The 72089-nt window shown below is 38.1% G+C and overlaps 1 long non-coding RNA gene across 1 annotated transcript; it reads right to left on the reverse strand.

Moving 5' to 3' along the window:
* Positions 1-19746: 19746 nt before the first annotated feature.
* On the reverse strand, positions 19747-55832 carry LOC131895075 (uncharacterized). The gene is made up of 3 exons (XR_009375092.1): positions 55688-55832; positions 54539-54663; positions 19747-21803 (listed from the first exon to the last, which is right to left on the reverse strand). It is a non-coding gene; the product is annotated as an uncharacterized LOC131895075 (long non-coding RNA).
* Positions 55833-72089: the final 16257 nt, after the last annotated feature.

The raw sequence follows: 72089 nt of genomic DNA on the forward strand, positions 1-72089 counted from the left end.
ACCACATTACCCCCTGCTCCAGCCTTTTCAGCTGCTGTCATCAACATTTCTAACACTTAGGTATTTCTAACATCTCTAAGCATTGACACACCACACCTACTCACTCAAGACAACCACCTTCCTCCTTCTCTTCCTCCACAGAGGTCGTGTGATCCTTACTGCTCTGTAAGCCATTTACTTCCAGAGTTCAGTCTTTCCAGCCGACTCACTGAGGTCTTCCCACAGCACCTCTAATAGCTATATGATATTTAGCAGATTTTTTTTCTTCTTCCCACTTTTAAAAGATGTGACATGACAAAGGCAATTCCTGTAATTCTAGCACCTGGGTGGTGGAGGCAGGGGTTTACAATTAATTCAGGTCAGTCTTAAAATAGTGACTAAGAGGCCAGTGGAAGCTGGAGTTTGAGATCCTGTCTTAATATGGGAGGTAGAAAGACATCACTCATTTTTTTCCCTAGAAGTGAAGCCCAAAGGTGAATTAAACCTGCCTTTGTAAGCTCGATCACCTGAAAGTCAGAATCCAAGCATCTTTATTTTCATTTCCTATTTTACTGATCCCAGACACATCCAAAAGAGACTAAGATGGTCTCCAAAACAGAGGGAGGGATGCTATGATTGTGTGAGCTCAGGCACAGACAGCCTCTGTAGAAAAACCTCACCCTTTTATGAATCATTGCAAAATACTGCTGTGGCATCTCCCCAGGTCTGCAATCAACAGTGCCTTCCATTACGATTTAAATTGGTTATAAATATGTACATTTCCATAGCATTTCAGGATTATGCTTTCCCGTGTTTCATGGTGACTGATGGCCAAAATAGCTAAGATTCTTCATGCTCGCAAAGCCAGTAATGAAGCTTATAGAGCTTATTGAAACTGCCATTGAAGGAAATAGTTTAGCCCATTGCAAATGCCAGCCCCAGTTCTATTGTAGTTCAAGTTAAACACCATATAAAAAGAGATCTAAAGGCTCCATTGCTTGCTTGTTTTCAAGGGCATGAGGAAAATGTCACCGGTATATAAAGTGAAAATCAGACTGTCTTTAAATGACTCCCAGACAAACTAGTGGAAAGCAAGCTCAGCAATGAACAGTCACTGGGAATGATCCATCACTCAACAGAAATCATTTCTGTTTTTCTGATGTCCAAATCTTCTCTCAAAGGAGAGTCTGTTCATTTCACTGTTCCACAGAATCTGTGTGTGTGTGTGTGTGTGTGTGTGTGTGTGTGTGTGTGTGTGTGTGGTGTGGTGTGTTAATGTAACCCTTCCTTCTCCACACAGTAGGAGACACTGTTGCTCCTGAAAAATGTTGCCCTTCATAAAAAAAGTGTAGTAGTGCAAGCCTTCCCTCACTGCAATAGTTAAACAACACCAAAGCTGAGCAGCTGAAACAGAGAAGTCACCTTGACAGTCCTGGAACTCAGTATAAAGCAGCTTAAGGCTCCAGAGCTTTCATTGTCAATGAACTGAGTGAGTTTATATCTATTCAACAAACAGAATATATTTAAATAATGTTCCAGTTTAAAGACAAATTGAGGAAATCCTTTCTGGAGTGCTTGGTACTGTATTACAATAAAATATACATGTTTTGGATTTTTTAAAGGTAAATTATAGTTTCTCTATGCATTATGCAAATTACTGATGCCATGTTAGAATATCATGAAGAAAAGTCTCTAAAATAAAACATTAACAGAGTACTTCCTGTAAGGTTTACTCTAAGTTTTTAGAAATTCTTCAAGGTTTAGGTTTTATTTTAGTAGTTTTATTATTTCTTAATATTCCCAAATGGGTATTGTAAAGCCCATTTAAAGTGGACAATCCAGTGAATTTGGAGTTATTCCATACAATAATGTCAATATGTCAGAAAAAAATCATAAGAAATTTAGAACTATGCATTTCAGATCGTTGGAACATTTTCTCCTGAGTTAAAAACATAATTTTATCAAACTGTCACTTCTCATCACTAATGTATACTTGCCTAAAGCACTACTATTATTTTTATATTCTCCAATAAATGGCAGTACTCACTTTACAAAACGAAAGTCACTTTTAGAAGATGTCTTTGAATCACAAATATATTGAGTATTTTTAATGTTGGTGTGGACAACAGCTCCATCTTAATGATTTGGACAAAATTTAACTGCCAGCTCAGTATTATTGACAATTAGAGTCCACAGAAGGTACTGTAAGACCTAACAAAGAAAATGATAGGGCTTTTGTAAACAATGAGAACTCTCAGTCTTAATGTTTATTACCTAAAAAACACATTTTTCCTAAATTTAATAAACTGTAATGTGTTCCTGCTTTGAAACATTAGCATTTCCTATCACACTCCAATGGCCTGATTATTTCATCAAAATTAAATCAAACATGGAATGGTCTCAAAGTCTAAATCGAAAAGCTATCAGCCTCTACATGACATCATTCTGGAAGTGACAGAAATATAGAAAAAGATGCAGAGGTAAATATAAAAAGAATATGCCCCTGGCACTCACTAGACAAATGGAGGTGCTCTCTGGAATAGCTACAAAGTGATATGTTTTGATGGAAGTAATTAAAGACCAAGCCTTCTAGTAAATTCAGGTCTGGGACCAACTAGGAACATGCAGTCTTGCCTAGAGAATACATATAAGCCAAGGAACTTTATCACACACATTTCACCTGGGGGTCTGTCGGGAGTCCAGCTCCGACCAACTCCCACCTTTCAAAGGAATGAAACGGGGATCTCTGGGTGGTATATAAAATGAATTTTAAAAAAAGAAAGTAAGAAAGAGAAAGAAAGAAAGAAAAAAGAAAGAAAGAAAGAAAGAAGAAACAGGATAGCTTCGGGAGAGCTCTGGGTCAACACCCAGCCATGCAGAGCTTTATTCAAAATGACTTTTTATAATATTCCAAGGGGAGGGGCAGAAGACCTCCCCCTTACAAGATCAAAGCACATCATACAGCCAAGTGTAGACCCTTCCAAATACCTGGTAAACACGTCCCTGGCCAAATCATCCTATTATGCAGCCCTGCTGGGTAAAGCAAGCTCAGATTTTCTGACCCTGGGTAAGGTCTTACTAGGAAGCCGCTGTGGGCCACCACATTCACCCAGTAGTGAATGCTCACCTCTTACTGGACTATACAGCAATCCCTGATATTTCAGATCAGAACTCCTCCCCTTAGGCTTCCCCAGAGTTCATCACTTAAGTTTCACTTCACGTATACACACATGCATACGATATTCACAGGTGCCTACCCTGTGCATAAAGAACATCTTATGTCTCTTTTGAAAGATGTATTTTATTTTCAGTTGTATGTACTTGTGTGGGATATGAACACAGGAGTGCAGGGGCTCATGGAGGCCAGAAGAGAATGTAGGATACCTGAAGTTGTTTCACTTGGGTACTGGAAGCAGACCTCAGTTCCTCTAGAAGAGCAAGGACAGATCACCACCACTGAGTCATCTCTCCAGCTCCCATTTTTCATTTTAATACAAACCTGCCTATGGCTTTGCAATTATTTTCTTTCATGTAACATGCAACAAACACAAACAGCACAGTAGTCTCAAGGAGCCCTGAAAACCCAGCAGCACTTTCTAGAATGACAAAACATCAAATTCTTTCTATATTTCCCTGGTTTCTGAACTTGGAATGCTTCTTTTTTGGTGTGTATCTGTCAGTGGTGATTTAATTTAGCAAAACTGAAAATAATGTTGCAAAGTGTAGCAGGGAAATCCTTGTGAGGTAGTGGCTGGAACTTTTTGAAATCTACTTCCTTTGGGAAGAAAAAAGTTTTGCAAAGGTACTTTGCTTCCTGGTTCTAAGGGTAGGGCACCAGGAGGGCTGGTCCTAGACTAAACTAGTGTTATCACCTCAAACTGAGAAATCAGCATCAAAGGGTAGAAGTTTTGAAGATTCCTGGTCCTAATTACAGTTCTAAATTCTATTCCAGAAGTTCCATTTATATACGTCTTGATGTGCTTTGCTGAAAGCAAACTCTGAAAGGCTTGAGCTTGACAATTGTCCTCATATTTAAACGACCTTTTAAAACTATTACAATAAATCCATAAAACAGCTATATGCTACCATAATGGAGCCGATAGATATCCTGACATTTCTTGTCTCTGCATTATCCTCTTTCACTTCCACAAGCAATGCTATAAATTTGAAGTACAACCACCCCTTTACAGAAAAAGCTATTTAACATAAAAATCAGCCTTCAGCATTGTTTGACCTGATTATTACCAAATTATGAATTCTTTCATCCCCAGGCAGGTGGTGCTCCTTTGCTTCTGATATTTCTGCAAAAGCACTTCATTGTGTCAGTCGGGCTTATGGGTACTGAAAAGTAAAATATAAAAATATACTACTTTTAAGACTATCTAGATAATTAGGTCAATTCCATACTAACTCGGTATGAGTCAACAAACTGTTGATGACTGATTAACCATCTCTCTTCAGATGACACCATCTCTTTGGACCCATGATCCCTGCAGAAGTAGCCCCAGTTACACTGGATGTCAAAAACAACTCCTTGTTTCTAATAAGGTCGCCTGTCTATTATTAAATTGATTTATAACTCTATGCTAATATTTAAACTATAGTAGTATGCATATTTCCCATAGATTAGACTGATGAGCTATAAAATCTGATTGCCTCAGTTTATCAAGGCACCTCTATATGGTAAAAAAAAAAAAAAACTATCTCATTTTTCTTCCAGATATTGAACAAGAAAGGAAACTGAGTTTTGTCTTTGGCCAAAAGTACCTCATAGCCTATTTCTATGAAGATCAGAAAGAGTGTACATAAGTAAATAAATACCTGGTTCATTCTATCAAAGAACTGCATCATGAAAACCTATTTCACATTCCTTTCAAGCTCCCATTTAGAACACCAAGTCTAACATCCTAATTAATAGTGTTCTGGAGGAAGAACTTGCAATTTTGATTATTTTCCAATCTATTTTTAGCTTCTGTGTATGCTTAATTTTCAAAGCATTTTTCCTGTCATCATGTTTCAACTGAAATTATTGTTCATGTGAATAACTTCCCATTTGCATCACTTGACAGAGCGAAGGCCAGGAGCTTTAAACAAGAGAGCTTCTGGACTGCAAGGATCAGACTCGAATATGAGGTGGGAGGTTAATTCTAGGAGAAATCGAACAATAGACCCTCACAAAAGGACATGAAACACAGTAGGTGGCAATGGAGGTGGTCACTCCTGTTGGCCATAAAATGGTGAGCAGTGGTTGATGAAACAACACATAAGGGCAGATGGTAGTCATCACTCTGTCTGGACCATCTTGAGACCTCAAAAGTTGGGCATTGAGATGAATAGGTGGCAATGTTCAACTCCAGCTAGGTCAGCTTAAACCAGCTTTAGGGACTTCTTGGCCAGAGGAGGATGTGTAGAGTGATGTTTTCCTTCCCCCTAGTGAACTTTTCAACTTTAGGGCCACTTAAACCCATATACATATATGTGTGTGTGTGTGTGTGTGTGTGTGTGTGTGTGTGTGTGTGTGTATGTGTGTGTGTATGCACGTGCATGCGCACTGTGGATGATTGATTGATTGATAAATAAAATGCTGATTGGACAGTAGCCAGGCAGGAAGTACCGGTGGTACAAAGAGGGAGGAGAATTCTGGGAAGTGGAAGGCTGAGAGAGAGGGAGAGGCTGCCACCACCATGATAAGAAGCAACATGTAAGATACCAGTAAGCCACGAGCCATGTGGAAAGGTATAGATTTATAGAAATGGATTAATTTAAGATATAAGAACTAGATAGCGAGAAGCCTGAGCCATTAGGCCAAACAGTTTAAATAATATAAGTGTCTGTGTGTTTACTTGAGTCTGAGTGGCTGCCAGCCTGGGCAGGACTGGAGATAACTCCAGCTACACATGTGTATATGTATATATGTATATGTATGTATGTGTATATATATGGAGAGAAATAGTTAGATATAGATTAGATAGATGATGATGATGATAAAGATAGATAGATAGAGATAGATAGATGCTAGACAGACAGACAGATAGAGGTATAGAGCTATACCTTATATATCTACTTATATCAAACTGAACTCTGGGAAAGACAGGCTTAAAAAAAAAAAAAAAAAAAAACAAGAACCGCCAGGCCACTTTCCTGGAAGTACCTTTTCTAGGGGATGCACAGGGAAAAGAAAACAGGAAGAGAAGAAATATAAGCCCAATGCCAGGTCAAACCTAGGCCACTGCTCCTTGACTTGGCCCATTGTGTGTGTGTGTGTGTGTGTGTGTGTGTGTGTGTGTGTGTGGTGTTTGTTTGTTCTTTAATCGGTGTTTTAATTAAAATATAATTGTACCACTCCTCCTCCGCCTATCCTCCCACCATCCACTCCCATGCCCCCTACTCCCTCAACACAATGGCCTGATTTTATGATTATTGTTACCCGTATAGGCATAAATACATAAACAGAACCTGCTCAGTCCTTTCCTGTGGCTGATACGTATTCGATTTCAAAGATGGCCACTTAGTATTAGATAAGCAATTAAAGGGGCTCATCCCCTAGAGAGACTAATAATTGTTCAGCATCTTATATCTTCATATAATGAATTCTAGCTGACGTCACCCACCATTACCCTCTGGGCTCCACTTCCTTCACCCACTGAAACATGTCTCCAAACAAGTCCCCTCCGGCTTGCATGTCTTCTTTTTGTGTGTGACTTGCTCAATTTAATTAGAGATTTTTGCCCAAACATGAGTGGGGGGTTATTTACTAGGACATAGGAAGCTTATAAGCAGGTATATCACTGAGTGAAACAATACCCTTCTTCCAACATTTACCTGCCAATCTCTCATGGGGTGGAGGTGGCATCATGGGCCCTCGCACGTCCATGATGAAATATTTATAGGACAAAGCATGTACAAGTCTTTGGCAGAGAACCACAGCTCCAGTGAGTTCATGAATGTAAGAGATATGTCATGCCCAGAATACATCTTTTGCTGTATATTTCCCCATTCTCTGGCTCTTACATTCTTTCTAAATGTTCCCTGAGTCTTGGAGGGGATGATACAGTTGTCGCATTGAGGACAGGACATTCCACTATCACTTAGGCCAGTGATGGATCTCTGCATTAACTACCACCTGCTGCAAGAAGAAACTTCACTGGTAAGGGCTGAGCACAGCAGCTCTAACCTATGGGAGGTAACAAGAGTCTTGAGAAGCAATTTGTGATCACTTACCAAAACAATAGGAGTACATTCCGCCCAACCCCAACCCAGTGGACTGATCTTCTTCAAAAGGGTGTCTTCTTGCATCTTTACTTGTTCTTGCTTCAACACTTCACTCCTCACACACCCAGAGTCCTGTCTGAATTCTTCTCTTTCAGAAGTACAAGAACGGAGAAGACTGCTGTGGGCAAGGACAGAGGAAACTGAAGACCTCCAGAGAACACCATCTTGTCTTACATGACACAGTAACTATCATTCCACGGACAAAAGCTGACTGCCAAACAATGTTATCCTGGGGAAATATCTGCTGGGGATCATGATCCACGCTGTGGAAAGAGATGACAAACATATTCGTAACCACCCCTTGCTGGTACTGGAGAGTCAATTCTCAGTTAAGGAAACAAAATTGCACTTCAACATTTTTGGTTTAATTTATTTTTACCTAGATACATGTTTGTTTGCTCAGATCAATTTCACTTGGGTAAAGAAACTTAAGTTTCCGTGATCCAAATGTCTTTCTCTGGCTAATAAGATAAAAGCCTTGTTAAATAACTGTATTGGTTGGGACACTACTCATTGACAATAATAATGGTTGATGATAACTCCGTTTACTGCAAGAACTTGCTGGGCATGAATTATTTTACTGCATTCTCACAACTGCCAAGTTAGATTCTATTATCCTTGTTTTTAACAGGAGCAATTGAAACTCAGAGAACGTAAATAACTATGCCAGGTGGTAGACCCAAAGCAGATCCTCAGTCTTTCTTATTGCAGATTTCATGCTTTGCACCAGTAAGCTAAAACACTTGCCCTTTAAAGGTGGGTCTTACCTCCGAAAGAAGAACTGGAATCCAGATGCCTCCCCACTCCTGCGGAGAAGTTAGGACAGCTAAAATAGCTTTTCAATGTTGAAAAACAAAACAAACAAACAAAAAACAATTAGAGACAACAACCCCTCTGGCCCAGAGGCTACCAAATATTTTGCTTCAGAATAGACTATGTTTGTGTCTGTGCTTAAGACAGGGAAAATGAAGCTGGTACACACTGCATGAAAAGTCAGCCATCGCAGTTTCCAGAGAGCGGTTTACAGCAAGACCTTTTGGAACACAGATACTCGATGATGCGCCACTTTCCACCAACAGCACAATTGTTCCACTCCATATGTTCTTCCTCTAGGTGTCTAATGAGTTCCTACATATGAAAAATGACAAGAGAGTCTATCTCAGGAACCGTGCCAGTAACCCTGGCATATGGAAACATTGTTCTCAAGCCCCTCGCCACCATTTCCAGGCAAAGCAGCGAGAAGACCTGGCAGAAATCACAGTCATCATTCCTGGCTGCCGAGTTCGCGCTGCCACACCTGCTGCAAGTCTCACTCAGTTCCATCAGGCTTCGGGCTGGCCACGACGGCAGGAGATAAACATACACCCTTTTTATAGTTCCCACCCCATACGAAACGTGTCTCTGCCACCAAGTCCGGTTTCATTATTCTGTGCCAGGAATCAGCACCGCCTCTGCAATCAGTGCATTTAGAGAACACTACATCATTGTTTTTTTAAACCCCTCTTGCATTTCAGACCCTTTGATCTTCTGATAGTCAAAAGGTCGGCTTCGGTTGTCTCACTTAAAACATTTCCAGATCTATAGCTCTTATTTTTTTCCCCCCGTTCTTATGGAGACACCCTGATGCCTATTAGATCAGGTGGCACAGAGATATATGGTGTGGTGGTTTGAATGAGAATGGCACCCATGGGCTCAGATATTTGAATACTTGGTCACCAGGGAGTAGAACTCTTTGAAAGGATTACAAGGATTAGGAGGCATGGCCTTGTTGTTGGAGTAGGTGTGGCCTTGTTGGAGTAGGTGTGGCCTTGTTGGAGGAAGTGTGACATTGAGGGTGGGCTTTGAGGTTTCAAGAACCCATGCTAGACTAGACGCAATGCTGCGTGTTCTCTCTCTCTCTCTCTCTCTCTCTCTCTCTCTCTCTCTCTCTCTCTCTCTCTCTCTCTCTCTCTCTCTCTCTCTCCTCCCTCCCTCCTAAGGGTTGTTGTTTCTAATTTTTTTTCAACATTGAAAGGCTGTTTTAACTGTCCCTCTCTCAGATTTAGGATCAGGATGTAGCTCTCAGCTGCTGCTCTTGTTCCTGCCTACATGCTGCCATGCTCCCAGCCATGATGATAATGAACTAAGCCTCTGAAATTCTAGCAAGCACCCAATGAAATTCTTTCTTCTGTAAGAGTCACCATGGTCGTGGTATCTCTTCATAACAATAGATCAGTGACTAAGACATGTGATGAGAAGTGACTTTCCATGCCTCTCTCCTTAGGTGTAGTCGTAACTGTACAATGCTTCTCCTTCAGCATTTACCTCCAGGCATGGATTCTCTCATCGAACTGACAAGAGCCTACATACTCAAATCAAGTGCTCATTCGGCTTGCTGGCCTGCTTATGCAATGGTCCTTTTGATTCCTTTTATTTCTCTCACACTCTAACTCCCCTTTGTGTGTCTTTTTCTGTCTAATCACTCTTTTGTTTTGTCTTAAATTGACAAGTGAATGTTGCATTCCTTTACGGGGTACAAGGTGGCATTAGAATTGGTGGAGGAAACGTGAACTAATTAAATCAAGCTAAGTAATATATCATTACCTCAAATGCATACTGTTTTATGAGAACAATTAGAATTCTTAGTTATTGTGAAACGTACAATACACTATTAACCTAAATTCTAAAAATATACAATGGAGTTAAAAACAAATCCTTATTTCTCCTAAATCAGGTTGGTTTGTGCACCTTTCGACTGTTATCTTCCTATTCTTACACTTGCCTCCAGTCTTTGTAGCCACAATTCTACTCTGTGTTCTATTAGTTCAATTGTTTTAGATTGCACACATTGGTGAACTCCTGCTAGTTTTTTTCTTCCTGTGCCTGTCTTATTTGCCTAGCATAATGTTCTTCAATTCCATGTATATTGTCACATATGGCAGAATTTCCCTTTTCCCCTAAGGCATTCATTCCATTGTGTATAAATAGTGCATTTTCACCTATTGGTAGACATGAGAGTGGTTGTATAACTTGACCATTGTGAACTGTGCTGCAGTGAAGCCAGAGACCGCTCACATCTATTCGACAATGAATTTACTTTAAGTGTTTGGAACAAATACTCAGAAGTGGGTTAGTTAAATGATATTTATAATAATAAACTTTTCTTCAATATAATAACATGCCTTGTATGGACTAATTACTAAGAAGACAGGGTTAAATTAGCACACTGTTAGAACATGGTGCCTGTGATGATCAGCTTAGCTCTGGTGAAGATCTCAGGGCAAACAACAGAAGATGAAGCCTGAAAACCCCTTGATCATGAGCAGAAAAAGAAGGGGGGACCAAATTCAGATTTTCTAACTTTCCCCACTATCAAGGAGGCTCCCCAAATCACTTTCCATGGGCCCACTTCAATAGCTTAAGAACTCACTGCTGGGCCTGTATGTCAAAGCTTCCTCTGCCTTCTAATATCACCACCCTTGAACTAATTAATGCTGCAGTTAAATTGTGGACACTTGAGCAATGCCAACTCCATAGCAATATAGTCATTAAACTTTTTAGATTTGAGGAAACGCCATATAGTGTTCCATAATAATTGTATCAATTAACATGTGCAACTGTAGTGTATGAGTATTATTTTTTCATTCATTCCAATATTTATTACCTAAAAGTTTATAGCTTTACATTTTACACTCAGGTCCTTTAAAATATAATATATTTTCTTTCATTGCTTTTGTTCTTCTATCTACTCTCTCAAAAAGAATCACTTCTATACAGCAGAGGAGCAATTAAGAGAGGAATAAGAGATCTGGTGCACATATGAAGACAAGACTCTTTCTAATGTATTCAAGATTTCATCTCATATGGACTATCTCTCAGAGTTAATGAAAGAGCTTGTAAGACCCAGCAACAAATCCATGAAAGATAATCACCAAGGGACCGTGGATAATGTAGACATCCTGAAGGCAAAGATTATTAAACACAGTTCTGATTTCCAAAGACTAGAAGAATAGATGAGATAGGAAGGGTGGCATACTTTCCTTAATTCACGGAAGATGTTATCAAGATAAATGAACATGATTTCCACAGACAGCTGTGCATGGGAATCTGGCTTTTAAACTTGGTCTTAGTTGCACTTTCGAACCACCTACCCCAAGGACAAAGACTTCCTACCTGCCCTAGCTTCCAAAGCTTCCCTTGCATCTCAATAGCACCACTCTGGGACAAAAACCTTTCATCACAATGGGGACCCTGAAGCTGTATTAACACCCATAGATCAGAATTGCATTTCATAACCCCTGCCCTGGTCTGACATAGGAAACTGTAAGCATTTTTATATTGCTCTTATGATTTATAGTATATCCCTATACAGGGATTTAGGGAGCTATAATTTTTAATAAGTCAGTGCTCATGAATAATAGTCTACAGCCAGATGTGGAGGATCTTATTCCACACCACTTATTACCAGTTATGTGACATGTGCAAATGGCTTATTCTGCTAGCTTTCATTTCCTCATCAGCAAAGTACAGACGGTCAGAGTGCCTCTTTATGACTTTGTTGAGGATTAAATGAGGGAAGATATGCACAGGGCTGAACACCGCACATGGTATGTTCAAATAAATGTTCATGAAGTAAATCCTTAATTAAAATACGTCCTTTTAATCTTACCTTTAATTGAGAGTGCTGACTGTCTTACAAAAGCCCTTTGAAGGAAAACTTTCGTTAATAATTAGGCATAAGAAGATCAAATACGACGTGATTCAATGCTTAGAATAGCATAAGAATGTCATAGATATATAATATTTACTCAAGTCTTTGCGTGTTTAAAAGACGAAGTGCCTGTAATTATTGCAATATTGGAACATGTAAGAACCACGGGGTTAGATGACCTTGTGTTAATTAGCAATGGGCTGCTGGTACTTAATAGCTCTTGATAGAAAATATTATACAGATTTTACCAAGAGCATCAGAAGCCATGAGTCTTCTCTGGTTCATTCTAATAATGACAATAATATCAGAACCCATTTGTCTAGATCTTTTAAACTTTGCAAAGAGCTAAGCAATCATTCACTTAGTCCTCACAATAACCGTGGGTGGCAGATGTGTCATCTTTATATTATAAGATCATTACTTATGTATGTTATCACATCATTATTATTTATATTTCATGGGTGAGAAAGATGAGGCCCAACATGTTTAAGTAATTTTCTCCTTTAGGGTCACAATTTGTCTCCTGCAAACACCCTCAAATAATGGCTAAGAGATAGATGAAAAAGTATGTACCGCTCTCATTTTCTGTAGCCCTTTGAAACAAAGCAGGAGAGAAATGCCCGATCTTCAGTGAGGAAACTTAGCAAGCTTCCCTGGACAGCTGTGTGACACTGGCACTGTACAATTCTGGAAAGTTCCAGGTTCTACGTAAACGTTCTGCGTCCGTGGGTTTGCACAGCTTATGGGACCACAGCAAGTGCATCTGAGATGATTACTTATACAGAGCCAAAAGCAGCCAACAGCCACGGAACTGACATTTTGATTTCCACCTCATTGTGTGATGTCACCAAAAAGGGGGAAGGGAAAAAAAATGAAATCAAACAGAAGCAACTTCAGAGGAAAATCTGTCACTCAGCTTGGATTTTCTCTTACTTGAAATTCACCCTGTCTATATTCAACTGGATAGACCGACATTTGACTTAACTGGCGAGAAAAGAAAGTGACAAGTGACATCCGGCTTTGGGCTCTCAAATTTGGTTTATGATTTAGTGCAGCAACCCTGAAATGAAATGAGCATGTGCAGGAGTCATCATTGTGCAATCTGTGGAATCTTGTTTGAGGCAGAGCTATTACAGGGTTATGGTCAGATTCCAAAATGGATGGGAGATTCTTCAGGACCACTCTACCAGGCTGAAGCTTATTCTTCCACTTATACTAGAAGTCTGGTAACTGGATTGTAAACAGCTCCAAGTGCCGTAATTATGTTAACCATTCTGTGGTGGTTTGGAAGAAAATGGCCCCCACAAGGAAGTGGCACTTTTAGGAGGTGTGGCCTTATTGGAGGAAGTGTGTCACTGTAGGGGCAGGCTTTGAGGTCTCACTCAAGCTTCCCTCAGTGTGACAGTCAATCGACTTCCTGTTGCCTGGAAGATATAGCACTCTCAGCTCCAGCACCATGTCTGCTTGCAAAGCTGACATGCTCCCCACCATGATCATAATAGACTGAAGTGCTGTGGGATGTCCTATATGCTGTAAATATATGTTGCTATGATTGATTGATAAATAAAACACTGATTGGCCAGTAGCCAGGCAGGAAGTACAGGTGGTACAAAGAAGGAGGAGAATTCTGGGAAGTGGAAGGCTGAGAGAGGGAGAGGCTGCCACCACCACAATGAGAAGTAACATGTAAGATACCGGTAAGCCATGAACCACGTGGCAAGGTATAGATTAATAGAAATGGGTTAATTTAAGATGTAAGAACTAGATAGCAAGAAGCCTGAGCCATTAGGCCAAATAGTTTAAATAATATAAGCGTCTGTGTGTTTATTTTAGTCTGAGTGGCTGCTGGCCCAGGCGGGACTGGAAATGCAAACCACCGCAATTAAATATTTTCCTTTATAAGAGTTGCTGTGGTTGTGGTGTCTCTTCACAACAACAAAATCCCTAACTAAGACACGTTCTGTTGGTATTCTTTCCCAGTAAATCTGAAAGATACCAAAATATACGGCAGGCCTTCCTTTATCAACAGTCACCTGATTCCCTACAAAGCTGGTTGGTTCCAACAATTAGTCTTTCAAAAGAGCAAATGGCAACTGAGAGGTGGTGGCGCCTGCCTTTTATCCCAACACCCAGGGGGGTAGAGGCAAGCAGATCTCTGTGAGTGTGAGGCCAGCCTGGTCTACAGAGCAAGATCCAGGACAGGCACCAAAACTACACAGAGAAACCCTGTCTCGAAAAACCAAAAAAAAAAAAAAGAGCAAATGGCCCATTTTAACTCTTGAAAACTGAGTGGGAATCACAAGATGAGAGAAGAGGGCTGATGGCAGTCGAAGGTCAAATGAATGACAAATGATTAAATGATTAACCCGCCAACACTTCAGTGTCCATTACTGTTTAGAGATATCGACAACATCTATCGATAGCTGTCCTAACAATATTGAAAATAATTCAAAAATTTAAACGTAAGTTAGGTATCATATAACAGGAGAAATTCACATACACACAAGAGCATTGAAGGTGTGCAGAAAGTGACTGCTGCTTGGGGCATTTTTGGTGACCTACTTGAAGTGACTGACAGTGAGATGGCAATGCATTGTTTGTGTGCTCCACAACACACAACCGCTAAATGGTAATTGGATTGTGTTTCCTAACACATACTGTTTGCCACGAGCTTACCAGCAAACACTGCTGACACTGTTTGGCATGGAAATTACAAGGAGCCATTTAATGTCCCTGATTGTTTAGCTGTGACACTTTTGATGCACCGTGTAAGAAATCTAACTAGCAGATAGGGGGAGAGGGAATTAAAGTGACTTTTGCCCTGCAGTCACAGTCATGATCTGTTTGCCAGGCTCTTCCCTCACAGCTGATATTCAGCATTTCCAAATGGTGAGTGGGTTAGCAACAGGAAGCAAACTCAGTTTCAGTAAGTGAGCTCCTAGGTGCTCTGTGTTAGATCACTCAGATGCTCAGATACTGCCGGTCATAGCCCAGTCCCTAACACACAATGAGATTGCTGAGAGGAAAAGACCAGGATTGCAAAAATTAGGTAAAAAGCAAATAAATAAAGCAATGACAACAGTGAGAGGATAAGAACAAACTCTCTAAACTGCCCCGTCGGCCACAGCTACCAGCCGACACAGAAAGGAAGTCACCAAGATTCATAGAACCACTCGGCCGGCTGGTAGACCCGGGAGCAATAACAAATGGGCTTTATACCACTGTGCTTGGATAAGGGCTACAAAGGAGTGGATAACCCCAGCAAATCTCTGGATGACAGATACAGTGTGAGTGGATTCAAAGACAGAAGTCCTCTTGCTGTAAACTGAATCCTAAATATAATCTCATGAAATAGAATACGAATGTCTTATTAATCATCTCTGTAAAATGTTAAGGCATTGCTGATGTCGTTAGTTACTAATATGATCAACTACAATCAAAACAGAAGGGCTTCTTTGGGGATGACTGTTTTCCTCATTTGGGGGACTCCTTGGTTCTGTTTTCAGCCAGTTCTCTCTGCAATATGACCATAAAAATTTAACATTAAATACAACTTGTGAAGATTCTTACAGCATATTGATATAAATTCATTAATGACCCTTTCCAGGAGAGGCATTATTCACATTATTCAAAGGAAAGTGAGACTTACCACTTTAATTTTATGCATTATGTCTCTCATAGCTCTTGGCACAAAGGTGTACAAAAATAGGTACTTGTGAATAAATGAGGGACCTCTGAGCCTGTCTCTCCACTCCAATACCCATTGCTAGTCTCTCTAGGCCTTTCCTGGATTCATGAGCATCATTTTACATGCCCAAAATCTTCTGAAGCCTCACTGTGCACACTTTTACTCCAACACTGTTTAAAATCCTGGCTTTGCCACTCAGTATGATACCAGAGAAATTGCTAAACCTTTCTGAGTTCCCATGTCCTTACAAAGTGGCAACACAACACCTATCTCTAGCAGGATTTAAGTAAATGACCCATGTTACCTTCTTAGGTAGAACTTGTGGGATGAATCAATTGCTAAAGAGAAGGTAGTTATCTTTTTTTTTTTTTTTTTTTTTTTGTGTGTGTGTGTGTGTGTGTGTGTATGACAAGGTCTCATGTACCAGTTGGCCTCAACATATAGCTAAGGAAGATCTTGAACTTTTTTTCTGTTTATTTTTTGAGACAGGATCTCACTATGTAGCCCTAGTTATCCTGGAACTCAATATATAAACCAGGATGGCCTTGAACTCACAGAAATTTACCTACCTCTGACTCATTAGTGCTGGGGCTAAAGACTGTGCTAGTATGCTTGGCTAGTCACTATAATTTTAAAGTCTTGCCCATCCTCACTGAAAGATCGTTCCAGCTCTTCACTTTCCTTTATCCAGACTGTAGAGAGTATCCTGATAGAGAATAACACACTGCTTCCAATTAGATGCTGAGGATTCTGCTTTGACCTTGCAACTCTCAATGTCAAGATACACTCAATCTGTTACAAATGTTTTTCCATTCTCCTTGGACGCTCCATTTCTTATAGTAAGCAGATGATTCTCCTTTATAAAGACGTGGATGTACCATCCTACCCATACATGATGCCCTTTCATACATGCTGCAAACATTGATGCACATAAGATAAAAAATAATAAAGTCCATTTTAAAATTTCTACTTGGCTTCACCAACCATTGGTCATTGCTCATTGGATGTGCTTTGACTGTAATCTACGTTAGCATAGTCACTACTACATTGAATATCCTTAAAAAGCTAATCCAAGTCCCTCTTTGGTCTTCTAGTCCTAGGGGATGATCTACAGAATTTGATCCTTCTTGTTATTCATACAGTATGGGCAGACACCCTTTCCTTCATCAATTACTTTTTTCTACACTCAGATTCTGTGTCTACCTCCCTACTTCCTCCCTCCTCCGTTCTTTGTGGCATATATGGTCATACTCTTCTCACATGTCAGTAAAAATAAAATCTCTTTTGATGGTGCTTTGACTGAATCACCGTCTCTTCTGTTTCCCTTCCTGTTGAAAGAGAAGTCAACACGTGCTGTTTCTACTCTCAAGTCCATCTCTTATTCTTCAACCCACTGAAATCTCCGTTTTGCAATGAACACACTTGAATGAAGCTGCTCGGTCCAAAGCCCAACGATAATTTCTAATTACGTGTGCAATTGAACTCTTCAGTTCTGATACAACATGGCCTCTCCGGATGTTTTGGTGGCACTGTAGCCTCAGGGAGTCTTTAAACACTGAACTCCTGCTCACCACCTGCTGTATAGCTTGTGCTTCCTTCGACGTTTCTCTCATGTTTAACTGAACCCGTGTTATCCCGCTTTAGCGAGCTCAGGACCTTCTGGAGTTCTTGGCCTCATCTTCCTTTCCCCTGTGCAGTCATGTTACCCATCTCATCATGCTCATCTTGATGGGATACACGTTGACATAAACAGAGGAGTTTTTATAAGATACCTAGATGTCAATGTTGGGCCGATTAAAATGCCCCTGGAAAGCAGGAATGGACATGGGCACATTTTAGGATTTCTTTGTGTAATTTAATGCAAACTAGGATAGGGACCCAATGATTCATATCCTCTCCAGTACTGTAGTCCTACTTCAGTCTTCACAGCTGTCTTTATTCTTCAATCTCTCTCCATGTTCACAATCTGTCCCCCTTGAGAATTTCAAGCATATTTTGCCAAGATTTGTAAAACACAACTTTACAAACACAACTTTTCGCCTTGTTCATGTGAGTTCCCAAATTAAATTTGTTTTGCAGACTAGATAGGACCTTCTAGAAAAATGTTCAAAGCATCCACTTAGTATACTTAAACATCCTGAAGAAAAAAAATGAACAAATTAAAACAAATATGAAACACTGATAAACCTGTTTATCCACTTTTCCCAACACACAGCATAGTTATATGCACAGGAACAGCATCCAGAAAACTTGTGTTGACCTGATTTGAAAGGCCATTCTCAAGGATAGAGTCCAACTAATCTAAAATATTAAGCTGGCCAAATATGTTTGTGCTTAGTAGGGATTCAATAACTGTCAGTTAAATGATGGATAACCATACTGGTTCACATTCCTGCAGAGTGCAAATCAAGACATAGCTAGCTACCTAGCTAGCTAGATGAGATAGATAGATAGATAGATAGATAGATAGATAGATAGATAGATAGATAGATAGATGATATATAGATATATAGATAGATAGATAGATAGATGGATGAATAGATAGATAGATAGATAGATAGATAGACAGACAGATAGATGATAGATAGATAGATAGATAGATAGATAGATAGATGATCTATAGATAGATAGATAGATAGATAGATAGACAGATAGATAGATAGATAGATAGATGATAGATAGATAGATAGATAGATAGATAGATAGATAGATAGACAGATAGATATTCCCTAAAGCATTCAATTAAATTTGTATTATATTTTGTATATCATACAAAATAAAAGAAGAAAGGAGGGAGTTGGGGAAAAGGAAGGTCTTTACCTTAATAAAAATAATAATGTTCTGTCATGGTATCTAGGTAGGTAAGGACAAGAAAATTCCTAGTGTGCAATGTCTGTCTCTCCTGACTTCCCAGTGCTTTACCCAGAGTGTCCAGTATCATCTTAATTCCCTTCAGAAGTTCCTTACTCAAAACAAGACAGGCTGAATGATGAAAAACATACCACTTGATTTTTTTTGGCATATATCTTTTTTCTTCACATATGAATGTAAATGTGCACTAAAATTTTCATCAGTTTATATTCATTGTGCATGGGTACTGGGATATACACAAACATGAATTAATTGAACCACAGTGTGTCATATTCACAGTTAGTAAGGGAAGCAAATCCCAGGAAGGAAAAGGGCTTTTTCATTTCAACCATAGTTCTCAGACCTCTTACTACACATTAAAAATAATAACAAATTTAAAATAATTTATGGTTCCATCTGGAGTTAAAAATAAATTTCCTTTTTGTCACAAAACAACAAAAAAATTACAAAAAAGTAAAATAAAGTTACATTACTATAAAAGTAGGAACTTCAGAATTGTCACAACCAGTCACTTGTTGGCCTATATACTCACCTTCCCATCTAATGCATATTCCAGTATCCTACAGTAACAGGGCACTAGTACATTTTAAAGAGATGAAAGTACACATGCACGGTTCATGGGAAAACTGACCAAAAGTGTGAATAAACCTCCTTTGGAGCTCATAGTACTACACCAAAGTGCACTTCTGTGTTTTGACAATGTATTACAATTTTGAAAGATGTTATCACTGGGGGAAAGATGAGAAAAGGGCAAAGGGACTCCTATGCTACCTTCTGTAGCTTCTTGTGAGTTTTAAACGGGGTCAGAAAAAAAGGCATTTTCAAAGGTATGCAAGACATGATATTGATGGCTAGCTCTACTCTAATGCATTTCCTAAGGTAAACTATGCTTACAGCTTTCATTATGAGATGAATTTTGCATCTGTGTTCATAGTTGATTTGCAGATGAGCATCACAAGCGCCAATGTATTGATTTCATGGATTTTTAAGAAGCAGGTCAAATATTGGAACCTTATGTAAACTGAGAGTTTAGCACAGAACTTTATTAAAAGGGGATTAAAGAATTTGTCAGTGTATTTCTAAATTTGAAATGGTATTGGTCACTAATTAAGGTACTTTTAAAATAGAATACAAGAAACCAGATTCTCCAAACTGTACTTGTGAAAGTGAGTCAATTTTATATTCCAATTTTATTCACTTTTTCTGAATAGTCACAACATTAATCTACTGGGAATAATCTAGTTCATATATTTGAAATTCCATTTATTTTTTCTATTGATACGCATGTATTACACTTTTATATAATACAGAATTTCCAGCGCTGTTTTAAATGACAAAGTTTTCAAAATGAGAAGCATGGCCCATAGTTTCAAACAAATCCAGGATAAATTAATAATGTTCAAAATGATATAGTTTTTCATTTTGTTCCAAAGAAATTAATGATATTTTATTCCACACAGAAAATCCAGCACAACTGTTATTCCTTTCATTTTGACTCTGTGTAGTCTTGACCCATTGCACAACCCACTTGGAACCACCCAATTAGTTTTATGCTCAATTAAAAGGGATGCAGGAATCAGTTCATTCCACGTATTCATGAGGCAGTTGGCTTCAGCTCAGTATTTAAAAATATAGGTTTCCAACTTAATTTTTAACAGATTTTACACTTTCAGTTGTTCTTCCCAGTAAAGGGTCTGGTTAATGTATGAATCTTTCAATACTGTTACAGACTAACACCAAATTCTCTGTAACATGTGAGCCTCCACAGAAACCAACATAAGGTTAACTGGCCTTGTCAGTGAGTTTTAGAAGTATAAGAAGTCCAAATACCTTCACACTTCTACCAAAATTATGGACCATCTAATAGGATGATCTGTGAAGCATCTTTTGATCCAGCTGAAATTATTAAGACATGGAAAATCCTTGCCTTTACATTCCTTCAAACTACAGGTTTACATGGTATTATTACTTGTTGGAATCCACTATTCTCTCTTTCCACATCACAAGTGAAACAAAATAAATGCAGTATAAAATTATACATTCTGTAACAACTTAGAAAAAAGTAAATCAATGTTTAAGGCCTTTAAATATTTGTAAGACGCTCCTGAAGAACTAAAAACCACAAGTTTCAGATGGCTAAGAAAATATGGACAAAAAAAACTGGCCTAAGAAATCATTTGAATGGGAAAAAATGATAAGAAAGTATTTTAGACCTTTGAGGTCAAGGAAAATGAACAATTTTTTTCTACCCACAGACTGAACAAATATATAAGCATTCAAGCAGTCATTGGAATCGAGCAAGAGACAATGTTAAAATGAGACAGAAAGGATGGTTTAAGAAAATGCTAGAATAAAAATAAGTGATGAGAAGTCAGAAAAGCACATGCATCCCTGGCATTTTTTTTTTAAATGGAAGGCTACCTACTAACTTGACTACACACTGATGATTTCTGTAAAGGAAAGAAAAGGGAAACATTAAAAAGAAAGTACACTTAAAAAAAAAAGGAACTGGATGGGAAAGTGTGCTGGAGGTACGGAGTACTGTGCAGTGGGAATGGGAATCCAATCCTAACTGCTATCTGTTTAAATGACAGAGAGCGGCAGTCATGGGTTAGCCTTGGGGAAACATGTCAGCATGTCTATACATTCTTATATGACTGATGTATTCAGATCATGGTGACTTGCCAATGATTACCATTATCAATGGGGAAATACTTCCATTCCTTTCACAAAGGCAAGAGTAAGATGTTAAAACATGTAGGCTTTCAGAGTTTCAAGATTAGAATACCAATAAAATTGTCTCATTCTACACCATGCCAGAGGAGTTCGCAAAGGAAACATCATCCAAGCTGTGTACAGTCCTACTAGACAATGAACAAAGGACCCAGGAACGTATCCATGACAGGACAGTGGACTTGGGAGACAGCTTCAGAAACAAGAACAGTCACAGCTGAAGCCAGGAACCCTACAGGTAGCAGTCTCTGGTGTCACCCCCAAAACACCAGCTCTGCACCAGCTTCATGGAGAGCACTGTCCGCTTCCCTCAGAAGTATAACGAGCCAAGAGCAGTTCACATCTGACGAAGTCTTCAGGACAGGAAGTTCACATCAGACTTTTGCAAAGTCTTAGTTTCAATAGGAAGCTGATAACAAGTCATGGAATCCCTTGGGAACAGGCTTAAAAGCCCCTCTTGTAAGAGGTATAAAAATCTTCAAGATCGCCACAGGAGTCAAGGTTCTATGCGTGTGTCTCCATGAACCCAGCCTTGAGGATTGCTTGATTTATGTGTGGTTAATGGGTTACCTGGAAAGGAAGAAGAAAATATAATGAGTACCTTATAATAAAGCTGTCGTCTCAGGACAAGTAAATAGTAACTAATGCTTACTAGTTAGCACTCACTATACCAAACATATCACTGAATTCTCCAGGACCTTCATTTCACATTGCCAACTTATTAAAAAATATGTATACTTTTCTTCTATTGTTTTGCAATTATTTTTAACACAACTTTCATCATTATTTCAAATGATTCCAACTATGACAAACACAGTCACTACTGACAATAGTTCCCTTGACAGAGAAAGTGAATGATTCTGAGGGGCCTCTGATTTGTGCAGACAGGGTGGCTAAAATCTGTAAACCTCTGTGGAGAAACATCTTTGGTCACTGGAGTACAACCAGAGCTTACTCAACCCTTGGAGACTTGTTTTACAAAATTCATTCTCAAAGAGCATAGAAATTGGGGACCCTAACAGAATCCTTAATATATTCTGAAAAGTATCACTCCTTTGTGTAAACAAAAAATATTTAAGGAAATAAAGAATGAAGAACAGTGCAATAGTTTGCCAAATTTCAAAGTGTGCAGATCTTCTCATAAAATGGACTGTATTATTAATGCAATTTGAATTATTAGGAAGATTCACAGTAAATTTACACGCCTATTATTATCCAAACATATTAGTATCCAAAATACACATACAGGAACAAAATAAAAAGAACGTGTTATAAATACATTATTTACATTTATGTAAACAATACAGGAAAAAAGCCACTGCTGTGCTAACCCACTCTTCACTTTACATCACTAACAGATAGGGTATTTTACGATAGCAACCAAAATGTGATCCACTACACGTGGGCATAACAAAATGTGAAATTTTAAAATAATGTGAACACTAGGTTTTATTTCATTGAGTGACATGTGGATAGCACATTTTTTTAAAAAGGCTGGTTTTGCTTTGTTTTGTGATTTGCTATGAAAAATGAAAATATTAAACTAAATAACAAAATAACTCTTGACTTTGCTCCTGTATGGCTAATCGCATACCATGAAAAGGACTTGGAAAATTAAAAATCTTTTTGAAACTCAAGGGGAGCCGTCTTGATTTTGTCTTGTGGTCAAATGCCATTTCTCCCATTGTTCTTATGCTCAGGGTTACAACATGAAGGGCTTGCTGAATTACAGAGATTAAGGAAGGTGGAAATATCAGGGGGCAAGACTTGGGAGTCTCATCAGTTTGTCTGCCATTCAGTGGCATTCTACACAGTCTACAAAGGACACCCAGAAAGTTGGTATAGGAAGGAAGAGGGAAGAAAATATTATTTCTAGAGACATTATGTTATAGATGCTGATGATGATGGTTGATCATTGTGGGAAAAAAGTATTTTCATAATAACGTTTATCCATAAACTCTACATAACATAATCTTTGACTACCACTAACTGGTAACTAAAGGTTCATCTATGTTTTCTGAAATTTGTTTTTCCTAGTCAGAAAACTGATTAAATATAAACACAACACGGGGATCATATTTGTGAAACTCATGTTGAAATAACAAAAAAGTTAAAGAAGTGTTGGAAAAGACTGACAGAGAACAGATGATTAGTTTCAGGGGGGGATAAAGGAATGAGGCAGAATGCTGGAGGTGAACAAGAGGCAGGAATGTGTGCCCCCTGAGACACAAGAGCAGGGTGGGTCCTCAGCACCTTTCAGCCCAGCTCTGTGTCACTGACAGGTTTCTATGGTAGTCTCATCATTATATCTTTATTCTAAGGTAAACATTTGATCCTGTTAGTTCATAAAATCGTGGGAAGATTCTGTTGACCATTTGCATATTAATTAAAGCTTTGTTTTCATATGATTTTGAAAACAAACAATATCAGAAGCCTCCTTAAATAGAACCAATTTTTCCTCCATCTCTGAAAGTCTGTAGGTGTATGTCTGTATGCATACACATCCATATATATATATATATACATATATATAAATATTCATGCAGACATATAAATACATGTAAATATATCATCCATACACACAAGAATGTAAATGCATATTTTTATAATGTATTTTTCTCTTGGCTAAAATATTAGCTAAAAACACCAAAAACTTAAACATAAGAGTAGTTGTGTAAAAATAAGAATTATCTTATAAGCATGGACTGAAACGTAAATAAAGCAATTTTCTCACATTCACTATTTGTATAATATTCTTAGTTTAATCCCTTTTTGAGTATCGAATAAAATAACTTCTAGTATCTGATGACAGTGGATAGTCTGTTTTAGACTTGATAGTTCTATTTGATTAGGACACACTACGGTCAGACATGTGACACTGGATTTAAGCCAATGTGGTAGGGATACACCCCAGGCTGTGTGTTACTTTCAGACTTCATCCCGCTCGGTGTTCTCATATATAAAATGTGGACGATGTTGTCAACTTCTTCTGTGAGAATTAAGCATTGTCATGTCTATACAAACATACTGCTTTGTCAGCATTGCTACTCCATGAAATGACAGTTTTAAATGTGAAATTGTCCTAATACATAAATCTGAAGAAGAGAAATTGAAAGTAGAATGGAAAAAGTATTGTGATAGAAATCGAGGTAAGTCTGAGGGCTATGGATGAAAATAAACTACTTATTTGCCCATTTTCAACATAGTATAAACTGAGCACATGAGCATGTATCAGCATACCCTCTGGGAACATGTAGTTTCATACCAAATATGATGGTAGAACCAACAAGACATACAAATTTTCAAATATATTCCAATATGTTATTTTAGAGATAGAACATGATTATGGGTATAGATATACCCTCTCCAATTTAAATTACCAAATAAGCACAATTCAAATGATATTTAAAAACAAAATCATTAACTAAAACTAAGCAAAAAATCAATCATTTATTAATTTCTAGGCTCACTGAAGACGGTCAAGTGACCAACCTTAAATTCTGGCTCACTGGTAGGTGAAGATACCATCTCACTTGCTGTAAACTATAAACTGGAAAGTTCTAGCATGTAAGAGTTGCTTAAGTAATATTTATACAATCCCACATTTTAACAAGGAAATGTTACTAACACAGCATATAAACATTACCCTATTTGTAGAAGTAAAACACAACACTTTACACTAAAATTTTGTTTTTGATAAAATGTCAAACAGTAAAGTCTTCACTTTCTAAGGAGATCTTCAGCAAGTTTTCGGTAACTATACCGGGAGGTTTCAGGAGAGCAAAATCTAGGTTGTTCCTATGATGCATGGTGCCTTCTTGATCCCAGGGCTACAGACGCAACATTCATGGAGGAGACAGATAAATAACCCCAGTTTTGCCTCAGTATCACTGCTGTCATCAGTCTTCAGTACATCTGCCTTTGAGGAAGTCATGCTTCATACAGCTGTTCTTCTGCATACAACCTTATTTTCTGCCTAGCAGCTGGCATGTTACATTCAGCTGCTGGACAGCTGAACCCATGTAAATTCAAAAATAGTACTAAAAACAGGAATTGCTTCCCCTGTGTCAAGCACAGCTATGGTTAAGTGGTTCAGAAGGATGAAGAAGCTAATGTGATAACAATAAACATAAGTGTTAGGACTGAAGCATCCATGTATACCAGTCCAAAAAAAAAATCTATTCCAGATAGCCTTAGGGTCTCAGATATGCGTATCAAATCTCTTCACCAATTTGAACTAAGAAAATAAAATAAGTGAGCAACGCATAAGACACTAGCTAAATCTGAAATAAGTAAAGTCTGTTATTTTTATTCTGTTTGTTCCTTATGTCCTGATCATTATGAAATGTCCTTAATTTTTCTTCAAATTGAACACTGGAAGAACATTTAAATCTTTTCTTTCTCCAGTTGTAAAAGCGAATTAGAAAAATTCTTGATAGGATTATGTTCATAAATGTGTAAATTTCCTTTCTTCCTAAGTTCTGTTGACTAGGTAATAAGTGAAAGACAAGCCTGGGGAGGGACACAATGGTAGTAGCGTGACCTCTGTAGGCAGATTCTGGGTTCAAATCTAGCCCTTTGGCTTTCAAACACCGTGGGACTACATACATTATTTAAACTGCATGGACCTTCATCTTCCCGTGTATAATTTTAGAACAATTTTACTATCTAATATTACATACATTATACAATTATATAATATTTCATACATTTGCTATTATGATTAAATCAAACATCCCTTGCAAAGAGTCCATCTCAGAAAATGCATTTTAAAAATTAGCAGATGGTAATAATGAAAATTCTCAAACAAGACACAAAAAGTGATGTGTAGAACTCCCATCAAGTAGTGTTACTGTTTCTTTTATTAATCTAGAAATATTGACTGGATTTTTTTTTTATTTTTTTTTTATTTCTTATAGTAACTCACCTTGCAATTGACTCTTTCAATAATATTGCTTTTAAATGTCATATATCAAGAATTTCACACTTTTTGACAGCTGTGGGTAAAACAATGTCTTTTCATACAAGTTGGCACTAAATAATGGTTAAAAGGTTGATCTGCGGCATCAGGCTGCCAGGGGCCAATGATCAGTTCTGCAGATGGTTCAAAATGATTCAAGGTAAACATCAGGCCTCTAGCATCTGCATCCTATGGCCACAAGCTAACAAGTATAGACATGGACTAAAGACAGTTGCAGGCGGTTAGTGTTTAGAGAGCAATCACCTCTAATGTGTGCACCATAGGCTGTGAGATAAGAAGGGCAGGCCTGGGCTTAAGACAGTATCAGGCACTCAGTAGCATCTACGTTGTAACTACCAGTATTCAAACACATGTGTCTTAACACTGCCCTTGCTCAGGTTACATCCATGTGCATATGGAAAGCACTAATTGGACTCAGTGGTTACAGAGAGAAATAAAATGTTGCAAGGCATCTGTATGCACAGTGAATTCTGTCTTTCTCCTGTCATTGGGCACATATTATGCCTTTCTCAGATTCTTATTTCCCATCTGTCTGTACCTCCTTCTTTGTGCTTTAGATGAGCCAACATCCATGAGACTTTGCATACGGGACAGGTATCTAGGAAATCAAGGTCATACTTTATCCAGGAATAAAACTTGAAACATGATCATTTAACAGTGAAATGCAGATATGAAGATGCCCTGCTGTATCAAGGATTACTTTGATGTTGTTATTCTTTAATTGAATGCTAGCCTACCCCTCAGTTTGGTTTTTTGTTTTGTTTTGTTTTGTTGTTTTTTTTCAGTTTGCAATCTGTGTAAATTTGTGCAATCACTTCCGAGTCACTACAGCATCAATGTGAATCTCCTGCCATTTACAGAATAACATATTCTTTTCTGTAACATAGTCATTAAAATCTTGTTATGAAGCACTTCGGAATACCATTTATATCCTTGTCGCTCTAGGATGAGTCACATACACACATTAATGGGAGACGGTGTGTTTGAGCAGTGGAGTCAATTTCATTTCCAAGGGAGTTACATTTTCACTAAAATGCCCATGTTATTAGCAAAACATTTATTTTTGTACTAATGAACATTCTTTATATAAGCAAGTAGAAGGCAAGAAAGTGTGGTAGTATTTCCGTGACAAGACATCAGGTTTAAATGCAATCGGTGTCCAACCTTTAGAATAGCTTCTTAATAACATCACAAATAGACACCATTTTACACTAAGATACCAACAAATTTAGCCTGCTCTGTAAAAGCACAAGGAACTGCAGAATGCCTTCATAATCTTAAGTGCTGATGTGAATGAACTTTTCCTTCCTTGGAATAGAACGGCTGCTCACTGCAAATGAATTTTTTTTAATGTAGCTCTTACAAGTACATGAATTTAGCTCCGGTTTCACTATCTGTATACTAAGTGTGCAATTAAAGCATCATTATTCCACAGCAACAGATTTTTTTCACTTAAGCTAGAGAAGAGCTGCCGTTAATTTGGTCATAATTGTACATGAACATATTCACCCTATCTCAAAACATGCTATACAATAAGGTATCATAAAATGAAAGACACCTGCCTGGCAAGGTTGCAAGCTGCACAGATAGCTTTCAGGTATAGACAAGCCACTACAAGACAGCGGCCAATGAACTGTTTTCATAAGTATCCTCATTTGCATACCATTAAAAATAAGTGTATATTTTACTCCCATAGTAATAGATGTGGCACCTATAGCTCTGATCATCACTGCATGTTCATACCACAATTTACTTTTTCTTCTACAGAACTCTGGTGCTTGACCAGTCTTGACATTTGCTTTACCATCTAGCAACAGAAGGTTGTCTATCCAATACTTCAACAAGAGTCAGCATGACTACTAAAGGATCTTGAACTACTTTCAGTTCATCTTTTCACCAAATTTTTGAAAATTTTGGCGGGCCTAGATAACTAGAGAAAAAGTCATTTCAGATAACACAGAGTATTCCAGACAACTACAGATAACTAACGAATCCTGTTAGTGTGAGCTTCCATGGAAGCAGAGGGGTGAAGAGTCCCTGGATGTGACATCCAGTCCTCTGCACTTCCCGCAGAGAGTCACAGCACTAGAGGAGCTGAGACAGCCTTTTCTTGCTGGCACAGATACCAGAGTTTTACACCACCATTGCTGCCTGCTAGTTTTTAACTTTACAGTCTCTTGAGTTTGTCGCATTCCCAGCTGCCAACATTGTCACTTGGACAGAGTTCCTAGTTCCTCTTTCAATAAGATGCTTCTTAAGAAGTCTATCTTACAAATAGGATTAAATCATCACCTTGACACCCTAAACTCAGCAGTGGCATTGCCATTCTGTATTTTATTTTCTACAAGGTGCAATTTGTTATGTTGTATCAATGCAAGACTAGTGAGCTCTCTTCATGGAGGAAACATCTGAGGTCTGTGCACTGAGCAAATGAAGACCTTTACTGGAATGGAGTCCTCTGAACAGATGGACTCATGCTATTTCTCAGAACTTCGAAGCCTCCTACATAGTTCATGGAAGCAGATGAGTGATTGTGTTGCCTTTAGAGCACTGCTCACCCTTCAGGAACAGACAGCTCATCCTCAGTTTGGCATTTGCTATTAACAAATGAACCACTCCTCACTTTGTCTTTGGGTACCCAGTAAATGCCTCTGGCATTTTTCAGAATTTGTTAGGAAAAGATGTCCTTCTACTTCTGGTCCCCCAACTGGTACTCTCTGTTGCCGGTGGAACACAGACACACACAAAAATTAGCCACTTTAGATAATAGTAAGAAGCAATTAGGATAAGGATGAAAATCATAGGAAGTTAAAAACTATTTCAAGACAGGAAAATAATACCTAAAGAGAATCTGGGTAGATTTTTTTAAAGATATGAATTACATATTCCAGCACTGGAAAGTTTAGAGACTATGAGATTTTTTTTTTTTTTTTAGTTCAGTTGGAATGTGCTTCACCTGCCAAATTAGATATTACATTTGTTTTTTTAGGATTCACCTCTCATTTATATAGAATAATTTGAACGGATAGTTTTTACCTATTTTCTGCAGGAAAATGTTAGCCTAAAATTTAAGGCTAGTCAAGAACTATACTCTTCAACAATTTCAGCTTCGCTACAGTAAAAGTAAATGGGAGTCAGAGTAAAGTGCAAAAACTGTACTCCAAAATGAGTTTGCAGTGAGTGGGACTTGAAAAGAACCAGAATTGAAGGCATCCTTTATGGTGGTTTGGGATTGTTGAGAACATTTTCTCTTAACTTCAGGAAAGTTGGCTTCAGTTACAAATGAAATGGCTTTCAGTAATTTTTCCTTGGGACACCTGTCCACATAAATAACATGGTGCTGTCCTGTTGAAAAGACCTGGTGTGACTCGTGGAACGACAAAGTCAGTATATTTTGAGAACATTCCAAAAGGAAGGCATGCTCTATCATCTTCTTCTATTCAGTTAGGTTTAGTGATGATCATTCCATATGTGATAATAATATTTTTTTTAAATTCGTTTCTGTACATTTCAAAATTAAAATCCATTCTCTTAAGGAAATAACATCATAGACAACAATGGTTAACAAGCGAGATGTATTGAGTGTGTGTGTGTGTGTGTGTGTGTGTGTGTGTGTGTGTGTGTGTGTATAATTGTTTAAGGTAGGGCACAACATAGCTTTCAATGTTAATTCCAATATATAAAGAATAGATTGGGTAAGAAGTCTGTCTGGATTTGGTTAATGGAGATTAAGTGAATGCCTATTGGCTCTGTGCTCTTCATGCAAATTTATAAATAATAGGCAGGTTGAACACTGACAGATGTTCAGAAAAATACTAGGATTTTATAATTTTTTCTAATTCTAAGAAAAGTGGCACTACAGGGCCACTGCTGGTGACAGCATTAAAGCTCACCAATGGCAAAATATTGTCTTATTCTAGGTGCAACATCCAACCTGTGGGTTGTGTGAGCCAGTTCAAAAAATGATGCTTCTTCCCATTTGGGTTTTTTTTGGTTTTTTTTTTTTTTTTTTTAGTTAAAAAAAATCATTGCTTTCTTATTAACTGTGGAGTCAGTTCTTTGCCCTCTGATCTCTAAAACTGTACCAATTTTGTTGTCTCCATTTGAAATCAAGCTCCTGGAAAGCTAACAGTAACCATAAGCAAGAGTAGGTCATAGTCCACCCTGTTAACATGAGGTACACACCTGCTGCTTTGTGAGAAATGAACGGAGACAGGTGCTCATTTCTGGAGTTGTTTTGAATCTTTACTTCTCAAGGGAACGTCTGCCCCTTCCTCAGAATCCGACCAACACTAGGAATCGCCATAACTACCGCTCCAGCGTGGAGCCAGAATTAATTTTGAATGTGGAAAATCAAAAACTGTCATCAGGCACAGCAGAAAGCTCCTCTTTCTACTTCTCCATTCCAACTTGAAGAGTTTTACACGTTTGCCTAAGGAACAAACACATGTCAGGCACTCCACTGTTGAACAGATTATCACAGGATTCAAAGCTGGGAGAAAGGGAACATTTTAACAATCGTAAAGGGACAATAAGACAATAATGTCCTTTGCTTCTAACAAAGCTCACAGTGGGAATAGTTCTCTACTGCTCTTAGCAGGTTATAAATGCAGAACGCATACAATAAGTAGGGCTAACTTATGCAGCTATTATAAGCAATTTCAACAGGGATTGTAAGTTTTCCTTGGGAACAGTTTTGGAGAAATTCTGCACAAACCAAAGAAGAAAGTTTCATTGAATTCAAGCAAGAAAGAACAAAGATTTCAACAGATAAGTATTTTAACATTTAAGTGTCAAAGAATCATAGAAACATTAGGTGGTACTACTCAGTTGGAATCCTAAGATTTCATATTTGCCGTCGTAACCATTCATGGGCTTATCTAAATATCCATGCCTGCAGTAATTTATAACTTGCTGATGCATAAACTAGGATCATTCACACTTTAAGGAAGGTAAAAGTGATCAAGCCTTTTAACCAGTGCTTCAGTTTTGCCACCCATAGGCACTTGCTTTTCAAGCCAACTTCACATCTCTTAACTCATAATTAATCCTATGATCCCCATGAACATTCTGAATAATATCCATGACATTTTCAGTGGTAATTTATGATACTTTATAGATAAGTGGCTTTCAAAGGTTTCTTTATGCATGCTTCCCTCCAAAGAACATATATATATTATATATAATCAAATATATATAATATATATCAAAATATGTAATTTGAATAATAATTTGAGAAAATATAGTATTATTATTCATAATAAATCATATACGGTGATGCTAGTCATTGGCATCAGAAAACAGAGGGGTTTTGATAAAATGAATCAAGATATAACATTGTCTACATGATTTTAAGAGAACAGAGGAGTTAAAACTCATGTAGAGAAATGACTAATCATGTAGACTAATCATGGCATAATAGAGATTAAAGATAATTTACAATTTAAAAAAAATTTCCATTTTTTGAACAAGGAAAACATTTCTTTTTCCATTATTGCTAAATTTAGCCTCTTCTTATCAAACTAGAAAATGTAAGACTAAGGCAATGTGTAGGGTAGGGCAGAACTTCTGTGCACTGATCACCCATCAAGAATACTTGACTTTATCCAGACACACCAGAGCCAAGATTACCAGAATATGGGGCAGTGCCAACACAGACAGCGGATTCCAGTGGCAGAAGACAAAGGATGAAACTCAAGGAAATGCAGGAGAGTTTCACACCTTTTAGAAAAAGCCCAGCAATGGGAGAGATGCACCACTCATGGCTTCCCAGTGCTCCTTTTCCTCCACATTGTTCAAAACCATGTGTTTTTTGTCAAATATTCTTTATTAATTCCATATAACCCTATTAAGAACATCACTATTGCCCACACATTTTTTGCCCCTTCCAAATCTGTTGCCAGCTACTAGTTCCACCATCACTGTCATAATCAAGGACTGGTCCATCAGGTTTATATATGTGCAATAACTCCTTGATTTTTCTTGTCTCTTGTATCTCCTCCTCCTCTTTGCCATCATCACCAAAAAAGGAAAGTCTATAATGGTGTCATACTACAGAAAGAAACCTGAAGCTATGAAACAGAATATCCTTCCATATTAGAGCATCCCACCGGTTTCATCAGCCCTTCTTCCCAAAGCCTTCACAGGTACACATTTAATACTCTCCTAAGTTGTTGTACCCAATTATGTCTCTGTCTTAATGCACATTAAGCATCTGTGCTTGATCTAAAGCCCTAAAAAATGAGATAGTTTCATGATCCATATATTCAGAACTTTATTCATACTTTAGGCATCTTTCACAATCATAAGATGATTTAAGAGCTGTGAGCTCTTGTAAAGTAAGTACATTAACACATACATCTTTTTGCATGACTAATCAGTATTCCAGGCATTTAAATGACCCCTTATACTTATCAAATGAAAGACTAAAACATGGATGGATATGTACATGGATAAATTAATGAAAAAAATTAATGAATGGATATATATTTTATATATGAACAAAAGTGATAAGCAGCTTCAGAAAGAAATAGAACTACTATTTGGATTCTCTATAAACACCTAGAGGCATGATCAGGTGACCCCAAAGGCCACTTTCTCAGCTATTAATTTTTCCAGCATTATTCCCACAGTTCTGTATTTTTAGAATTTGAAATTATAGATATCTATGGGTCCTGACATTCAACTTCACTTTTGTACCTCAGATATTTAAATGTATTCTCATTTGGAAAAGGTCTGGTTTTTAAGACAAAATTAATTCATGAAAATAATAATGCAGGAAGATAATAGCAATCTGTGATGCTTTAATTGGTATTAGGGTAGCCACTTGGGATGTGGAAAATGTCCAAATGGATACATCAAGGTTCATACTGGCATATTTATTACAGTTAATATTTCAGTTATGAATTATCCTACTTTTAAAAATACACTTCTCTCTTGAGTAATTTCCATATTGCTGTTTAGCACTGACAGGGAGTTTTTCTCACAAACTATTTTGTGGTGGCAATTATCCCATACCTAGGGGTCACAGGCTCACTTGACCAGTATGGTGGTGCCATTGAAGCAGTGTCAAGTTTCCTATAGTGGAACATATCAAGCAAACGATAAAATGATTGACTCAGTGCGTCTCCATCCAAATAATACTCTTCGTGTAAACACATCCACAGACGAACAGGGAGGGAGGGAGGAAGGGAGCAAGGGAGAGAGAAGGGAAGAGAGAGAGAGACAGACAGACAGACAGAGAGACAGAGATAGACAGAGACAGAGAGAATGAGAGACAGAGACAGAGAGAATGAGAGACAGAGACAGAGAGATAGAAACAAAGAGACAGAGAAACAGAGAGAGAGATTGAGAGACTTGCTATATTTACTATTCAGGATACCTGACACCTCTCTCCAACCCTCCCCATGTACCCTTTCTTACAGTCTATCAAATTCATGGTCTTTATTTAATAGTTGTAACCCTGGCTGGCTAGAACTCACTGTATAGATCAGGCTGGCTTGTAACTCACAGAGATCCACTTGCCTATGCCCCCACCCCACCCACCCCCCGCTCCCGAGTGCAGAGACATACCTGGCTAGGTTCATTTCTCTTTGTTCCTTTGCCTTATTCGTTTGGCTCCTTTTGTACATTTTACTAGTCTATCATGTCTTTAGTTGGCTTAAATGTCACATGATCTTCTATGACATTCCTATAGCTGTGACAGGTCAGCAGTTCTTGGGTTTCAGTTTGTTGTTGTGGGTTATTTTTGCTTTTTTGTTGTTGTGCAGGATACTTATCACCTTATATGCCTGGTTTGGTTTTTTTTTTTTTTTTCCTAATTGTATGCTAGGTTTTGTATTTGCAAAGTTATAAAGTTATTGTGACATCAGGGCTGTAATTTTCCCCAGAGAGGAAGTGTATTTGCCTTTCTCAATGACATTTCCATAATTCATGTTCATATCAGGGTGATTCAGAAAGTACCCTGGGAACACCGTTCTGCTTCTCATGCTTTCTTACAGTGCAGCACAGGAGCATCCAATCAGAAATGAGCTCAACAGGGCTATCTGCTTGGTGACTGTGGACTATTATGACAGTCTCCTGGGGTCTGCCAGGTCTCTTTGAACCTTTAGACTTCCTTATGTTGACACTGACCTCCACAGGTTAGGATACTCCTAGAACCAGACTGCTAACTCTTGATTGTCATACTTCTCTGTACTTTTCCTTCTCTCTCTGAGTTTCTGGTGTTGGAACACACACAATTTACTAATATTGTCTTTGAAAGAATGTGTGGCGGCCGGGCGGTGGTGGCGCACGCCTTTAATCCCAGCACTCGGGAGGCAGAGCCAGGCGGATCTCTGTGAGTTCGAGGCCAGCCTGGGCTACCAAGTGAGTTCCAGGAAAGGCGCAAAGCTACACAGAGAAACCCTGTCTCGAAAAACCAAAAAAAAAAAAAAAAAAAAAAAAAAAAAAAAAAAAAAGAATGTGTGGCAAGGTACTTTGAAGATTTTTACTTAATCATAACTAAAAGAGAAGGGCAAATTATGGCAGCTCAACTTCTTTGAGGAGCTTGGTGTTGGTAAGTCATCAAGTAATCTGCAGTATTTCATTGCAGTATTCACAGTATTTTCTTTGGCATTCTCAACTTCCATGATAACAACACATTACAACTATGTTTGGAGCAGGTCTAGCACAATGGTGTAAGTTAACTGTTATGTGCATCTAGGGCAACCATATTTTCCAATTTTCCTGAGATTGTCCTCCTTTATAACTGCTTCCTGAATTCCTCTTATGCATATCCTGAAGGAATTTCCTAGTGTGGATAAGGAGTTCTCTCATGAACTGAATGAGTAACTATCCTTTTCATGGAAATTTGAGTTTTAGTGAATAACTCAGATACCGATATTATCAAGATATAAACATAAGGATTTTTGTGTTTATGGTGAGCCCCAAAGGAGTATTCCAAGAAGCATAAAACATTTTTGAAAACCATTATATCATATTGAGTTACTACTAAATGTTTAAGGTTAGTGTTGAGCAAGCATTTCTGGTTTTAGCACTGTGCTAAGTTCTTCAACATTTCTATCATAAAGATGAGACGTGGAGACTGTGATGTGAAAGGCTGACTGTAATATTATCAGCTAGTACTGGAGCCCAGGGTCATTCCAAGAGCCACATTAAACTGATGGCACATTCTATTACCTTCAAGGTAAATGATTTATTACAATGAAGAGGTCAAAAAGTCCTCTTACAAAAACCTAGACCAATTTTAAGGCCCAGTGATATTGGAATTTGATATTATCTAACACACGCTTAAGTTTCTCAGCTGGGTTTTACAATTTTTTCCATCATATACTATTAAAATTTTTTGTTAGAAATTTTCATAAAATTGAAAAATGAAAATTACATGTGGATTTCAACTTCCTCATTTTTCCTCTTTTCTTTCTTTATTATGAAATTAATTAAAAGTTGGTTTAGCCATAATGTTAGCCTGAATGTTCATCTACTGATGATGATTGTCTATAATAATGATGAAGACAGACTTTCAGCAGGCAATATCTATAATGGAATGATGAAGAGTGTGGATTAAGAATATCTAATCATGGGATTATCTTGAATTTTTAGAAATATTATATATATATATATATATATATATTGCAAAAAACTATCTCTTTACCTACAATAGAACTAATCTTTATTTCATCACACTGCTAAGAAGAATAAATACAATTATGCTCCCAATAAGAAATTAATCCACCCATTCAAATAATTTCAAATCTAACTTTGAAATAAAGATTTTCAAAAACAGTAAAATCTACCCCTTTCAGATTAGTCTTATTGTTCCAATGCTATTACAAAAATAGGAAATCTAATTATATAATATGGCATTCAACATAGATATGTCATTGACTTTTAAAAATTCTTTTATTGTCTTTTACAGAGTTAGGCATTTCTTGTGAAAAGTATGGGCCAATACTTTATTTTTTCTAAGTTATATCAGAGTCTGGGAAAACAAGTAAGTTGTTATATTACACATACAAATTCTAATGCAATTTTTCATCACTTAAGAGCAAAACACATTTCAATTGAAATGTACCGTTTTAAAAGAATCACTTAGGTTTTATTTGTTCTTCCATAAACAGAAATTATTAGCCTCAGATAATTGCTGAATATCTATATGCACTTTCTGCATCAGTTTTTACTGGGCATTTTTGTGATTTAGTGAGAACATTAATGTTGTATTAGTAACACCGAAATGGGTAAGGGTGGCTCAGCACTCAAGTAAACAAACCTTTCCCAAAGTAGCAAGCACTCCAGGCCAGCATCATCTCACACTGCCCCAGGCAAAACAACACAAAAAGTGAAGATTCAAATGAAAAGCAGGTACAGGAAAAGCCTGGCACATAGCCATAGTGTACTCTGTCCCCAGTTAACAAAACAGTTTAATCATAACGAGACACCTTTGTGAGTCTGCCTTGGAATTATCCTAAGAAATCCTTGTAAAGGTCAGCAATTGCAATGGGCAGAAAAAAGGTATTTACTTCCCTTTATAGAGCCTCAGTAAGATGCAACTGAAAAAGCGATGCCTGGTGGCTAAAAAGGACACAGCAATGTTTATGCTCCAGAAGCATACTTCTTCAAAGATGATTCTTTCAATCAAAAGCATAATAGGTTTGACCCAGCCCACACTAGTGATGGGAATGTTCCAGATTATGTGGCCATTAAAACACTGCAACTCACTTTTTCCATCTCTTTGGTGAATTAAAAACAACAACAACAACAAACATTTTAATAACATTCATGCATTTATTTATTTCTTGGGGGGGAGGGGGTGAGTACACGCATACATATGAGTTCCATGGCATGTATGTGGAGGCAAGACAACATCTTATAGAAGTCAGTTTTCCTTTTATCATGTGGGTATCAAACTCAGACTATCAGGCTTGGTGACAAGCACCTTCACCTGCTGAGGCACCTCACCACCCTTGATGAGAATATTTTTGTGGTTATTACAAAAGGGACTGAGTATAATTCCAAATGAGTCTATACTTTCTTTGAAGGGCCTTGTTTAACTATGAGTTTAAGTACTGAAAGGCACCCTGAGACATTTCTACAACTGTATATTTAACAAGATTTACTACTGTTGAATAATAATGTTCATACTTTATTTATTGGGAAACTGGCTTATTTTATTTTACTAACCAATTAACAACTTACTTGATTTATGTACTTCCCATAGAGATAAGTAAGCCCAAACAAGTGGCCAGTAACTTGTTTTAAGTAATTCCTGAATGTTCACTGGTTTAAAACACCCAAGAAACCCACATGGTGTTTAAATAATTATTCCATCTCATAGATGGGTAAGGAGTGCAGGTGTGAAGTGACTTTCCCACGGTCAGAGGCTAATGTTTAGGTGTGGACCTGAGTGATCTAATTCAAAAATCTGGATTAAAGGGTTGGGAATTGTTGCCATCCAAGCATGAGGACCAGATTTTGATCCCCAGTATGCACATACAAAAGCAGAGTATGCTAGTGTGTGCTTAAATCCAAATTCTGAGGAGGCAGAAACAGAAGGATCTCTGGGGCCTGCTGGCCAACCAGTCTAGCTGAATCCACAAGACCTCTGTTCAGTGAGAAACCCTGCATTCTAGTTTCATTTCTCCTGATGTGGAATATTTTATCACATCACCAGATCCCATGGTGGGGGTTGGATGTCAAGGAAACAGGAACTTAAAACATCTATCCACATCACATCCACAGTCAAGAGCAGAGAAAAATGACCCAAACCCAAGGAAAGATGTTCACTCATGGCCTGAGTCTTTCCACATCAATTAAAGTAATCAAGACAATCTCCCACAGACATTCACAGAGGCAAACACTATGTAAGCAATCACTGAGACGCCTAATCAGATAATTCTAGGTGGTATGGAGTTGAAAATCAAAGTGAACCACCACACTCTGTCACCAAAAAGTGAAGAGTCATTCCACATTTATGTTCACACAAGTGCATGGACACCTGTGTGCATATGCACATGCACACACAGCACACACACACACACACACACACACACACACACACACACACACACGTGCATACACACAAAAGTAAAAATTAAGAGAAAAATTGGGTTCATAAACATCAAATCCATTCTTGAAGACTTTCTCAAAGGAGCATACCAGCCATTTTTCACCAAAGTAAATGAGACTTGTCAGATGGAAAGGTGAATGTTATGAGAGATGAATAGATAGTACCTTCCAGAAATGTATCCATTTTTAATCTCTACAGTAGAGCTAATGATATTCTTGAATCCATTCTGGAGACCACTGCGATTTAGGGAGGTTATTTTTTTTCATGAAAAGTCAACATGTGCTGTTCCTCTTTCACACAAGGAATATGGCTCTGTGCTTACACTTAAGGTTAAATAGCCAGACATGAACCTCCTGGATTTGTCTTGTTCTGTTCTACTTAATTTTATAAGAAGAACTGACTATATAGACCAGACTGGCCTCAGATTTGTAATCCTTCTGCCTCTGCTTGCTAAATTCTGCAATTACAAGTGTGTGCCCAGATGCCTGTGAGGCTAGAATGCTTTTATGATGAGAGTTCTTAGCTCTGATGAATAGAGTTTGAGAAAAATTAGATATCTTCTATTATAGTGTGCTTTTAAAAATATTATAAACATGGGTCTTCTTGGAAAAGATCATTTGAAATAATTTTTAAATGAATTGTTTCCTTTGTATGTTCTCAAAGACTTCTTTTTTCCAATGCATCTGACATTGTATAGAGGCAATAAGAGGCATGTAAGCCACACCTGTAAAGAAGGAATAAATAAAAGCCTCGAGTGTACACACTTCTTAGAATGGGCAATATCCAGCACGCTGGAAACAGTGCTGGCAAGGTTGTACAGCCCCCAAAACTTACATTGACTGCTGGTGGGGAAGCAAAATGGGTCTGCTCCTCTGGAATGCCATATAGCAAAGATAAGCACACCCTCACCATATGACCTAGCAATTCTGCTTCTTGCTAGTTACCTCCAAATGCATAAAACGATCTCTTCATGAAGACACATAAATCAAGGGTATTTATAGCAGGTTTATGAATAGTTTTCAAATTCTGTACACAGCCAAGTTTTCCTTTGGAAAGGACGTGATAAATAACTTCATCCAGAAAGTAGAATGTCATCCAGGCTAAGGAGAAAGGCAGTATCAAGCTATTAAAGGCAGGCTATAAACTTGACTGCATGCAAACAGCTAAAGGAAGCCAAACTGAAATGGCTACATATTGAGTTATTCCAAGTAGATGGCACTCTAGGAAAAGAAAAACAATGGGGAAAAAAGACCAGTGCCTGCCAGACGTTTGAGAGGAAAAAGCAATTAACACAACACAGAGGACTCTTAGGGCCATGGGAAGGGTCTCCTGTGACAGTACAGAAAAATGGATGTTTGGCCTTATATATCTGTCTAGACTCATAGCATGAACAAAAGCAAGGACTCGGCATACTGAATCTTCTCTAATAGGAGACATCTGTGAACCTTCAGACCAAAAGCTAAGGGTAGGTTTGTTGCTTCAGGGCTGATCACTCCTGATGTTTTCTTTAGTCCTCCAATCACAGTAACAAATAATATGCCCAGTTTATATATATATATATATATATATATATATATATATATATATATATATATATATATATATACCCCTCAGCCTTGGTTCTGGAAATAAGAAGAATTGCACCTGGAGACCAAAAGCCACCTATGATGATGGCTGACTGAGACCAAATCTTGTTTGTTTTAACTATAGAGATTCAAAAAGCTATTTTTCTTCCTTTTGCTGTTCAGCCTAATCTACTTCAGAGTGTAACCTGTTAGAAGACCACTGAGAGCAATTCCCACATAAAGCCTTTATCTTGCTTAAGTAATTTATCCCCAAGATTTAGCACAGAGCCTGACATTAACTAGGCATTCAAAAATGTCTTAGCAAATGAAAAAAGTCTACTTATTCACTATCATAACAACTTGAAAATAAAGGAAAATACCTCAAAACCCAAGGGAAAGAATCTAACAAACTGCATTAGAAAATTCTAGAATTCACAGAAATTCCAACTCAAAATAACTAATGAAAAAGTGTTGATATATGACTGTTTACAATGGAGTCACTATTATAATCACTGATTACACATTTAGTAAAAACATCCCACTGCTGTGGATGATTGATTGATTGATAAATAAAGTGCTGATTGGACAGTAGCCAGGCAGGAAGTATAGGTGGGAAAAGGAAAGAGGAGAATTCTGGGAAGTGGAAGGCTGAGGCAGAGAGACGCTGCCAGCCACCACAAGGAGAAGCGTGATGTAAGATACTGGTAAGCCACAAGCCACGTGGCAAGGTATAGATTTATAGAAATGGGTTAATTTAAGATATAAGAACAGCTAGATAGAAGCCTGAGCCATTAGGCCAAACAGTTTAAATAATATAAGTGTCTGTGTGTTTATTTGAGTCTGCGTGGCTGCCAGCCCGGATGGGACTAGAGATAGCTCCAGCTACATCCCACCAACTTAATATATCATGGCTGGCTGATATACATAGAAGGACTGACCTTTTCTGAAAAGAAAGGAGAAGAGGATGTAGGGGAGGGGGAGTTTAGGGGGAGGAAATTGGAGGAAAGGAGGGAAGGAGGGAGAGGAAACTGTGATAGGACTAGGGAAAAATAATTATTAAAAATAAATATAAAAAATATACCCTCACAAGAAACAAGTAATATGTAATTAGACATTTGGTCACTGTAGACTAGCCAACTTGACACAATCATAATTAGCCATCAGACTTGACTTTCTAAACATGCATTTTTTATATGTGGATGAATAAACAAAGCCTTTGAAGGACTGAGCGTCAACCACAAAACCTCTTGAAATTCTTTATCATGAAATCTGCAAGAGATATTTCTTCCATGTTCATCCTCCTTGCAAAACATGCAAAGAATAAACCAACATGTGCATTTGTAAACAGTGATTAATTTATCCTCCTGGATTTGGATACGACTCTCCTGTGCTATACTAAAAGATGTAAATGAGCTAGTGTCTCTGAAAAATTAAGTATGTCTATTCCAAAGCAAACGATGTACAGTCACAGAAGAGTGAATGAAAAACAGAGCATGTCCATAAGACAGTTCAGGAGTGACAGACATTTAACTGTGAATAAACACGGGGTATATTCACTAATTTCCCAAGCTCTCCATAGCAAAGTTCTAGCAGCAATGCCCTGGAAGGGCCACACATATAATGTAAGCGTTTGTCATGAGACAAAGTGGAAGAACACTTGTTGAGGTAAGGCTGAGAGAACCACTGTGCAAATAAAATGGGGGAATGGCTGCCGGGATTACAGCACTGCAAACTTCCAGTGACTGTGCTCAGTGAGATGGAAAATGAACAATTATTGGGTACACTTTGACAGTGTCTCATTCTCTCTGTATTTGCTATATGCTCAGGATGGATAAACCTATACTATTGCTATTGAAGATAATTCTGTCATGACATAGGGTTCTTTTACCTCACATGTGAAACCATATTTTTCATATTCTCAATATTTATCCTTACCTATAGTATAAAGTATTAATGTGGTACCACATTACTGGATAGGATCTCCTTAGACCATTAACAGAGGTAAAAACTGAGTATGTTAAAAGTTATCATTAGTAACTTTTATCAAACTTTATTCATAAGCACATTTCCTCATAACTCATCTAAGAAACCCTAAAGCTACAAGCTGGAGGCAAATGACATATGTATGTGGTTCACATCAGCATTATGCATGCAGACTGCGCTTTTAACAAGTTCATCTGTGAAATTTAATCGCAGAGGTTTGACAGTCTGACCAGACATTTAGTAATCTCACAAATTGATCCCATGTTGTAATTGAAGCTGGGAAACTGAGATTTCCTATTCTGATACCCATGCAGATTTCTCTGACTGTGAGACAAAGTATCTTTTAAGAACACTCAATTTTATTTCTTTCAAGATAGAACAGAAGCACCATACCATATGAGTCCTAGAACCATGCTGAGCAAATCAACACCCCCAAACAGCCTGACCAAACCAGGTCTCCCATAATCAGTCTTCTCAAGTCCAGAATGCTTTAAAGAAGAGACCTGAAGCAGGGATTGCAATCAATAATTTGCAAGCATCCTTTGAGAAATGAATCTCTTCTCCTCCTCCCGCCTCTCTCTGTCTCTCTCTTTCTGTCTCTGTGTATCTCTCTGTCTTTCTCTCTGTCTCTCTGTCTCTCTCTGTCTGTCTGCCTCTCTCTCTCTCTCTCTCTCTCTCTCTCTCTCTCTCTCTCTCTTCTCTCTCTCTCTCTCTCTCTCTCTCTCTCTCTCTCTCTCTCTCTCTCTCTCTCTCTCTCTCACACACACACACACACACACACACCCCTTCTCATCTAAAATGTCAGTTTTCTATTAACAAGATGAGGAAGAGAGTGGAAATGAAAAGTAAGAGTGTAATACGTTTGTCACCAAAAAAGACTCAGCAATAGAAGCCAAGGTGAAAATGCCAAGAGCAAGCAGGCGCTTGACAAAGCAAACCTTTATTGACTTTGGATGAATCTCATCATACGTTATGGCAAGTCAACAGCCATGCTTAATAGAAGCAAACTATTGTGAAACTGAGTCTCATGAGTGAAAGGTGTGTCAACAGTTAAATCATCCATATCTCTAGAAAGTTAACATTTACAAGTACTGTTTCCTAACTTCCTATAAACTATAACAATTTTGATATTGTGTTTTAATTCAAATACTCAGAAATTTGAATTTTATGTTGTGTACCATATTTCACCAAAGGTCAGATTTTCCTGTACTGTACATTATTTCAAGATTTAACTGCTACGTGAGTTTAAAATATTGACAGATGTGTATAATATTCAATGTTCTTAGGCATTGAAGAAATTCTTTGCTTTTAACTTATAGTTATTACTTTGGCCCCAATTTTTCATATCTATATACATAATCTCTTGCCTTTATCTTTTCTCCTCCTTTTTAACTCTCTATATCTCATATACATGACGATACAGTACACACATATAGTGATGATAGAAAATTTAAATACCATCAATGTGTATTTTGGACTGCATTTATTCACTTGCTCTATTTATTTTTCTATATAAATAGTTTGTAAATATGAAAATAGCTTAATTTAGAAATCTACTTGTTTCACAGAGGCAGCTTTTCTCTATGGAAATATAAAATCAATCAAGCATAAAGGTAAAAAAAAATCAGTTAAATATTCACACCACAGAATAATACTTGGTTTAGTTACTAGATACTATGGAGACAATTTGGCAAACTGCTTCCTTGAATGACATTACAGCTGTTCCCAATGTCTACACTTAACTTATTCCACATCACCTGTTGAGTGTCTTTGAGAGTCTTGATTGAAATATTCCTCCTGGGAAAGCTTTACTGGTGAATTGTTTCAATACAATCCATGGAATAATGATTCCCAAATGCCTGTTTTTATCCCTTGGTCTGGATATCACACTGTCAACTAGATTTCTCTACTTGGAGTCTCTGTCAATGACTGTCACCAAGGAATCACCAAAAGGTAAGTAAATGAGAAATAGATGAGTCTGGAATTTTGCTTTTACTCACGTCTTATATTCATTTTAATTATCAATCCTCTTGATTCTCCTCCTCCTCTCTCTACACACACAATGTCACCACTTTCCTTACTAACATTAAGCCCATATAATCTTGTACCTCCATCTGGTCCCATATAGTTGAATATACTTAACTGTAAGCCAGACCTTTCTCCTTCCCTAAACTCATAAGACTCTTTCATAGCTCATCGGTGCCTAGAGAATAAAATCCAAATCTCCCACATAGAAATTTAAATTTCTCATAACACAGATTCTGGTTGCTACTACTCTGCTCCCTGGAATTCCCAGTCACCCACTTCCTTTCACGTGTGTTACCTCACCCTGAGAACGAGTTTCAATTCCAGAATTAAGACTTGATCTATCCTTCCAAGTCTTTGAATAAGCTGTTTCCTGTCTGTATTAATTACTGTTGATCTAGTCAACTCTGAATTTTTGCATATCATTCAAGTTATAAGTTGATAACATCCAAAGGTGAGGAACTTCTTGTTTCCTAAGGCAGTCCATTCATCAAGAGTTAATACTGAATATGTTATTCAATGGTCTTGGTTGCAATTCCTTAAAACCACACAAATATTTTTTTCTTCCCTTGCTATATCTTCCAATGATCAAAAACATATTATTTCTGTGTTTCTATTCTCAGAGGTTAATATCCACAAATCTAACACACAAATCTTTTTCTTATCCCTTGGGGTGAGAAATTGGGGTCTGGAATTTTACTGGGTATGCCCAGCTGAGGTGTGATCATTCTAACAGTAAGCCCAGCTCCTCCCTTCATATAAGGCACACCTCTGCCCAACTCCATGGTTGAAAGACAGATTTGACAAGTTGTGGATCATCCAACAGGGAACTGCCATTGTCTGTCTTCCTAGAGAGATGAGGGATTTGGGGCACAGCTGTGCTTTCATGCACCACCTGGTCATCATTCACAAAGCATTCTGAGCTCATTGGGGAAAAAAATACCTTCTACTTTACTTAACTGAATCTTCTTCACCTTACTCACCAAAATCAGAATTTTAAGTTGCATGGGAATTCATTCATCGGTGCTTTTAAATTCCCTGTGCAATTTGTAAAGGGTGTGAGGAAGGAAGGAGCTTTGGTAGAATATATACAACGCTGTAATCTGTACAAAGGCATATGTTTTTAAGTAGGAAGTTTGTCTCCCAATATAAAAATAAAAGCTTAAGGTCTCCAAAGTGTGTTCCCTTCAGTACAACCATCTAATCATTTTCTTTTTTCTGTTTTCTAATCGTTTTCTTTTTTCCAATGTATTATTAACTAATTTCAATGTATTCTTTCCTAATTTCATACATTCACATATAAGATATTTTGGACACATACATCCTCTAGTGCCCTCTAATCTACCCTCCCACTGAACCTTCTGCTCCCCAACAACTCCCCCTTTTCCATGTGTCATATCTCCTTGGGTTTTTTCTGAGCAATGAGTGTAAGGAGCATGCCTGTATGGGTGGAGGATTCTTCGCTGGAGCACGGACAGGTAACCAGAGGTGACACTATTGCAGAAGTTGACTTCCTTTCCCACACTTCTATTCTTCAAGTCCCATGAAGTCCTATTCTTCTTTCCTTAGGGAACCCCACATAATCAAAAATAGATAAAGTGTTGACTCCCCAGGTATATTTACTTTCAGCAAATATTAAGTCTAAAATGTTTTTTAACTAATGTGACAGAACTTTGGCCTTTGGCCATAACGTAAGAGATAGACCTGGGATCATCTCCACATATTTCACAGGGTGTACTCCATGGCCTAAGAAATTCCATCAAAATTCTATGACTCCCAACCAACATGACATTACAGTGTGTGAATACTCACAATTAACTTTGAGATCATAAGCACACTTTTTGGAGTAACATTCCCAAATATACATGTGGCTCAAATAGCATGGAATCATTTCCATCTTCTAGGTGCTTCATAGAACTAATTGGTGCCCGTTGTTCATTTTGTTGTGAAAATGTAGGCCAATTTGGAGAAATACAGCTCTGGTGATGTATTATCTGAAGTGTTTGCACTAATTTCCAATGACTCTTTAAGCAAATGCCAAGGCAGACACTCTTACTCCTGTGAAATTATTGTTTATGAAGTAAGCAGCTCTCCAATTTTAAACACCAGATTTAAAATGTACCTTTGGCTGATGCTGCAACATGAGCACCTAACTGGGTTCCTACCTGCTTTGAACACAGTGTCTAATTGATGTGAAAATTGTACACACATTAATCCATTTCTGTCTGCACCTCCTTATTAAAAAACTAATGTTATTACCATGATTACCAACTTCCTTAAGTGTTTTGCTTCTAATTGCCTCCTCATTTGAAATTTTAGCTTCTCTAGCATGAATTTCACTCACTCAGTGTCTGCCTTTCTCATTATAATAGTAAAAATGTTCACCTACTCTTAAGTAATATCAAATGCGGGGCTGGAGAGATGGCTCAGCAGTTAAGAGCACTGGCTGCTCTTGCAGAGGACCCTGGTTCAATTCCCAGCACCCACATGGCATGGCATAATTGCAGGTAATTCCAGTTTCAAGGGGATCAGAGACCTTCACACAGACATACATTCAGGAAAAACATGAATGCACATGAAATAAAAATTATTTTAAAAAGTTAAAAATAAAAATAAAAAAATAGCAAATGCAACATGTTATACCAGATTTTCCACTGTGGTAAATATCCTAGAATTAGTGAGTATTAAAGAAAAATAGATAGGAAAAAAAACACTCTTTTCACAATTCCTTCCATGTCACCTCATGACAACTCCCATTTTCTACATGTTTACAACGCAAAATTAAGTCAGTTGTGAAATGCTTAAGATGCCTTTCTAACCTTGAAGTCTAACACTTGCTCCATCCCTGACACAGGTATCACTGCTACCTCTTGGATGCAGCTTTCCCAGGACAGCTGCTGTCTCAGGGACCTTAACTTGTTCCTTCATCTGCTTAGAAAGCTTACTCTCCAAATGGCCATGTGGGTCATCCACTCACCTTCAAACGGTCAATCAAATATGCACATTTGCTCGGCACTTTCCATTTCCCCTCCTTTCCCCCACTGTGACCCAACACCACCATCTAATGTGCTATTTATTTCACTAATTTTTCATTTTTGTTGCCTTTCATGTAATAGGCAGGATCTGCTGTATCTTTGTTACCCAGACAGACACACGCATTGCCATTCCTATCCTGTGGTTCCTCAAAGAAGCAGTAGTTTAAGCACTGAGGTGGAGGTTATAGATTTGCAGCTCCAACTGAGTCTGCTGAGCAGCCAACCTTCAGAGAAGACTACCCCCATTAGGTAGTCCTGATGTAACTATTTCATCCCTTAAAAGCACTTGACAATGGGCAGAGGAGTCAGTTGAGATCCATCAAAAGAGGGAAGCAGAGGAAAGATGAGGCACAGGAGAGGACAGAGATGTTCAGACATGAGGAGGCTGTGGTAGGCCACTGATCTCTCAGACTGGGGAGGCGATGTGATGAGAAAAACCATCATCCTAATGGAAGTGATGGAGGCTCTGGGAACAGACACTCCAGCCCTACCGTCCTCAAGAACCAGAGTATGCTAACTTGAAGGAACTTAGAAATGGGTTCTCCCCAGACTCACCACAAGGAAGCACAGCCCTGTCATGGAAAGGTGATGCCCACCCTTTAATTCTCCCTTCACAAAACCCAGACAACAGATACTGTGTGCCACCTGTTCCTAGATGTATAATCTACAGACAATTAACGGGCATTGTATTAAGTCACTGAAACTTCTTTTAACTTCTGTGGCAGCAACAGAAAAGTAATACAACCTAGGAGAGCACAGGCCCTGAGGGCAGAAATGTTTATTTCTTTGGTTTTGTTTCATTGGTGTCTTTACTTGGAACTTTGAACAACTCTTCAAAACAGTAAACAATACAGCGCTTTTGAATTAGTATTTATTTGCCATATGTATTTGCTTCCATAAAATCTATATCTCAAAAGTAAACGAAATGTTTACCCAAAAATATATTGAAAACTGGTATTAAAGTGTGTGAACTGGATTGATTTGAAAACTCTTTATTAAGGAGTTAGCATCTCCACAAGTCCCACGGAGCAAGATTCAGGAGGGAATCAAATATCGAGGTGGTACTTTCTAAGATGCAGAATACAACTTGATCAGCAAGTGACCAAATCAGTTCATGGGGCTGATATTGGAAGAAATGAGGGCAAAAAGGGAGAGAAGGGGGAAGGAAAAAGAAGGAGAAAGATTAAAATGTAAGAAAGAAAGACAACCAAAAGTTCAGAATCCAACTTTAACTGCAGTCTGGCACATACAAATGTGTGTGTGTGTTGTGTGTAATGGGTCAGAAGATAAGATATATATCTTACTGTAGGTGCCATAATATAATTTATAAGCCACAGCCCTAAAGGTCATTTGCCTTTGTGCTGTAGACTAGAGTGCAATTTAGGCTCTGACTGGTAGAGAGATGAAGACAAATGGATGGGGATGTGCTGGATAAAAGCAGGCTGATCAAGAGAGGACCACGCTACTCTAAATGTGTATTTACATTTGCCAGGCAAAGTGAGCATGGAGAGTGAAGAAGGCATACAAACTGAGTTGTCTTCATGTAATGAAGTCAACTTTAATCTTCATGCTGTGTCCTCCCTTTGCCTTCGGTCTGGCACAGTACCCATGTCCCCTGTGTAGATCTACCAAGGCTGAGCCTTGGTATACAATCCAGCTTCATCTGGAAGGATCAACTTGAGGCTGTGATCAGCAAAACTCACAGGAAGCTGTTTCCTTCCTCCCTTCTAAAAACTGGTCTTCTCTGTCCTCTGAGGTTAGCTATGTATGAAGGTCATATTAATTTAGCTGTGAAGGAAGTTAACAATGTCCTTGGTACATACAGCCAGAGAGCTTGACACTGAATCTAGTTTGACATCTTCATGCCTTTGAAGATGACAGAGCCAAAGCAAGGACATTGCTAGTTTATTATTTTAATAACATTAGTCTCGACACTATTTGCCATTGAGTCCAATGTCCCCTCTATGAAGGATGCTGCATAGGGATAAAGAAAGAAACAATACTGCAAACTATTCATTTCTCTGTCTCAAGTGTATATGATACTTGTGGGCAAGGGTTATTCCATATATCTCTGTGTTGTCCACATTGTCTAGTATGGTTGGCTAAGATATCTAAGTTAAGCAGGGTTGATATAGTACACCGTATGAACAGCTAAGTCAATGCTGTATTTGCTTTTGTGTTTAAGTTAAGAGTATTGTTACTATGTGATACACTCTGAATTCTTAACATCTGTTCACTTTCACTGTATCACCTTTAAAAATATCAATTTTGTTTAAAGGTATATTTTAAAAATACAGAATTCCTATCTACTTAAGATATTTTAAGTATATGAATAAGGATAAAGTCACTCCAATTAGGTACAAATTATGACCCAAGAATTCATCCTATCCATAAGAAAAGTAGGTAGACTTTGGATACATGATTCCCAGAGAGAATATTTCTAATGACAATATAGAGCACCTTATAAAGTAAGCTTTTTGTCATGTTTTCCTTAGATTAAAAATCAGACCTAAGAGCTACTGACCCCTGTGATTTTGGAGCGTGATGTCCATACCAACAGATAAGAAATTGAAATTCTAAAGCAGTCCATGAGTGCCTTAGATCTTCCACAGAGAAAAAAAAATATTTCAAAACATTAAAAGAAATGAAGCATAGTCTGTTTTTTCCTGACGATCCCCACAGTGTTAAAGATATTTTCTCATATCTTACAAGCTCTGCAGCACCTTTCCCCCTGCTATTTTGTATTGTATAATTAGCATATAATTATGTGCTCTTTTACACTGGAGAGGCTATTCTTTTATTAATGACTCTAAAAAAAGTTCCTCACTATTTATCTTTGAAAGTGAGTTTAAAATAAAAGGCTCATATGACTTTTCCTTTCTTTTTAAATCTTAAATCTTAAAGGTACTGCAGGAGATACTTTTGCATGTCATAGATGCTCCTAATTTTTCTCCTTTAGCACGAGAAAGAAAAAAGAAGAAGATTTGGAAATAGATGTTAACGTCTTCTATGCTCTTGAGACTAAAGGGGTTTGAGAACAAAAATTTGATGTTGTCTCAAAGGGTATCTGTTCCTTGTCTTCCCTCTTTTCTGGGACAGAAAATAGGTTGGAACAAAAACAAAGCTGTCTGAACCGAGCATGAAGGTAGGAGCAGGCACAATGCACATTTGTAGTAAGGCCAATGAGGCTCCAAAGTAGTCAGATGAACACAGCCAGCACTGATTTGTAGTCAGTTCTGGAAGATGCCATTTCTCTCTGCTGAAGCCACGCACACGCCACCGCTGGATTTGGCTGACTGCTCTCCCTGCACTGTGAGACTTGCCCGAGCATTCCAGATTGGATATGGGCAATTATAAGGGAGGGTGGACACGACTGAAAATTTTAATCCTTTATCCAGCCATTTTGCTTGCAGTGAAAAATCCCATATGACCATCATATTTTACCTTAGAAACACATATACAGCTTTGGGCTAAGAGCAGCTTGCAAGCTGCTTTGTAACCTTTTCCAGTTTGTCTTCTCGGCATCCTTTTGCATCCAGAACCTGCCAAATCAGGGATAATGGCTTCATAGGACTCTGGCAGCCCCAGCTTCCTTATTCAAGACTGTCAAGTAAACAGCGGTAGCAATGAACAAAATAATGACTTATGCTTCTTAACAATAGTATAACTACTTATGCATGGAAGAAATCACCTCTGTCCAATACTCATTCCCTGGGGAGCACTATTGTGCCCCAAACTATCTAAGGGATGTTTCTTTCTTCCCTTGCTTTTTTACAATATTTTAGTGGGAAAGGCAGAGCTCATGGCATTAAAAACTTTGACTTTTTAATGGTAATATGGCAATATTTGACCAAATTGTCTTGTGAATTCAACCAATACTCATTCGTATTTGTGCAATTTTGACTAGCCAGGTAGACTATCATAGTATTCAGTTAATTGAAAGTATCTAAGGGTGTCCATGTTTTACAAGTTTTTTTCCTTAGAGTTGGAGAGATAGCTCAGTGGTTAAGGGCATCCACAGCTCCTACAGATAACCAGAACCCAATTTGGGTGACCCTACACCTGTAACCCCAGCTCCAGGGGATCTGATGTCCTCTTCTAGCCTTCTCAGGCATCTGTGTTCACATACCAACACAAAGACACATATAAATACACTTAAAGAAAATTTTAAATTATTAAAATGCAAGAAAAATTAAAATATTTACTTAAAACAACTGAGAATAAAAATGTTTCTTATAAAAGAAACAAAGGGAGAAATAATTTACTTTGATAAATCAAAAAGTTCCTTCTTTCAAGTCATTCTCTATTTTCCCTTATTATTTTCTTTCTAGAATTAGAATCCCAGCCTCAGAATCACTAGAGATCTTAGAAGCAATTCAATCTAAGCACCTACAACTGTATTAATCCAAGACAGTTGATGGGAACTCACTTCTCCCTTGGGCACTGGGCAGATGTTAAACACTGATAAACACTGTTAAAGTTACTGTTGTGTTCAAAATAAGTTCACTAAGTTCTTACTGTAAACCTCGCTTCTGATGTCCATTTTCCAGTCAGCGGAGAAGATGGAGGCATGGAGCAATCTAACTCCATAATTTGCAGCTGTTGGGCTCATTTTTGCTGCCCCAGCCTCCCTGAGCAACAGAACCAGTTGGATCTCCCTTCTGCCACTACAGGTACCAGCTGTTGGGTTAACCCTCAGATGCTTTAAGAAAACGACATGACAACCATAGATCATTTCCCTGGCACTAGAGACACTGTCAGTGTGGTCTGAAACAATTTTCTATCAGACTTTGTGTTTTCACAAGTTTCCAGGAACTCTAGATGACCCTGCAGAGGAGGACTTAAGCCATCAACCTATCAGAGGGACTAGTATGATTGATGTTAAGAGACAAGGTTGCAATTGGTTCAAAACATAAGCATCAATGACTGTGTTTGGTCCAAACACCGGGGCTATATAAGCTTGCTACTTAGGCTCACTTATTGAATTGGCTGAGAAACAACTCTCTGAGCTTCCTGCCCTGGTGTTACATCCCACTCAGTGTAAGGCTTTTCTTGAGTAGTCTTTTCCTGTCTACTTTCAGTAGTGAAGGTTGAGCTGGTAACGTGGAGAAAGAAGCAATAGAGGCAGATGAGCAATGGCAATGGATGTGAAGCACAGAGGTGGCCAAGCAGTCCGGGTGGCAGTTGAGTTGTAGAAAGGGGAAGGTGGACATTTGACTGGCAGCTGGGGAAGCAGTTTGGGCATTCACAGCAGAAAGATAAAGGACAGAAAGGGAGACATAGAGGAAGAGGAGAGGGGGGAGTAAGAGAGAGAAGAAGAAACTAAAGAAGGATAAAACGATACAAGGACACACAGAAGAGAAACTCAAGGCTGGCTTGAGTGCTGTGAACAGTTGAGGGCTATTTGCTTCTGCTCCTGTCTGTTCCCATTTACCTATGGTCACCACTTGTAGCTACCAACTATAGACACAACAAAAGCTACCAGGGACCTGGTCTTTGAAGAGCTTCCTGCTTGGCTACAGTTTTTTTTGTTTTTGTTTTTGTTTTTTTTGTTTTTTGTTTTTTGTTTATTTTTAATCACAGGACAGCAACGTAACCCTCAGCCTGATGATGGGTGACAATACATTCTCTAAGGTCCTCCATTGCCAGCTCTTCTTAGTGAATAAATGAAAGAAAACCAGAAAGTATTGTCCAATGACATGTAGTACCACACTACTAAAGCAAGCTATGGGGTCTAGATGTGGTTTTCCTGCCCAGAACCACTAATTCTTTTATCGGTCTTGTTTCTATGTATTGAAGTAAGTTCCATGGAGGTGAAGCTCAGTATTAATTTTGGATTACTGAGAGTTGGCCAACAGGGAAAGAAATGGCACCATCAGAAAATAATTTTTTTGAGAATTTCAACAGCATTGTCTTGACCTTTTCATTTCAATGATCCAGAAAGTTAAATATATTCTTAAAGGTCTACCTCATATAAATAGAACTGTAGGAAAATTTAATCATTATCACTTAAGAATATAATAAATCATATGTTAAAATTAAGTTATAGTTACAGATTAAGGGATCAATTTTGAGAATCAGGCTGTGGGGTTGAATCCTGGTCCCTCAGTTAATTACCATTATGACCTTGTGAAGTCACTTAACTTTGTGAAGTATTGGTTTACTCATCAGTAAAATGGAGATGAAAATATCATCTTTGTGGAGCTATTAAGCAGAGTAAATTAGATAATGTATTTAAAGTGCCTTGTTCATTATGCAGCATATGTTTATGGGTCCAATAAATGTTAGCTTGCCCTTGTCCACTGAAGTAATGAAAACATGGAATGGCTGTAGAGAGCTCACCTTTTTTACTTACTTATCTTGTCAATTTTTCAGAATCTCAAATCTTTAGCAATTTCCCATTAGTCTTATTTCTACTAGTATGAGGGGGAAATAATTTCATGGTAATAAATACCTTACAAGAAAATTTTATATTGGCAAAATGTTAACAAATCAGAATGAATGAATTAGAACTTTTACAAGCCCATTGAATAATAAAATTATCCTAACTGATCATGTACTTGGCATATTTTTGGAAATATTTCCCAAAATTTAGCCAACAAATTAGAATCAAGAATAACTGGCAAAACAACAAAGTATGTTTTTTATCTGTGCTATTCAAAACATGGACACATCTGTATACATCTAGCATCAATACATTGATAACATTAATTGACAGGATAGAATTTGTTGGAATGACATCAATAGAATAATTACTTGAAGATACTCAGAAATTTAAAAAAAAACTTTCATATCAAATAAATATTATTATCTAGCTTAGTGTTACTTTTTATAAAATATGCTTATACCATTATTTTGTTTTATTATTCTATTATTCAACTATAGTCAATTGCCAACTTTCCTTCAAAGAAAATTGAAAAATATAAAATTTTAGCTTTTAATTATACTTGTAATTATATATAATTATATACAATTTTTACTTATATATAATTATATTTAAAATGGAAATTAAATTCTTCCAGTCCAGAAAATTCATTTAGTCAATGGGGAAATTAAAAATAAAATCACTTCTCACCCCTCTCCCATCTTCCAGCAAAGTTCTCCCTGTCCTAAGCATTGTTTTGCATTGATCCTGAGATTCTAAATTGCCTTTCCATTACCTATTGCAATGACTACAACCCTTAACCCTTAGGAAACTAGTTAATGGTCCAAAGCTTAGGAAGATCAAAGCAATCATCACTTTTACAAAACAGAGAGAACCTAAGTTGTAAACAGATATGGAGCCATATGTAAACTATTCAGTCTTTTTCAGAATTTATTCCCATAACTCTTCAGCTGATGAATAGGGATTGTGGTCAGTTGTCTGCCATTTAGAATGCATCCTGATGGGGGTAGGGGGTGTTCATGTTGCTGGCAATATCTTATGAAGAAACAGTGCTCATTAACCAGAAAACATGGAGATGGATGGTATTTGGTAGAAGGTGATATTCTGAAATAAAAATATGCTATGGATAAGTGAATGAATGGGAAATTCACATTATATAAAACTATACTCTCATTCTACAACCACCCCTTCAGATACCACAGCGCATGCCCTGTTCTCCACTAATTCAGAGATCGCCTCCATCCCAGGCTTGCTGTCCACTTACCCTAGTTGTTTTCACTTTATTTCCCGATGAACAGCTCCATCCTTTCCGATCTGGAAGGACTTTACACTCCTCTCCCTCCAGACACGGCTGCATATGACACCACCATTTCTGTTCCACTATGGATGCTACAAGGAGAGAGAAAAATCAGCTCAATATTTCTATTTGGGATTGCCATGGGACAAAATTCACTGATCTAACTAATATAGTTTGTATTTTCAAGAACGTTTTCTTATATATAAAATTTTATTTTACCACAATAAGGACATATGGGATATATAATATTAATACATGTCTAAATGTTCAACAGAAAGTAATAACTTTACTTACTATGTTGAAGGATGTTTCAAGTGAAAACACAGACTTCATGAGACTAATATATTGAAAAGCCCTGCACCGATTTATATTAATACATAATAAACTATACCCATGCCCAGATGAATCAGTATTTTAAAGTCAACAAAGCTGCTACCCCATGAGCAAGCTGAAAATCAGGAGAGTGTGTGTAGACTTAATATGTTTTTCTCTTTCTCTTTATTATAAACAGTAATTTCTTCACAAGGAATAGGCCACATAAAACAGTTACTGTTTATGATGTAACAATCACCAGCCTCACACAAAGATTTATAATCTAGTATAATAATATGAACTATCAAACAAGGAAACCAATATTTACGTCCATCTCCATTGAAGTCATTTTATGTGAATTTTATCTGCAGCCAGTGATTTGTGTACATGGTGTTGACTTTTTTTTTTCTCTTATTCTTAAAATAAGAGAAATTCTTAAAATTCTTAAAAACTCTGTCCAGGGTTTTTGAACACACATTACTTAACCTTCTACAGCCATCTTGCATTTCCCAAGCAATTTATGCATCTGCTATCTACCAGGAAATGTACATTTCATGGCAACATTATCAGAAGCACACACTGACTGGAACCTCGTTATAATGCTGTTGTCACAGGACTATGTGAGATGTGATTAACCCTAGCTAGAGGTATTTATGTCACCCACAAAAAGAAAGTCCCCAAATCACATCTCTTCTGCCATGTGATTTACAATGTGGCCCCCTGGGAGTGACTCCAGTAGATAGCATTATAGGGGGGTTCCAATCCTGACTATGTTGTTACGATGAGCAATGGAAGAGGTCGCACCATCCACACAAGATGGAGCAGCTCGTGTGGTGCCTGCCACCTGCCCAGGGAAGCAGGAACACTTGACCGTTTGGGACCGCTCTTCTATCTTGTTCTTATTACAGCATCTGTGCAGGGCCACCACCTCGCAAGTTCCCGTTTTAACATGGTGAGCTGTGCAAACAGAAACAGAAGATTAAAAACAATGTTCAGAAAGCTTCGGACACTTCTTTTCCTGTTTTTAATTAGAAATACAGCGAACACAGCTCTATAATGGATCTGCCATGCATGGAACCAGAAACACAATGATGTTGACTCCATCATGCAGATTTTATTTCTTTTCTAAATGTGCTGAGACCATTTCTGTCAGTAAATGCTTGGTGAGGCAGGAACAATTAGTGATGAGATTAGAATGAGCTGTTACAGGAATCTGAAATATAGAAGCAATCTGTGGTGCTGTAAAAAAAACATATTTATTTGTGCATTTCATACCTGTCTGTTCAATCTGTTAATCACCCAAACGTAAACCCCCTAGAGGTGGTGCCCTGCAATGGGCTTGTTGAGGCAGGCCATACAATCAGAGCAGTGTGATGTAACAGTTGTGACCCTTTTCAGGATACAGGGTGAGACTTTGGCAGAGGACACCCTCTCCGGAAGCAGTGAACTTGTGTGAACACTGTACCCTCAGCATTTTCTGCCCAGTTTCCTTGGAAATAAACTAATTGGAAGAGTCTAAAAGTACCACCGTTTGCCTACATGTTCCAGTGAGTGTCGGGACCCACACACTCATTCCCCTTTCCATTTTGCCTGAGGGGACAACTGCCACCCCATGGCATCGACCGCAGGCAGAACGTGGATGGCAGTCAGCCACTTGGAAAGCCAGTCTCACAAGCCGCCAGGCTTACATCACCATTTTTCTAACCTCAAAGCAAGACAACCAACAGAGCCTTGGGGATGATTGAAAATGCATGAATCTCATGACTCTGGTTTGTCTACATCAGTACTGCTCTCTCTCCCCACATTTCTTCTCCAACGTATTGTCCTGACTGTGGCATAACAGATCACAAAGTTCCATCTCCTAAGATGAAGAGCAGCTTTAGAAATAAAATTAAGCATCTACTAAAAGAATATGCATTCGTAGAACATTTTAATGTAACATTAAAAGGGAAATTTAAATAGGTAGGAAATCTGGTATAGTTTAATATTATAAACACCTTGGACCTCCTCTCCCCATAAATAAGATCCGTGCATCAAGCATTTATATCAACCTGCCTGTTAGAGATGAGCAATGGAGTTCGCAGGTTAGGTAGCTTGCTTAAGCTTTTGGGGAGTGAAAATCTTATGTAGCATAACTTCTTATCCCTCCACATAAAACCAAGAAACTGAGGTGTGACATACAATTTTGAGAGATACTTCTCAGAACAGTCAGGAAAAGGGTGTGATCTCCAATGCCACAGATATTTGTGTCACTGTAAACGTAATGGGAGAAGTTCTTTATGTTTGATTCAACTGCATGGATTTAAATAGACACTAAAATATAAAAGACCCAGACTTCCAGCCCAACCCTCTTATGTTCTATAGTGTTCTCGTGGTTGAGCATGAGTCAGTCGCTCTTAACTTCGCAAATACACGATGTTTTGTGTTTTAATACACAGATTATACTGCCTGATGCACTGTACCTGGTGACAGTTAAAATGAATGAATACCACACATCACAAACTTCTCTGAGAACTGGGGACATGATAAATTAAAAGGACAAAGTCTGTTCCTGTCCTCGGAGAGCTTATATTGCTGGAGAGAAAACAAATAATAAACGCCCAAGTAAATTATGAAGTAAGTAAATATTTGAAGGAAATCCAGTGCAGAGATGTGGTTGAGAGTAATTGAGCAGGGGAGGAACTCACGTCTACATTGGAATGTTTCAGGGTACTCTCTAGTGTGGATGTAGTTTGAATGACAGGCTGAATTATAAGGAAGCAGTACCCTTTATAGGGACCTAGGGAAGGAAAGAAAACAGAGAAAAGAAACGCAGTAGCCTGTTTCTGAAACTGGGAAATGTTCTCCTGTGCTGATAATACGGCCAGAGTGGCTGGGATGTGAGTGGACCAGGGAGGAGCTGAGGGAGAAATGTGGGGCTCCTGTGGCATCTAATACAGGTTAGCTGTTGCTTTTCATTTTTTAGAAGGGAAAGACTTTGGATAGGACAGGCATCGTCATGCTCAGGCAGCTCAGCAGTACCTGATGTGAAGAAGGTGAGGGTGAGTGGCTATAGGATTCTAAGTGCTAGGAGGTTCAATTAGATGGTGGGCTGTAACAGTTATGGGGGAGACCAGCGGGGGAGGGATGTTTCAGTGGAACTCTTAATCATGAACTGAACTGATGGTCTGCTGGGCAGTGGTAGCTCTGAGCTTTAATCTCAGTACTCAGGAGGTAGAGGCTGGTTGGTCTTCATGTTCGAGGCCAGCCTGGTCTACAGAGCGAGTTCCAGGGAAGCCAGGGCTACACAGAGAAACCCTGGACTTGAAAAACCAAAAATAAATAAATAAATAAATAAATAAATAAATAAATAAATAAATAAATAAACAAATAAATAAATAAATAAATAGTTGATGGTATAATGGAAAAGGTCTAAAAGTGGGGGTAGGGTTGGCAGGAGATCAGTGGAGGGAGAGGAGCATTATGCTTGTTTGGGCGCTGATAAGTGCAAGGTTGATATGATTATATGTAAACAAATGAGGGAACTATTTATGAAGTGGAGCTTAGAGGAAAGAGTTGGGCTGCAAAAACACACAACCCTGAGAGCCTAAGTCTACAGGTTGTATGGAAAGCTAGAAGCTGAACGAGACTCTTGTGGGGATGTGACCCACACAGAGGAGGGAAAGGAAATGGGAAAAGGAAGTGAGCACTAATGGTGGATACAGGATGCGGAAGACTGCAGGACTGAGGGAGGCCAATGAAGAAAAGAAAAAATGCATAGAACAAGAGCACTGAAGAGCAAGGAGTGAAATGTATCCGAAGGCAGGGATTGATCTGTCCTGTCAAACCTGCTGAAGATCCAATTAAATGAAAAGAAGTAATTGTCCATTTAGAAAGCAATATGCCCTGGATCACTAAGGCAATCCCAGGCAAAGAGAATAAATCTTTGACAAAGACATCAAGAACGCATGAAGGGAAAATGCGGTACTTTCAATAAAAGGTATTGTGGCACCTGAACACCCAGAAGAATAAAATTAGAACCTTACCTTACACTACATATAAAAAGCAACACAAAATGAACCCAGGACTTAAATGTGGGACCTAGAAGTAAAAACTGTTAGAGTAAAACATACACTGAGAATGTCTATGATGTTGGTCAGAGCAATATTTGCTTTTTAGATATAACTGCTGTGGGATGTTCTGTATGCTGTGAAAATGTGTTGCTCTGATTGGTTGATAAATAAAATGCTGATTGGCCAGTAGCCAGGTAGGAAGTATAGGTGGGATAAGCAGAGAAGGAGAATTCTGGGAAGGCTGAGTCAGGAGACGCCAGCCCTCTGTCCAGGGAGCAGCATGTAATGGCACACAGGTAAAGCCATGGAACACATAGTGACATAAAGATTAACAGAAATGGGCTAAGTTTAAGTGTAAGAGCTAGTCAGTGGTAGGCCTGAGCTAATGGCTGAGCAGTTTTAATTAATATGAGCTCTGTGTGTTTACTTGGGTCTGAGCAGCTACAGGCCAGTTGAGACACAGGAAAACTTGCAACTACAGATGACATCAAAACCACAGGCCACAAAAGCAAAGATTAAAAAAAAATAGATGATAGCAAACTCAAAAAAACTGTGTGGCAAAACATAATCAAAAGAGAAAAAAACTGATGGAGTAAGCTAATATTATCCCAAAAAAGGTGATTCTAATAAGTAAAAGGGCTAATAATAGTAAATGGCTGATATCCAAAATACTTAAGGAGCCTAAACAACTCAAAAGCAAGAAAGAAAGCAATTAGCCAAATTTAAGATAGACAACTTATGAGAATAGAGATTTATCAAGAGAGGATGTAGACATGGCTAACAGGGATATGGAAAATGCTCAGAATCTTTAATTACTCATGTGATATAAGTCAAAACAGCACGAGGTATCATCTATGTTGAAGTTATTATCAGAAGCAAGTGTTGCAAGGTGTTGGCATGTGGAGGAAAGGGAATGCTTGGCTACTGTCACTGGGGATGTAAATGGTTCCAGCCATATGGAAAACAGTGTGCAGGAACTTCAGACACAAAAACTGAACTTCTGTTTGATCTAGCAACCCCAATGTAAGGATACATTCAAAGGGAATGATGTTCATATGTTGAGGAAAACTCTGTGCTCATGTGTTCACCATAGCTTTATTGACAATAGCCAAGAAATAGACCTAATCTAAGTGTCCATCAGTGGGCAAACAGATAAAAAAAAATGTATGGTACATATAAATGAAAGGATGCTCTTCAGTATAAAAAGAATGTAATCATTTTTTTACAATATAGATGGACCTCTAGAATACTGTATCTTTGAGGGAGGAAGCTAGGCACAAAAAACAAGAGTATGATCTCATTAATATGCATGATATGAAGAACTGAGGGGAGGATAACAGTAGTTACCAGGCACTAAAGTGGAGAAGCAAATAATGTTTGTCAAGGGAGACAAAATTTAAGTTAGAAGAATGAATTCAAGAGATCTGTTATACAACATGGTGATTATAGTTAATGATGTATTATATTCTTAAAAATGTCTAAGAGAATAAATTTTAAGTTTTATTTCACAAAAAAATACACAAGGAAATTCACGTACTAATTGATCCAATACAGCAATTTCAGAAATATGCTTATTTTAAAATATCAATATGTACAAGACAAAATCAGTCAATTTTGTCAATTAAAATTAGAAGAGTAAGTATAGTAGATAAAGCATAAATTGAAATCATAGTAGATGGATTCAAATCTGGGCTCCTTTGTGTAGCTGTTTTATCTGAAGCAACGTATCCACTATCTCCAGACAGTAGTTTGCTTCATCTACATTAGGGATATTATCTACAAAAGGTTAATTTAAGGATGAAATGAGGTTATATGTAGAACATATTTAGAACATTGTTGGTCCTATAGTAGACATTTTTGTAAGTTATCTGTTATCATTTTGACAATGGTTATAGTCAAGTACTGACTACTTGGCTTAGGCACAAAACATGTTTAATGGTAGGGGAAAAATAAAAGCATACTTGAAGTAAGCACAGTAAAGAATAGGTATGAGGAAAACAAAAGCTACTGGCAGGAAATACAGTAGAGAACAGGAGGTAAGATTGTAGAGAGAATAATAAAAATTTCTTTCAAAACAGATTTCTGTGAAAGTGAGAAGAGAATAGAGCAATTGCTGAAAAAACTGTGAAACCAACAGAATTTTGTAAATGGATGCTAAAAAAAAAAAAAAAGCATTCTCATTTTCTGACCTGTCTATTTGGGAGAGAGAAAACGACAGCACAGGAGGGAAATGGGCAATCGAAGAAGAATCCTCTCAAGGAGGAAGAAGGAAATGAGATTCAGGGTACCTAGGGGGAGGTCACATTAATGTGATATGGAGACATAATTCACATTAGCAAGACTAAAGGGGAAAGATGTGTGTCTGGAGGTAACGAGTAGTGAGCAGATTGAGCAAGGAGAAGCTGAGGTGCTTGGACACTTGATTTCACCTACTCTTCCTATGAAGGAAGAGAATTTGTTTTGAGAAGAAAAAGGGAGAGCATGAAGCAGGTATCCACAGAAATAGAAATCTTCTGGGAAGAAGAAGTGGGCGTGGACAGGGATTTAGTTTATACACACGATCACTTGCAGAGAACATGCGAAATGAAAAGTGCCTGCGTTTACAGAGCAGGTGAGGCAGAATGTCTGTGTGATTACAGATTATTTGGGATGCTGGAATTTGGGTAATGATTTAGGAAAGCAGAGATGCACTGCAGTAGCTATACTATAAGGCTCCCCAGATGTCTCTCCCAGGAAGGCTGGACCATTTCATCACAAAGGAATACATACCACTCTAAGTTCAAAAGAGCTCCAGAGCTTGACTTCAGAATTCCTAAATTTTCTTTTGACCAACTCCCCCACCCCATGCTGATCTATATCTTTCCTCTTGACTTCTCCGTTCATGGTCCACACAACCTGGAGCTGCTGCCATGACTCACCAGCTACCCTGTAATACCTTGATTAAATGCATTTCAAGACTTGTCTCACGAATCCTCAGGACCAATTTCCCTGTGACTAACCAGAATCCATTCACCATTGCTGCCCACTCTAAAAGACCTGTGGTATACTCTTGGGTCCTCTGCTTCATTCCTTTATTCCTCCCCTTCTACAGTAGATAGGTGCCCCTCATAAACCTCCTGACTGATTCCCATATGATATTAACTCATCCTTCCCCTTCAACTGCTGGCTCTGCTTTTCCATCCCAGAACAGTGGTACCTTTGCTACCATTAGAGCAGCCAAAATAACCTGGTGTGATCTATACCATTTAGGCTGTAAGAGTTGGGAGGTATTAGACAGGTAGAGCCGGTCACCAGAATCAAGATCTAAGGAGAAGTGGAGATGGAAGAGTGGTTCTTGAAGGTACTATGATCAAAAGATTGTAGACTTTGTCTAGTTAGATATTATGAGGGCTAAGAGTCCAGAAAAGGAAGGTGAAGCAACAGAGAGGAGGGATGTATGGTGACAGACCTGCCAAACATTAATTCAAAGGGGTTAAGGTAGAGAGAGTCCATCAACAAAGGAGGAAAAGAACTAGAAGAGCTGACCAAGAGAGTCTGAGCTTAAGGACGAGCTAAGCTGCTCAAGAACAGCCGGGACATGTGCTGTTTCCTGAGGACTGTGTCTATAGAGAAAGTGAAAGGAATACTTAGTATCTCAGGAAGTAGTCAGGTATTGAGTACTATATAAATGAAGCTAAGTCTGTTGTTAGATGGTAGAGAGGAAGATACAACAATAGGGATGATTTGAGATAGAAGGATAGGATTGTCTGCTTGTGCCCTCTCACGCCTGCTGGAGAAAGCTTCTCGGAAAGCCTGGGAAAGTGTCCATCAATATGAAGACATAGTTGGGTTGATGACAGGGTGGTATATGAGCAAAGCCATTCTGCCAGTCTTGCCCTAGAACATGTCCTTAGGTTTGGTAGGTGGGAGAAGGAGGCGGTTGGAGAGCCCTTTAATGGGAGACCTAAGAACAGATAATGCACTGAGGGTCAATGCTATGAAGAGTCTGTGGCAACATGGGGGCATAGAGGTAGATTCTAAGTAAAATGAACAGTGATGGATATTTCACATGAAACTGATTATGCATAGCAAAAAAGGAGAGCTTGCTGTAGGCCAAAAGGGACAATGAGACCATCACTGAAGACACAGCAAGAATCTTTAGAATGGTTTCCTTTTATCTAGTTAGGGGGCCTCATCCGGGGGTGTAACAGGCAAACCTGAGAAAAAGGCTGAAAGGATAAGAGAATTAACAGTGGAGACAGTCTCTAAGTCAGTGAAATCAGAAGAGTCCTGAGAGAGACTGCAAAGAAAGGCCATCTACATTTTGGAGGAGAGTTCCAAGAGTGAGGATAAGGTTCAGCAAGTCCTAAAGAAGTGAAGGGTAGGATAGAATACCTGGGAAAGTACTGTTCAGACCTAGCTAAGTTAATATTTAAGTGCCCAAGTGAATGCAGAAATGTCTTGGCAAGACATTGTTGGTGCAAGAGTAATAGTCAAGAAAGTGTCTTTGAGATCCAGTAATGAGAGATGAGAGGTGAAAGGTGAAATGTGGGATAGAGGGTGTAAGGGTTGAATACCATCAAGTGAATAAGAATTACAGTTTGACTGAACAGGCACAGGTCTTGGACTAGGCAATGAGAGCTGTTTGGTTTTTTGACTGCCAGAATAAGTGTGTGATGGAGAGAATTATTAGGAAATAAAATATGAGTTTTGAGAAATGTGATAATTATGGGGTTAAACATCTTGAGTCCCTCAGGAGTGAGCAGATACTGGATCTCACACACAAACGCAGAAGGTGTTATAATTGATCACATTAAAGAATGGTGGGTGATGATAATGCAAGAGGAGATATCTTAGACCTGGGGATAAACAGATAACAAGAGAGTAGGGGTCTCATTAAGGAGGATGAAAGTCTGAAAAACAGAGCAGAAGGAAGGGAGTCATTGTGTGGGGGACTTGCAATAGAAAGCTAATAGGGACATAGGATTTTTGGAGAGGGTAACATTCCAGGAGAAAGGTCAGATGATTGGGATTAACAATTCAGGAATGGAATTGTAAGAGCTAGAGGATCAGGGAGTTTTCTGTGAGATTGTGTCTCCCAGGAATGTCAGAAGCTACACCCACAAAGTTCCATCAACATGATCTTTCTAAACATGAGCTGAACAAGGATAATACTAATAGATATGCCAAAGTGGACCAGGAAAAGCCAAGAGACCTCAACCCTACACAAAGAACTACAGGCAACTCAGGAATGCTGAGAGTGGGAGAAACAGTCTTCCCAAAGGAGAGGACATGATGTGGTTATCCAGGATCAAATGGCCAACCCTGAAAACATCCATACATGTTAACATTTTAAAGACTAGGCAAGTTGTACTTATGTACTGAGGAATAGATAGATTAGATAGATAGATAGATAGATAGATAGATAGATAGATAGATAGATAGATAGATAGATAATAGATAGATGATAATGATAGATGATCGATAGATAGATAATCAATCTTGCATTCAATGTGCAGTGACAAAAACATCCACTTTTAATATTCTAAATGCTATAATATACAGCACAGAAAGTGAGATATCTAAAAAAAATAAAAAAGGAAACATCTAGAGTAATTTAATTCACCTTAATATGTGTTTGCAAATGTACAAATCATTAGCTATGTATCTTAACTTCCTATTATAATAACCAACTTCTTGGAGACAGAGACTAATTTTTCATGTACACAGCTCAGCATGTGTTATGTGTTCCATAAATGGAAAATAAGCAATTTAGGAAGGAAAAACTAGTGCCTGTAGTTTTCCTCTAAAAGGTTAATGAGATGGTAGGAAATTCAGACTAGAATTCTTTATGTATTCTCAGACAAAGCTCATGATCAACTAATCTAATATTAAGGCTTTCCAAATTAACAAAATAGGCTTCTCGGAAGATCAGGTAGCATCACATGAAAATGATGAAAGAGCTCTGGAGAAGATTTAAATAAAAAAGGAACAACTTTCTTCATGTCACAGTTCCAAAGTCACCGACACATGCACACGTATACGCACGTGCGCGCACACACACGCCCTTGTTATATTTTCTCTCCATTCATAAACTGCATAAGCAGAAATGTCTTCAGGACTTCTGTGAAATCAGACATGTCTGGGTTTCTTGGACTCCTTAACATGGCACACAAAGTTTGCCAGCTCTCATGAGGTTTTGATCCCACATCTCACTTGAGCAATGGGACCTTCGTCCTTATGCTTTTCCCAGAAACATGTCCTTAAAAGGTTCTCTTGCATCACAAATTAAGATCCTAACCATTGTGCCCTGCTGTGAGGACTAGTACCTCCAGGCATGGTGTTTAGTGAGACTTTTACCAAAGCCTTTATTTCCAACTGCTGTGTTGTCATACTAAAATGCACCTCCAGAAGAAAAAGCACAAGTTAAAATGATTTGGCTTGTATGATTAGATTTTTAAATTACATATGATGTATATATATATATACACAGTAGTAGTCTGGGTATAACATACACATGATGTGGCCAGGTTTGATTTGTTAGCTGTGGACCCAACCAAAAACAAATGGAGGATAAAATGAATTTACATAAAAATGATATTTATATGAATCTTTCACCTTTAGTCATAGTCACAGAACTTAAGCTTAATATTTACAAGCAAGAATATGTACACCAGATTCTATATGTAAAATAACTCATACAGCCTGGGAGCTATTTGCAGACTGATAGCACTTGCTAACATTTTTAAATATTTACTATTTGTCAATCATTTCATCTTATCCAACAATGAACACCAAAGGGGAAAATTACTATTACCCCCAGTTCACAGAGAAAGAAATTGAGACAAAGTTATGTAAAACTTCTCAAGATGGAACAGCTAATAACAGATAAATTAGAGTCTTCACCCTGCTCTAGACATCATGGCCTTAATGATTTCTTATCGTGGCTCTTCTGAGGTACTCTAAATACACATCCCAGATTAAAATTCTAGATCTGGAGGATACATGTGTGGTAACCACTAAAGGACATGGGCTCCCACTGAGAAATGATTGAGTTCAAGCCCATCTTGACCTATTCTCTGATAACACTTTATCCAAGTTCAATTATTTTGCAAATAATGGGTTTGATTATTTCTAGGCTCACCCCCTAGAGTCCTTATATAGACTGAACAAGCTAAGTCCTAGGAAGCTCTTTTTAAAACGCTATAATACTACTTAGGAGTTAACAATGTTTATTTTTATCATTAGTGAAATTAACATATATCAAAATGATGACAGGCACAGAAGCAAAAAAAGGCATAGCTGTAGAGAAAGTTATCTACATTGTATAGAAGTTCTAATTCCACCTTTCAAAAACTCTCTGTACACTTAATTGTGTTGACAGAAGAAGGATGTGAAAAAAGCTCGCGCTGACACTTAGCTACAAAAGAGTAAATTTAGCATCAAGTCGTGAATTTGTTCCTACCCGTTTTCCTCTCCATTAGATTTCAATTCTTATTTGTATTTGGATTTGTCTCATTGATTCTGAAATTTTGTTTTTCTTCATATACTCCTATTTAATAGTTTTGCCCAGCTCCAGTCCGTCCCTGGGGAGTCAGTATTACACCTTCTAAGTGGAAATAAAGCATGGCCTGCATGCACCAATGGTCATCTGAAATACAAGCTCGTTAGTGGATTTAGGTTGCTGTAAATCACTTTGAATGGGAAAAAAAAATGTGCTGAAACAAAAACTTTTCGAGACAGCTAATTTCTCACTTTTATTCATTAGTGTGAGAAGCGAAGGTGTATTTTTAGACTCTCATGCCAGAGCAATCTAATTAAAAGCAAATGGTCATTTAAATAGCAGGATGAAATTTCCAAAGTTCCCACAATTTATAAAACCAGGATGATTAGGTTAGGGAGGAAATAGCCAAGTGACAATTTTCTAAAATTGCTCCACAGGAGGTGGGGGAGAAATGAGATTAAAATATTGGGATAAGAAGAGGGTCACTATATGGTGTCGACCCATAACTTTTAACTCAACAGAACAGCGTTTGTTAACAAAATGCTCAACTTGAGAGTACCCAATGCTTCACGGAGAGAGAAGGCGAGGAGGAGGTTCATTCACACAATAAATTTTCAACTCAGGCCTCAGCTCAGTCACAGAATTCTACCTTCTATATATGTGCATCTTAAATTATAATTTATGTCAGGAAAGTTAATATAAGGAACACAGTCCCTTTATAAATGGCTCAGCAAATTATTTGTAAAGACTTCCCTGCAAAGGATGTGTTGGAACAATAAAAGCTAAGCATGTTGAAATTTAAACATAAACCACAGAACTGTCCTGTGGAAGCATATTGTTATCTGGCTTCTGGACTTCCAGGAAGTATTTAGCAGAACATGTTTCAAATGGTACCCCTCTTTCCTAGGGTAATGTGATCCCTCTGCTTCTTGACCCAAAAATGTGCTGTCTTCACAATTTCTTATTTAATCAAAAACACAAAAACCAATTCTCCTCCAGATGTATTCTCTAGTACCACTTTTCCCAGGAGACAAACTCCTACCTTTAAAGTAGGAACCAGTAAATTTTCAACCCCTGATCACACTTCCTCTGTGTGCCACATAAGAAAAATTTATTTTGCAAGAACATTAAAATTTGCAACTAATGAAAAAGGCCTATCAGGAATATATAATTTATTACTGGTAGTGTTGCATAATTTATTTATTATTTTTCTAATGGCAGTCATTGGAAGTGGATTTTCTGTTTAATCCTAAATTGTACAAAAGTACAAAAAATATCTGATCATTCCCAATTCCCCAAGACTATAATAGGTACATTGTTCTTTTACGATTAGTAACATCGATATAGGTGTTGTAGGGTGGAACATGGTGAAACTTGAATGCTTCTTGAGGGAAATGGAGAGATTAAACTAACAGAGGAAGGGGACCTGGATTCTCCTGCATGGAGCTCAGCCACTGGAGAACATGATGTGGATAAGTTCTTAGGTCTCTGGGTCTCTTATCTCTTATCTACAACCTAGGGAAAGGAGGATATATTTAGAGTGAATTTAGTGTTAAAGATTGCTTCCAATTCAAAATTCTTCACTACTTCACTACAATGAGTACAACCTGGTACATGTAACAGAAAAAGAATTTTGAAGTATGACAGATCCCTAATTTATCCAGCCCAACTGATGAACTCTGTGAAGTCACCAAACAATGAGAAACTGGGCAGGGTCCTGAGGTTGGGTTGCTTTAAAAGACGATGATTTCTTAAAGCATCAAACATGCAGACAACAAACACCTAAGCTCACAGATACTTTCCGACTTCCCTTACAACACAGAAGTGATTTAAGTAATGTTAAAATGTGACTTTATTGGGAGGGAGAGGCAGGCGGATCTCTGTGAGTTCGAGTTCAGCCTGGTCTCCAAAGCGAGTTCCAGGAAAGGCACAAAACTACACAGAGAAAACCTGTCTTAAAAAAACAAAACAAAAACAAAATGTGACTTTAGTTTATCAACTACTATAGCAATGCTCAATCTAGTTAATATAAAATGACGTAATATGAATGGACTAGGAAGAATGTGAGCACATCCTAAGCACTTCCTAGGCAGAATGCCTTGGTAGAAAAAGCAGAAAACAGAAAGCTAGTGTGGTAGTGTGGATGTACCCTGACTAATACAGCCATGAATTGAGAAAATATTTGTTCGTCCTGCTAATCCTTTCCTCATCTGTAAAATGAAAATGAAGTTTTTGTCATCTGGGTTATAGTGACATTTAAATGAATCAACATCCCTAACAATGCTTTAAAAAGTGCTCCCTGATAATTATGTCATTCAAGAAGACCTAAATGAATGTACTGGTAAAAATTCAGATATCTAAGGGAGAATCATGGTATTTAGAGAATTAAAGAACAGGGCCAGCAAGATGACCCAACCACACAAGCCTGGCAATGAGAACCCAATGCCTAAAACCCACACAAAGGTGGAAGAAGAGAACCAGCTCCACAAAGTTGTCCCCTGACCTCCTCCCATGTGGAATGCACCCCCTCTCCACACAATTAAAAAAGAGCAATAATGCCCAACCTTGCCACTTCACAAAAGGGAAAACAAGGCCTCAAAAGATGATCATTCATACAGCTGGAGCTTCAAAAATATAAGACCTTAAATTCTGCTTTCTTAAACTCTAGGTCTATGCCACTTTAATTACCAACCCCAACATCTCATGGACCGACCGCTGAATTCTTCTCATTCTGCTGCCAGGACACCTCCTTAACTCCCTCCCACCTTCACGACTTCTGACTCATTGGCATCCTTAGCATCAATGCCTTTCATAAACACGAGTGTTTTTTCTGGTTTCTCTACTGGCCAGCGTGTTCTTTTACGTATACAAAATCCCGCAAAGGTCACCGTAGGAGTCCTTTCTAAAAGAAAGTCAGTAGTATAGCACCACCTTGACTCTTCACTTACCATAGAGTAGGTTCAAACTCTCGGTATACTAAAAACATGTTTCTCTCTGTCCGGCTTTTGTTTTTGTGTTTGTTTTTCTAGCCTCATTTTCCAAATCACACCTGTTTCAGGCTGTACTGTAGCTATGAAAGTTGTTTTTAGGATCCTGCACACAGCACACCTTCATATGTGCTTTTGCTTGGGCTACCTTGCTATTTTTCTAAATTCTTATCACCCTTTCTAATCCTGGGATACTCTGATCCCATCTTTCAAGATTTGAAGCATCACATTAGCTAATCTACAAAGCCACTAACTAACTCCTGAGATAGACTAAACCATGCTCTTCCATGAGAGACATTCAGTTACTTATTTCTGTAACATCTGGCTTTGTGGTGAGAAGATGCTGGGAATCAAACTCTTGGCCTCCACCACTGAGATACCTCTCCAGCCCTGTATTTATATTTATAAATCTTGATATTTCTCTCTACTAAAATTTAATGAGCAAATATGATTTTCACCTCTGAATCCTCAATTTGTTGCAAAGTTTGAGGTCTATTATAGGAAGCAATTATGCTTAATAGATAAATGCATAAATATGTGATTAATTATAAAAGTTTTCAAAACAGAGGAGAACAGCAGTAGATTGAATATTTTTTCAGCATTGTATTAGGTGAACTCACTGGAAATTGTAAAAACAATTGCTCATGTTTTGTTGTTGCTATGTGGTGTGTGTGTGTGTGTGTGTGTGTGTGTGTGTGTGTACTTAAACAGTTTACTTTAATGGAATATCACATCGAATTTCAGGACACCACATTCAATAAACCCTGGACTGAGGTCAGAAACCCTTTATGTCTATCTTTGTGTCTATTTTTAACTATCCACTTATATTTAGTAAACTATTTAATATTCCTGTAAGGACATAATGATGCTAGAATCCAGCTGTGGTTGTGCAGAGAGAGATCTTCACCCTTTCACGGGTACCCTACTGAGACACTGTCTATGACTCCCAAGTCAACAGAAGATCCCAGTCCCAGGGAACTTCATCAAGGAAGTGAGTCAACATCAAAGCGGATGCTGCAGGCACAATTGGTGAGGCACATCCTGCTCTCCATGTCTTTCCTGCTTCTTGCCTGGAATCAACAAGTTGGGCTGCTGGCCATTCCCGTGAAACCTCCCTGATCCTCCTAAAGCTCTAAGTACGTACAGGCTCTCATTTCCGCCGCCTGCACAGTGAACTCTTTCTCCAGGACTCAGCCATGCCGTCGATCTCTGGAACTAGAACCTGAACTCTCCTTGGATCCCTCCCCACTGTGCTGTTGTCTCTCTGTCTGTCCCCGGTACTGATGACTCTTCTAACACACTCCTTATCCCAGTAATCCATCTCAGTGTCCTCCTGACTGCCCCTCCATCAAAATCCTAACAATTCTCGAGGTTATAATTTACCACCCATGAAAATTACCCACATAAGATAGGAGAACAATTACTGTCACGTAGAAAACAAATACATTGTGAAAACAGCTCAAAGTGTTTCAATGTCATAGAAGAAGCTTGGTGCATCCAATAAAAGCTTATTCAACAAAAGAACAAGGTGGTATTGGATTCTAACATGGAAGATCTTGCTTTTTGTCCCAAATTGGTCAGGACTATGCTTGGACTTTCTTTCTCTCCAGTACTGAAATCAGAAATCTCTGCTTCTCTTTTTAGTTCTAAAATTGGACACATGATGTGCTATGTACAAGTCTAGATGGATATTTGTACCAGAGTCATTTAATTTTAGGAAGTAATCATTCCATGAAAGATGGGAAAATTTATATGATTTTTGTGTATCTTTTAGCAGATTGAAACTTCATCTCCTGTGTATCCTAGGATTTTTTTTTTCTAGGTCTGGAGGGAGTATTCTTAGAAATGTATAAGAAACATATAACCAGAAGATACCAGTATTATTCAAGACTGCTCAAACTTTGCCTTCCAATTACAGTCTAACAGAGTCTCTCCTCACACATGGACCGTTCACTTTGCTCCCAGTGATTGACATGAAAAGCAAACTTAAGCTATCATTCCTCTACACTTCAACAACTTCAATAAGCAACATCCAGGTTCCGAGTGTCACTCTAGATCAAAAGGATATAAATCCTTGGTTGGATCATTGTCATAAGCTAAACAAAGCTTCTTTTTGTATGGGGAAAAAATAACTAGTGGCACTTTAGTGGAAAAAATTATTATCCTGCACCCTCCATTCACCAAGTAAGGATCGTTTACAGTCATATCGATTAACTTTTATTTAACATTACTGGTACCTTCTTGAAATGTCCTCTTTCTAAACAACTTTGGGATTCGTTTCTTAGATGAGCTTCAAATTAGAATAGAGAAGCAGAAAAGATGTAGATGGACGCTAGTGAGATGGCTCGATGGTTAAAAGTACTTACTGCTCTTGCAGAGGACCTGGGTTCAGTTCCCAGTGGCCATAGGGCAGCTCACCACCTTCTGTACTGCTAGTGTCTGAAGATAAGAAGCCCCCTCTGGCCTCCACAAATATAAAGAATGTATGTAGTGCACAAAGATATGTGCAAGCAAAACACTCATGTACATAATATAAAAAAATAAATCTTCCATTTTAAAGAAAGAGAACCATATACATATAAAAAAAGAGAAAAAATAAGATATCCATATATGAATAAAGAGAAAAGCCATATATGGATCACTGGTTGACGTGCTAGGGAATCTGGTACCCTTGATTACACTTC

This window comes from Peromyscus eremicus, chromosome 18 (assembly GCF_949786415.1).
Source record: "Peromyscus eremicus chromosome 18, PerEre_H2_v1, whole genome shotgun sequence".
NCBI lineage: Eukaryota > Metazoa > Chordata > Mammalia > Rodentia > Cricetidae > Peromyscus > Peromyscus eremicus.